At 26.8% G+C, this 56,399-nt stretch overlaps 1 protein-coding gene across 1 annotated transcript; it reads left to right on the top strand.

Annotated features, from left to right (window-relative positions):
* The first annotated feature begins 39,821 nt into the window (after window positions 1–39,821).
* Window positions 39,822–54,393, top strand: LOC129966825 (nuclear inhibitor of protein phosphatase 1-like). The gene is made up of 8 exons (XM_056081406.1): window positions 39,822–39,977; window positions 40,079–40,154; window positions 41,221–41,281; window positions 45,908–46,061; window positions 49,216–49,433; window positions 51,077–51,215; window positions 51,328–51,392; window positions 52,811–54,393. The coding sequence occupies exons 2-8, from the start codon at window positions 40,126–40,128 to the stop codon at window positions 53,159–53,161; spliced, it is 1,017 nt and encodes a 338-aa protein (XP_055937381.1). The 5' UTR covers window positions 39,822–39,977; window positions 40,079–40,125; the 3' UTR covers window positions 53,162–54,393.
* Window positions 54,394–56,399: the final 2,006 nt, after the last annotated feature.

Genomic DNA, 56,399 nt, shown 5'->3' with positions numbered 1-56,399 from the left:
TCTCAGCAATGAAGTTCTGTCAGCTCCCCAAGATGTATTAGAAAGAACTTTCAAGATATTTAAAGCCCTCTCACATTTTTTTTTTTTTTTTTTTTTTTTTTTGTAAAAAAGTTAGGTGGGATTGACACGTCAGCTTTTTGACAAAAGTAATTCCTAAGAAACGAATTTCATTTAGAAAAGGAATTTTTTTGACAATATAGAATAATTTCAGGGTCTGGATGAAGATTTATCTTCCGACAAAAATGTACTCCCGCTGTTTCTGCTGTTGAGAAAGTGAAACCATTTAAATCTGACCATTGTTTAATTTTGTTCACAGCCGTTTGCAGTTGTCTCTATAAAGCACACATGATTTCTCATGATTTGAAATGTATAGGTCATCTACATAAAGGTATCCTTTGACATATGGTGGAAGCTGGTTTAAAATGTTATTGATTTTTATAATGAAAAGTGTGACACTTAAAACACTGCCCTGTGGGACACGTTCTTGGGTAAAAATATCAGAAAATTCATGTCCTAGTTTAACTTTAAACTGCCTCAATCGAAAAAAATTTTGAATAAAAATTTGTAAGTTTTCTCGTAGATTAAAGTCGTAGAGATCTTTCAGGATGCCATGTCTCCATGTGCGATTGTAGGCTTTTTCGATATCGAAAAAGATGGCCGCCAAGTGTTTCCTCTGTAAAAAAGCAGAACGAATATCGTTTTCTAAACTTAAAATATTGTCTAAAGTTGATCTTCCCTTTCTAAAGCCACTTTGGAATTGACTAAGAATTTTGTTTCCAAAAAGTATATAAGTCGTCGGTTAATCATTTTTTCTAAGAGTTTGCACAGACAGTTCGTTAAAGCTATTGGGCGATAGTTCAAAGGATTAGTGGGATCTTTATTGGGCTTTATGAGAGGAAATACATGAAGAGAATGAAATTTACTTTTCAAGAACCAGAAAACCTTATCTTTGAATATTCAGAAATGCACCAGGTATAGGAAACATTATTACAAGGTTTCAGGGATTAATACTGGGTAATAAATTTTTTCTCAATATTTTCTAATTCCAATTCTTTTCCTCTTCTGTTGAGCAGCGAGAATTGTTTGATTGATACATATTTTATATCATTTGTCAAATCCATTCTCTTTGCTAATGTTTCAAAACTTTTTTCTCACTTCTTCGATTAAATTTTGAAAATATCTTTTCTTATTTTGAGCCTTCCCCTTTTAATATCTTCTAGGTAAGTCAAATATTTTTGTCTTACCCCAACATTTATTTTTTTGTTTCACGCCATAGTTCCTTTGTGATTTCAAGGCAAATGGATTTTTTTTTTTTGAAAAATCAATTATATTTCATTGAGTTATAAAAGTTTGCTCTTTTAAATTTTCAATCTTAATTTCTATTTTTTTACAAGGAAAATCCCTTTATATATCAACTTACCTGTGAGAAGTTATTACAAGTTCCTGTATTATATCCACAATTTGAATAACGTTTTATCTTTTCCTACCCCCCCCCCCAAAAAAAGAGTCTATACTGTTTCTGATGGATCATTTTCAGAAATTTTGAAGAATTTGGTATTACCACTTTATTTAGAAAAGTACTAAACTCATTTAATATATAATCGCATTCATTTTCTTTCATATGTTGAATTTTCAATAAATGAAACAATACGTCTTTCAGTCTGTGACAATATTTCTTGGATCAATACAAAATAAACCTCTAACTATTTTGAAACCAATGGGCGATCTTTCCAAAATATTTTTGGAATCTACAAAATAAGCATTTGGCACTGTAAATTTAAATATTTTTTTTTCAGTGATATTAAGTATTTTAAAGATCCTGTCTCCAGTGAATCCAAGGGTTATATATCTTAAGAGGCAAGAACTAATTTGCCTCCACAAAAAAATTTAATAATTATAAACACTATTCATGATTTCCAACGAATCATTTTTCAGAACATTAAATGTACTAGTTACATTTAAAAATATTTCTTCTTCTTTTTTTTTTAAAGAACTTTAGCAAAGAATAGTGTAAAAAGTTTATTAAACTGATGAAAAGTTAAAAAATGGTGCCATTTGTGGTATTTTAGTACATGTTGCATTTCCTTTAGTGGCCTGTAATACTATGGCATATGATTTACAACCAAATTTTGGAAATTTTACCTCTTCAGCATTCTGGACTTTCAGGTCATCTATAGAAACAAAATTTGCATTTTTTTTTTAGAAGAAATTTTAATATGTGCTGGAAAATCTTGAAACAATAAATATTGTCGAAATTTCACTCAGTTGCAGTATTTTTTACTTAAATGTATTTAAAATATGCAAACCACAACTGCCCATCAGTATGAAATTCATCAGATTTGTTCTTGGAACAAGTACCTGCTGGTCCATCCACCGAAATTTATATCGCCTTCCTCATATTTAGTTTTTTTGTGTTATCATTCAATGCTTTTTCAGCATCCTCTACTATTGAATGATACACGAAAAATGAGGTTAAACACCTTGTTTCAATTTCTTAGGATTTGATTTCCAGAATCTCTATTTGCTTGCATTGTAGGGACTTACTTAATGATTCATCAACTAAAGTAAACATTGAATAACAAATTATATAATTGTTAGGTAAAATATGGCACAATTCCAAAGCAAATGAAATAAACTTTGTTGATCTGCAAGCAAAATGTTTTGAAATTTCACTGTCAGAAAGCATTCTCTTTTCTAACCTTACTAGAATGATTAATTATTTCCTCTGTATTCCACAATCCTTATTAAGGTCCTTTATTATTAAAAAAACTTTATGAATGTCACGATTCACACCAGAAGTTTCAATTTTGCAGTATAGATAAATCATTTTTCACTCTTGTAAATTTTGGTACTGACAGCTAAAGTAAAGGGAACATTAAGACCCAAGAATTGAAAAAGAGCCTTTTTAGGGCTTTTAAACAAAAATTATGGCTTGTATAGGTTACCTAAAAGGATTTTTGACATTAAAGGATTTTATAAGGCCGATGAGAACTCCTTTTCAAGTGGTTGAGTAGCTTTAATAACTATTTTGATTATTTTAACATTATTTACTTCTACCAAAAAAAGAAAAGATTAGTTTAGTGACATAATATTTGGTTGATAATTTTTTTTCTCTAGACCTATATAGATTTTTAATACCAGACAAAAGTATTGAAAAATATATATGGGATACATTATGGTGTTATATTAAATTTATTTAAATACTTATTTTTAGTCACACACATACACATGGGGATGATTATAAAAAAAAACTATCCCAAAATATGAGATCGTAACTATCATACCATTCATAGGAATGGAATAAAATTTTGTTTTAAGGCATTTTGAGGTATGCTTTCAAGAATCATATGAAAAACAGCAACTAAACTCTAACGATTATGGTTACAGAGACAAAATTTTTAAACGAAAGCACCAAATCTTTTTTATAAAAATGTGATTTCCCATAGAAAAAAAAGAAAAGAAACCTTAATACATAGCACTGGAACAGCACCTGTCGCATGAAAAATCCCCAGCATAGAAAGACTAAGAAGAAAAGTGCGAAGACCAACAACAACACAGAAAAAAAAGCATTTTATATTTCACAAATTTTCTATTTGACCTGCTAAGCCACGATGACACTTTGCATATGGTAGATGGAGCCTAGAGCCAAAGCACATACCTTGCTGAGAGGAATCCGTCGAATTTTACATCTGGTAGACGCATCACAGTTTTGTATTTTCTTCTTAGCCTGTCTAGTGCTCTTGATTTTCATTCTTAAGGCATCAATCCAATGCTGTTTTTCCCCCCTTTTTTCTATAGAAATCACATTCCAGTAAAAAAGTTGGTATTGCCATTTGAATAATTGAGATTTTGTAACTTTAACCATAACTGTTGTTTTTCATACAATTCTTTTTGAGTACATACCTCAAAATACCATGAATCAAAATTTTAATCTGCTGTTGCGAATGTTATGACAGTTACTGTCTTTTATATCTGGATAGATTTTTTTATAACATCCTGTGCGTATATTATATATGCATGCAGAGCAAATGGATATTTACATTTATAAGAGTATTTTATTTTTTTTCTCAATGGCAACAGATTGATAAATTAAAGTCTGCAACTAGAAATCAATTGTTAATAAAAACAGAAATACAAAAATTAAAAGGCATTTAAGAAAACAACTCAGATATTATTTAATGAAGCATTTTTATATCTTCAAACTGAGATAATGAATATAAATTCTTGTTTACATGCAATCCAATTCTTAGTGAAAATTTAAAATTTTTTTTATCGGTATTTAAATTTTATGACCAAGTTATTGGTCACAGTGTTCCGATATGTCAAATATTAGCAGGTATAAAAAGTTACTGAATGATCCATTTTATTTATAACTTCTTCCTTGCCATATATGATTTATGCCACATAGAATTCATTTGAGCTTTTATCTACGATTTTTCAGTGAATTCAAAAAATAGATGCGAATGAGAGGAAAAGCAATAAGAACTGAAACCGTACCTTGTTGTATATATGTAATATTTAGTGAACTGAGAACTAGATAGCTATTTACATACTTTTTTTCCCAAAAATTCTTTCAATACTTACAGAAAACTGTTTACAATTTGCTGAGGCTTATAGTAACATTGTCTTGGTTGCAACAAAAAGAGTATTACAATTTTTTAAAAAAATAAAAATGCATAAATCACATTTACTAGATTTTCCAACTATGCAGGTTTTTGTCATATTTCCCATATAATTAACAAATTTTTGCTATCAAAATTATATCAACAAATAAAATTTTTAAACTTTGCTGATTCCTCAATCATTTTTACCAATCAGTAGAATTAATTTTTCATCTCTCTGATAGATATTTTGCCTATTTAATCTAGATGTGTGGACTAATTTTATCTTTAATAAAAACTGGAATTGGTAATTTACTGAAGAAATAATTTCAATTTAAGAAGTTTCATTCAAAACTTTAGAAACAATTGTTATTTTATAAACTTATGTACCTCAGATACATAAAAAGACAAAGGATAATCACTTTGATACATTCGAAGATGCTTCAGCTCTATAACACATGTAAAACAAATTGAAAGTGTTTCTCTAATACTTCATTACATACTCTGTAATAAAGATAACATCACTTCTCCCACAGATATAAAAATTAGGGACTTTCGGCAAGTTTGTACACATGACAAGTATACAGTTTTTATTTTCGGAATACCATAATATATTATATATATATGTATAAAACGAGTATGCTTTGAAACTTTTTGGTCAACTTATTGAATTTATAATTAAAGACAAAGTTACAATTTTAGAAACAAGGTAATTTGCCCAATTTCATTTGTCAACAATTTTGAGTTTTTTTCTTCTTCTTGTTATAATGTTTACATGTGAATTTACAAAATAACAGATGGTCAACTCATTGGTGGATTTTGTTTAAAATTTTAATTTGGATCTATACTTTAGATAGTAAAAATTTGAGCCAAATATTATTGATGTAGCACTTTGCAATTAGAAGTTATCCTTTGCACTTGTACTTCAGTGTTTGTTTGTACAAGTTTTAATGTAAAAAAAACCCTTCAAGCAAACGAATTTCGTTCAAAATTAGGTAGAAATAAAAAAATTTAGTATTTAGAAACACAGCACAGAGCACTTTTCAGTTATTGTATTTACAGACACACGATTCCAAAACTGTGTGTCCATAAATATGATAACTGTAGAGGTTTAAATCATAGATTGGGCAAGATCTCAAATTCAAATTTTTTGGCGGTCATAGTTCTTTCTCTTTGAATAGATTGTACCCAAAAAAGTAAAAAGGGATTTTTATTGGCAAAAATAAAAAATAACTACAAGTACTTTTGGAGCATCAAACATTTTGCTTTCCCTTTGTTTTTGGAAGCCTTGACTCATTCGGCATATTCGCATATTGAAGTCCACAATGAATGAAATATGCAATCGCCAGCATATTGATAAAAAATTATAAACATTTACACAAAAATTAACTGAAGTAAAAATACTTAAAAGGCATAATAATGGGGAATAAATGTTAAAGTATAACTAACAAATGCTCCGTAAACAAGTAATCCCATATAGAAAAGCAACGATAGCTGAAGTTAACAACCAAAAGTAATGATTTTACATAAATGCATAAAATTAACAAAAAGAATTTTTCTTCTATATAAACAAGCAAAAGATAAAAAAAAAGAATCAAGTAAATGAAACTGATACATTTTCCCATTTCTACTAATATTTCTAACAGATAAAATCTTTCCTACTAACCTACGGATTAAACATAGAAAGATATGACAATGCAAAGAAAATACAACCTGATGGATAGATGAAATGGTTATTTTATCATCAGAAGGAAAATATAAGTTCCTGGATAAAAAAAATAAGCACTTTTAAGGTTCTTATATAAGGATAATAAAAAATAAGCTGTTTTTAATTATTTTTGATAACACTATGCAACCTGTTAATGAATTTTTAAAGAATTGCCTACATCAATACTGTTGTCTCTTGGATATTAAACAGAATTATGCAAGTATCAACATACCACTTCCATTTTGTGACAGAACCTTTCTGTTTCTTCATGTTTTTCATATCTTCTATTGCAGCATTCGGCAAACTTCAGCATATATTGAGGAAGAGCATTATAATATACTTTGATTCCTTTGAACTCCCGAAAACTGCAAAGAAGACAGGAGGTAAATGTAGATTCTAAAAAAAAAAAAAAACACTGTCTTTAAATAAAACATAGCATTAAATAATGCCTAGAAGATAAATTTTTTAATTCGGACAGAAAAATAGTAAAAATTTCACAATTCACAGTATTTTAAACAAGAAACTCATTGGAATTTCTCTAAAAAGAATAGCAATAGTGCAAAGCAATTATTTGTTGGAAAAACATCACAAAATGATCCATTTTCTCAAACATAAAAAGAAATAAACTGTTCACGAGTTTGTGAAAACACTACGAAATAATTTTATTTTGCTTATTTACATCAGCTGCCAGATGATAAGATGTGTATTTTGGAATTTCTTGGAATCAAGTGCTTGCAAACTGGCAGAATGCATTCATTTTTTTATTGGTTTATATTGCAGCTGTATATGATTATGATATAGTAATAGAACTGAAGAAATAATGAAGAATTTGTTGATTTTACTATAAGTTATACTTGTAAAAGTAATATTTATTTATTTATTATTATTATTATGTATAATATGATCTGTATGAGAGGCAAGTTAAAAATATATGGTGCCACCAAAAAAGTTAAAAAAAAAAAACTCTTGGTAATTAGGTTGGGAATAGAATGTTTATCCGTCTTCAGATGGTAAATTTCTAAACTTTAATAAGCTTTTACAAAACTATTTGCAAAAAAACATATGTGGTGATATGAAAGAAATTATAAAAGTAACATTCATCCAAATTTATAAAAACTGTTTCAAACTTTTAAGTACCTAGAGTGAACATATATAATAATTACATTTTACGCAAATAAACAAATTATATTCTTTCTTAGAATAAATGTCCAAGAGAAAGTACATAAAATCTCACAAGTGCTATGAAGAGCTTTTCTCAAAATGCAAAAAGTTGCAAAACAATTAATTATTTCTGTTGAGAAAAACATTACAAAATGATTTATTTTCTCAAACATAAAAATAAATAAGCAGTTCTTTACGAGTTTGAGAAAACAGTACGAAATAATTCTACTTTGTTTATTTACATCAAGTGCCAGATAATAAGTTCAAAATGCATCATCAGAATAAAATACTAACAATATTGGGTATCAAAAAAAGATTTTTGAAGCATTATAACTTTAAATAAACCACAGTTCAAAACTAAATTATATAAAATATAAAACCATGTAAAACAAAACAAGGTTTTTAAAGCACATCCAGAATTCAATATAGTTCAAAATCAACTGCAGCTAAAAACTAAATTATTTTCTAATAATCTAATGCAGTAATACATTTCTAAAAGTTCTTAATGATCTGGTCAAATCACGATATTCTATATATCATTATTTTAAAATCTTGCAGGCACAACACAGAACCTAAGATCACATAAAAACAAGTTTTAGTTTACTAATTACTACCCAAAATAATATAATAACAATAAATATTACAATTTAATGATGTAAGTCATAAAACATACATTGTCTTCTATGGTACAAATGACATGTCTGCAGAATAAAATTATCTCAATATACATTAAGACACATCTAACACAATCTATTACATTCAAGAAATAAAGATTAAAGAAGGAAAACCTTAAGAGTCATGTTAAAGATTACTGTTTTTAGTTATTTATATACTTTTTTTGCAGATCAAATACAATTGTACTAAATTACAGAATCAGTATTAGATCATTTTAAGATTGCATCTAGAATTTTAATTTAAAAAAGTGCCTCTTGGTTTGGCCTGCAAGTGTTGATACACACTGTTAAGGCACATAAGCCTCTCCACCACGACAAGGTGGGCACAAAGGAGAGGAAAAGCAGTAAGTAAGACCTTACTTTGTCAAGTGCATATAAATACAAAATACATAATATTTACAAAAAGTTCTACCATTTGTCAAAAAGCATTATAAGATAATAAATTCATTTCAAAAAAAAAAAAAAAAAGAAAAAATTGCATTCTAAAAAAAAAAATATCACACTTACTAGATTTGCAGATTTACGTGTTTATACATACTGTGAAAGCACCCAAGCTTCTCCATCACGACAAGGCAGGCACTAAGGAGAGAAAAAGCAGTAAATGAGATCTTACTTCGTCAAGTACATGTAAATACTGTTCGTCAAAAAGTATTATAATAATATAATAAATTCTTGGTTTCAGAAAAAAAAAATCACATTTTCATGAAATTATTTTACCAAAATTAAACATACGTACGGTTTGTCTTCGGCAATATTGCAACTATCTTTACATCTTCTCCCTGAACGTTAAACAATATCCTGTGAGTACGTGCCACATGGCGTCTCCAATCGGCAATAGAACAATTTTTCAGTTTCTTAGCTTTCCGGAATGGATTAATTTCCATATCCTCCATTGCAACATCTACCAAATGTTGCACATGTTCAGGGAGATCAGCATACTGCTCTTCGGCCTGTGGAGAAAGAAAAACATTGTACACCATGATTACTTAGCTTTTTCATAAAACTATTTCAGAAAACAAAAAATGCATACCTTAAAAGAGAGACGACAACCTCTACTTCGCTAAGTGCAACTCCAACTGATCGAATCTGAATATACCGCTGTTCGAAAAATGAAGACTCCAGATTTCACTGTTTCCCTATTGGCTAAGCGTGCAAGATTTTCATGACGTAATATAAATGTTTGCCTCCCATTGGATCATATTTAGAGGTTCATTTTCAGCATTTCGATTCAGAATGAACGATTGTATAAGATTCGATTACAGAGCGAACGGAATCATTCAAAGAGAAATATATCGATTAAATTTATGGAAAACTCTTAAAAGCAGTAAATGTTTTTCAAGCTTCTCCTTGTCGCAACAATTTTTATTAGGATTCGGAAAAAATGGAGATAAAGAGGCTGAATGGCAAACATAAATCACAAATAAGAACTGAATTAAACTAGAAACAACTACATTTATTTTTTCAAAATTAATCAACAAATTTATGCATTTTCTTATATAAGCAGCGAACAGAATTATATTGAAGTTCAAAAACTTAGGAAACACTGCTCATTTTTATACCGTTTTCATGAATTCAGTATGAAGAACAATTGAAAATATTTGGTTTCGTTTTAAATACAGTTTCTCTTTTCTTTTTCTTTTAACATAAAATGGTTAATCTTTAATATTGCACTTTATAGGGTTTTTTCCCCCACATATGTAGGTGTGTGTGTGCATGTGAAACACAACATTATGAACTCTAAGATAATTACAGAAATTGAACAAATTCTTTCTATGAAGCAGTCTTTAAAAGTTACATACTTGAATGTTTTTATTTTTCATAAGAAGTAATAACAACTTAATTGAACTTCTGATTTTTCTAAAATTATTATTAATTTATAAATTAATGGGATTATAAATTTTTCAAAAGATTATTTTCAATAAAATCTAAAAACTTAAATACTTCAATTCATATATAGTAGAGATTTCATGATACTTTTTCCAGATATGAATGTTATATTATACAATAAAAAATTATTATTTCAAAGCAGCTATAAAAAGCATATGATTAATCACATAATTAGCTTAAATGCAACAAGAATTATTATGAATATAACCAATTTTGGAAGTTTGTTGCAGATTCATTCATTTAAGATAGAAGCAGATTTTTTACTAGGTCCACAGGAAGGCAGATTAGAATTGTAATTAGCCTAGCTTAGTTACTGAATAAATGAATTAATAAAAAATACAGATTATAGGAAGTATAAGATACTAGAATAATATTACTGTTTTGGTTAGAGATAGTGATCAAATTTCCATTTGTCAAATTACATTCATTTTGCTATTACAATAATTTTTCACACTGAGCATTTACTTCAATAATTATGTGTGCAAATGTGCCATATAACCATACCATACATAAAAAAAAGCCACACAGTAATTTCAAGATACAACAACTTAAACAAATGAAATTCCGTTTGCAAAATTGAAGTTCCTTATCAAATTTTGGACCAATGCAGTATAAAGAAACATTTTAAAAGCTCATACTAAGTTTTCCCCACTGGTTTACGAAGTTCATATTATCTCATTTTGTTGTATTAGTATACTATGAAATTTGAGAGCATGTTTTTAGACTGGTTCAACTTATTTACGAATTAGAATTTAAGAAAATTCCAGTGTACTACAGGGGAATTCTAAATCCATAGGAAAATTTTTTAAGTAACATATTTTTTATCTTCATCAACAAAGTGGGAAATTTTTCTTCTTTTTCTTAATTGTTAAATACCTACACAATAAAACGTCAATGTTAATATTTTTTTACTTGGCTTGCTGGAAATACAGATATAAATGATCTGCAAACTGCAACTTGCTGCAATTGTGCGACATTACAGCAAACAGACATAAAACAAAATCCATGCATATTCACAAAATCAATAAAATAAAAAAAAATTAGCTTAAATAAATTTTTAACCTGAATTTAAATTAAAAATGTGTTAAAATATGAATTAGATTTAGTAAGTTTGTTGAAAAAGTTTCCTGATATTTTGCACTGCCAAGAGCCACAAAAAATGAACTATATTGTTCAATTCTTTTCTGTATGTTGCTTAACATTCTTATTTACAAATTCTAAAAACACTTAGATTTTTTCTAAAAAAAAAAAAAAAAAAAAAATGTGTAATTTAATAAAAATATTTTTTTACATCTTTCTTGTCTATATTTTAATGAATAAAAATAATTATCTTTTTTATTTTTAGATGTAACGAAGCTAAAATAAAAAAAATAAAAATAAATAAAACTTCAAATATTATTTATTGAAATAAAATAATCTCAGAAATTATGATAGCTTTCTTTGTATTTTGTTTTTATGATAACTATTTCAGCTTATGAGGATTAAAAAACATGATGTAGGATTGATATTTTAATATAATACACTATTTTGAATTGTTTGTAATCCATTTAGCTTTCACATTAAATTCATTATAAAAATTTATTAATCTCACAATGAAATATTTGAATTATCAAAAGCATACTTTTTAAAAAGAGAACGAAGGAAAAAAAAACCCATCAGGTAATAGAGAATTATGTTTTGATTAAAATTTTTTTAATTCATGTAATCTCTATTGCAATTACAATCAATTCTGCATGTTTTAATATTATAGGTAACGTTTCAATTTGTATTTGAAATTTAAGATTAGTCCTGAATTTTCAAATCATCCATTAAAAAAGATTAAAAAAAAAAAAAAAAAAAAAAAAAAAAAAACGAAATGTACAATCGCATATTTCGATTTTTTATCTAATATTAATTTTTAAGTCATTATCTGTCTTATTAATTTAAATCATTAACCAGTTTAAACCGGTTTGAAACAAGCATGAGACTTCTCTATCGGTCACTATCCCACTCTCTCTATATATGTATAATAATAATTTTTTTAAACTCATTTTCAATTTTTTTAGCTGGCAAACAAAGTTTTTGGAGCTCACCCGATTTTGAGACGAAAAAAACTCATTGTTTTTCTAAATATCGGCGTATGTATATTGTTTCAAACTGGTTAATGACTTATTCAATAAAGAAAATTCTCTAATAATTCAGAGAATGAATAATTTGGAAATCAAGTAGTAATTTTAGTTGGCGATAAATTGCCAAATGTGACATTTTTCAGCATTATTTTCTAATAACTCTAAAAGCGAAAAATTGATGCCTCAAAAGTGATAAATCGCCAATTTGTTGCCGAGGCATTTTAAGTCTTAAAAAAAAAAAAAAAAAAAAAAAAAAGAAACCTAATATGTTTATGTGAACTTGGTTAAAATTCACATATCTGAAATTAACTTTCATTCTAAAAATTTTGATTCAACTTTTAATAAACATTCCACATGCTTTTATTCTACTTTTACACTTCCTCATACTATTGTTTTTATTTTGAAATGTAAAATGACAGCTTCCATACATAGTTTGTTTCTTTCTACTATCTTTAAACAGTAACACAGAACATCACACAAACAGTAACACAGAGTAAATATTTTATAAATTTAGTCCATTCTTTTTCTTTGCTTATTACTAGTTTTGCATGCAGATATTTTGATTTTTGGAATAGGTATGCTGTATATGCATATAAATAAGTTCACTCTCATTCAAATGTAACGGAATATATATTAGTTTTTTTTAAAAATCATTTGTTGATTTGATTTTACAAAATTCTTGAATTTATCTGTTGATTATATATATATATATATATATACTTAAAAAAAATTTTTTTTTAACCAAAACTTTAATATTATGTGTGATTATTATTATATGCGATCCTGTGTAGGAAAATTTACATAATTTTATTTATGAAAAAAAAAATTATTTCATTTTTATTATTCATTTACACTTAGAGGGTTTATACAAATAAATAATATTCAATTATTAAGAAACACACAAATAGTTAAACACCATAATAAAATATTGTTTAACACTGAAACAATCCCATTAGCACAAATTGCTTTAACAAATTATGAAACATTCAGTAGAATACCAAGATAGAGACAGCATATAATAGCTTTTGCTAAAAGAAGCAGTTTGATGTTGGATTAGGATTTGTTTTTAAACTATTTGACAATCTTTTAATCTTTTAGCACACCAGCGACACACTCATTTTTTGAACAGTAGTACAAATGCAGAACAATTTCCATCATTTTGACCTGAAATGGTCAAGTACTTACACCTTATTGTATTGAATATTTGTATAAAAAAAATAACACATGATCAGAATATTTGAAGATTTTTTCATGCAAATACACTTTATTTAAGACATAAAAGCAATTTTTAACAAGAAAAACTAAAACTGAACTTAATCCCTTTTTTCTATACCTATTCTGAATTCATTTTTTTTTCTTTCTATTTCTATTCATGTAAAATTTATTATTTTTTAAGAAAGCAATTTTGATACATAAAAATATTTAAAGAATGAGAAAATCTATATTTTACATTGAGTTACATTTGCAATGTTTTGGGAAAAGAAGCATATACATATAACTTTGAAAATTCATAAATTTTCTTCAATTCTTAGATACATACCCTAAAACAGTTTTTCATTTCTAATTTAGAATAAAATGACTTTTTAACATGAATTTCAAAACAATTTATTTCTATTATAAGGGAAAGAACTTAATACAAAGATTTGCTTCTTTTTTTCACAAATAGGTAAAATATTTCCGTCAGAGTTTCTAGAGGATTCAGAGTGCATCTTTTTATGTTTCCGTATCATATTCATCTTCCAAAATTTCATCAATATCTGATGAATATGAGCTATAGTTATTTTTACTATCAATAGGAGAACTTCCGAGAATACTTCTGTATTTCTGCTATTTTACTTTCGTGCGCTCTTGTAGCAATACCAATAAAAGTATCTAAAATGCTAGCACACGTCGATTTGACCCCAACCCTCCAACAAAAAATGAGGTACATTATTTTATTGATTTCGGCTGTTCTAATGTTCTTCTAGCTCTTACATGAAGGTATAGGAAATAGCAAGAGTACACTTTTATAAATTAGTGTCAAAAAGACTACATGTGTGTGCTGGTGGATTAGAGATGAATGCAGTCGCTGATGCACCAGAAAAATATACTCATACTTTGAATAACTATTGCATAAATAACAAACATTTTCATGTTTAAATTAATTTCCACACATTTACAGTTTTTTAGTGATTTATTAAGTTAAGATTTTAGGAAATGCTGATGATATAATTGATTTAGGATTTTACTATGTACTTTGGGTGCATGAAATTTCAATAGAAGTTCTCAACTCATTGATTGTAATTGTTCTGCTTATCCTTTTGATCATGGATTTCTACAAAAATAATTAGTTGTATTGAAACAGAATAAAGTGCAATGCCATAATTTCTTCTTGCCCATGTGTTCAGCATAATTCCATCAAGATAAGTCTTCAAGCCACAATATTAATACATAAATTCTCTGTATTTCTGAAAATGCTATTCAAACATCTTCTAAATATATGGCATAATGCATAACATAAATATTAGATAATTACCATTGTAATCTCAACGAACAAAAACCCAACCAATCCTTAAGCAAGTAAACTATTTTTTGCAATTAACATCTTAATTGTTTCCATACTATTTCATTATGAAATGAGGTTAACAGATTTTGATTACTGCAATTACAATGACTTTTAAATAGAATAAAATGTTATAATAAATAAAAGTGTGTGCTTATTAATAAATGTTGTAAAAATTAATGAACATCCTGAATCTTCCATTAGCTGCCATATTTTTATTTTGTTTGAGTTTTTGAGTTAATTAAATGCTTATGCAATAATTAAAAAAATACATATATTTTTTAAAAAATATTCAACAAAACATTATGCATATCTGACAGTCTGGGAAAGCTCGGTTATTAGGGTTGCAACATCTCCAGATATTAAATTAAAAGTTTGTTTTTCGTTTTCATTGTTCTTACAAATAGATAAAAGATGGGTTTTAAGAATATATAAGCATTGCTGAGGTTTCAGAGGTACAGTTTTTAATTTTGTAAAAGGGGTTCGCAGTTGGTGGCTAAAAGACCCCAGGTCGAGAAAGAAACTCGTAAATATTTGAATTGATCTGATACAGATAATGATTTAATGGGGGATCCCAACCCTGAAAATCTTATTCAGGGTGCATAGAGAGAAATGGATGCAAAAATTAAGCACCTTAGCCAGAAAAATTAAGCACCTTTGTACATGTATGCATATACAGACCCACACATTTTTTAAGCACACTTTCTGTCTCTCCCTATATATATTCAGTTTTGTTTTTGTACAACATGATGTATTATACAATAAAGGGAGAAATTTTTGTTTATCAAAAAATAATAAAGCAAAGCCATTCATAAAAAATGAAATAAATTTCTATAAGATTAGCTACGAAAATCTGTGGACTATTTTGACCTTTCTTAAAATCAAGCAAATTACTATTAATTTGAATGGATACACCATTCACAAAAATGAAACTGACACAGACAAATAGCATGACCGAAAAATTTCAGCATGGAGCAGAAATTTCTTTCATCATACTTTATCAAAACTAAATTAAAAATTAAGAAATGCACTTTAAAAAAATCAATTAATATTTTATGCTGTATGACAAATTTTTCAAGGAATCATCAATATAATTCATATTTTTTATTTAATTATTTTTTTTAAATTTCACTAAATATAAAGTAAGATAAAAAATAGATTCAAATCAACCGATTGTGGAATCAATCTTTGACAAAAAACAACTTTTCGTATTTTAATTGAAATATTCTAATATGAATGGCGAATTCTTAAAATAGTTATTATTTGGTTTAGAGGTTGAATCGAGCCTCAACTCTTACTGAAAATGTCAACATCTTTAAGTAATAATTGAAAAATTCTGAAAATTTGAGTCATAAATAAATTGATTAGAGTCAATAAATGTTACAATCATTTATGATTTATACGGTAATCATAAATTATTAATTTATGATTTATTTTATATGCTAATTGTGGCAGAGAAGGAGGGGACTTGTACTATTACCTAACAAAAACATCTATACTAATTATATGAAAGTACCATAATCAGTTAGTTAACAATATCGCATTGGTTCAGAAAATTTATTTCATCAATCAGATAATGCTCACAGATTATTATTGCTACATTTTTAAAAATTTACACTTAAAAAGTAATTGGCAATTTTTTTTTCCTTCTAATTTTTAAATCCGCAGCTCAAATTTTAAATAAGATGACAAAAAATGTGTCAGCAGTATCTGGTATTAATAAATTAAATCGAATGAACTAACGCATACAGCTTTTATTTTGTCTCAAATTTTAAAAACAAGATAGATTATATAAACATTTAGAAGGACAGAAATAATAAGCATAAAGACAAGAAAGAGGTAGAAAAATGAAACAATTATGGCAACTGATATTAATTTTACAATTTAAATTTCTTATTGACAATTTCAGATTCTACATATTATAAAAGTTTATTTTTCTCAATTATGTTTTTTTAATGTTATTGCACTTTGCAAAGAGTGAAAAATCTTCACTAGCTTTTTGCTACAATTCTTTCGTTTCTATTTCCATATCAGATATTTCTACTTCTAAAAGCTCCCCCTTTTTTTTTCTTGAATTCCAAAGACGATGCCTCCTGAAACTGTACTTTTCTTTTTTGATTGTTCTTTCCACCCTGTCCTTTGCACTGTTCTTCAAGATATAATTTATATTTTGAATGTGAATCTCAAGCAGCAGTCCGTAGTTCTTTTGTTATAGCAAATTCTTCAACTAGATCCAGATTCTTTAAAACGTTGCATATTGTTCTGTGAGATATATATGAGTTTAAGTTTTCCACCTCTATATTTTTATTGATACTAAAGCCCCTCTCAACTGAGGCTTGTCCAAGAGAAACAATAAATATCCACTTAAATATTTCCTATAATTTTGAGTAATCAGTAAAATATGGATATAAAAAAGTATCTAATCGCATTTTAGAGTCATCAAAGCTCTTAAATTGATGGTTATTTTGTGTTATAAATAGCCGACTTTCATGCTTAAATTCAAAAATGTACGACAAAACTATCATATCCATGAAATCAGTCAACTGGAACAAAATACTATCGCATTCATTTTCAGTTATTTGCCCTTTTTTGTGTTAAATAAATGAGTAAACTTTTCATTTTTTTAAATGTATATTCGTAATTTGACTCATATATTTTGGAACTGCAAACTGCGTTTCGCACGCCTGAATAATTTATAGGGCATTTTGCCATTAAATTATGCAACATTTGTGTTATAAATAGCCGACTTTCATGCTTTAAATTCAACTCGTTATTACTAATTTCGTTTTTGGAATAAAGTTCGTTCAATAATTTACCATTAAGAAATCCTAAACTTATTTTATTGACTGGTGAATGAAAAGTGCTGTCACTAAAATCAAATTCACATAAAAATATCTTTTGTGATTGTATTTTCGAAATAAATTCATCCTTAAGCACTTTAATAATCTTGTAAGCATTGGATAATGAGCTTATGAATGGCTGATGTGAAAAAGGGTATAAGAAGCTCATCACTTTGGTATTTTTTTAGGAAAGATTTCAGAAATGCATATAAAAAAACAATAGCTTTACTTCAATTAATTTGTCTTTTGTGGCTTCTTCAACTATTAAATATAATTTGCATGCAACTTAAGGCAATTTTCCATTCGTAATAAATTTTACGTAAGTTTCAATATCTTTCCAGATTTGAACTGCACATAGACTATAATGATTTACAAACCTCAGGGGCATTTTCTCTGATTTAGACCATTTCTGAAAGTCCTCTCTGCGTGCAGGAGAATCTTTAAATAAATAGTATAATGCAAGAAAAATTAAAGAATGTCCCATTCGGTGCTAGAAGCTCCTTTTCGAAAAGCATTATGAAATGTGAATTCCACAGCTAATAATATTGATATGCCATATTCTTTTTTCAGATAAAGTTCATAAAAACATCAATTGACAGAAGGCCCGTCCTTGCTTATTTCTATCATTTTTCCCCCGTCTAACTTAGCTAATTTAATAACTAAGCTATTTTAAATGCATCCAAAATATTCTTAGCTGTTGCAGCTGTTGTCCCATAAATATAGATGTGGGATAACGCGTTATTACTTTTATTATCTTTACTCCAACATGTAAATCCAGTTGCTTTTGTTCAGAGTTTTGTCAAACAAAATGGTAAAAAGGGACAATTGTTGCAATTCTTTATACACTTGGCTTTGAAAGTACGTTCCAATCCCAAAATGGCAAAGATACGCTGCTTTTTTTTCGCTAAAAGAAAATTGCTTTGCAATAATGCTATCATGGAACATCTTTGAAACTAATTTTCCAATACCATTACACGATTTATAGGAAAAGGGAGATTGCACCAAAGACCACAAAATATCTGCATCAAGAACATCTCGCGTAGCAACAGCTTGATCTTTTATAGTATTTTGGACCGTTGACGTAGACGATAGAGATAAATTAAATTTCGTGAAAACCCAGCTAATACTCTTTGCAGTTGCATTTTTTTTTTTTTCCCTTCTTAAAAGATGAATGCTTCACACTTAATAACATAAAATAAATCTAATTGTCATTTTAACTATTTTACACATTAGTATCAGATTTCATATGTCTAAATAAAATTATCATAATAGAAATTTTTTTTTTAAAAAGTTGTATTTTAGAATTTCTGAAGAAACATGAAAGCTGATATTAGTATATCAAAATATATAATATTCTAAAAGAAACTGTTATCATCAAGTTTAAATGTTTAATAAAATAAAACTTTGATTACTTGATAATAATTGTTATGGAAAATAAATATCCTATCCCACAAAAACGTTTTGAAAAACAATTCGATTCGAGATACAAATTAATATGGTGATTAAAAATAAATTATATTTACTTTTTTCGTATGCAAACAGTATGTAATTTTTAAAAACTTCTTTAAAAATACATATAAAGTATGCAAAATAAAAATGTCCGATCTCAAAATTTTGATGAAGCCTTACGTTTGAAAAAAGCATTTTTGGAATTATATTTATCGGTGCGTCTGTGAACAAGATAACTAAAAAAATGCAACAAGTTAGAGAGATGAAATTTTGTCTGCGGTTTTGTACAAAATGTGCATATTTCTCCAAACTGCAAAAGAAATTTTGTATAAAATTCAAATTTTTTTATTTTTTCCCTGTGTGAATAAAAGAAACGGCTTGACCATTTAATAACATTTAAATCACAATGTAAATTTATTAGAGATACACATTGGGGTATTATTGTTAGTTTTTCTTGTTTTAATGGAGATTTTTTTTTTTATTAAAAATCGTTTTGTTTTTTCCCTGAAAATATTTTTAAAGCTTAAAATTAAATTAATCTAATACTTTTTAAAGCTTCTGATGATTTTTTTTTATTGTAGTGACAGGTAATACATGTATTTTATAAGTTAACATAAAATTGTTTACTTCCCAAATTATTTATGAACTTTCAAATAAAATATTAATGTATTTAATATAAAATTTAAATTTTACACCAACTAATTCTGTTGATAAAAAAGAATTACTTTCACAGCTTGTTGTTTCACATTAAGAATTGTTTACATTTAATATATTAGTAATTCATACAATTTAATAAACTAGCTTTTATTATATCTGATTTTACATTTCAATGCATTTATAATTAATTTCAATTCAATCTGTAGAAACCGTAAAATAAAAAAAATCACACACTATTTGAAACATAACATTTTATTTACAGAGACACTAACCAAATAAATTTTGTTTTCCAACTTTATTATAAATTTCACACAGACAAATGAAAACAAAAATTATAATATTAAATAAAGTTAAAATACAAACTTACAAATTACTTCTAATTTGGAAGAAATGAATAAAAAATTACTTACCTTAGGAGCCTGAGAAGTACCTCGACAAATAAAAATTATTTGGTTTGCTTTTTGAACTATACTCCATGTATTTGATTTAAAGTTTTTAAATTAAATCAGAAAAAGTATTGATTTTTTCTATCTCCTCTCTTTTTGCTATGTCCTAGAGACTGCCATTTAAAGCTGTTTTTGTTTTCCCATTTTTTTACATGTTGCCCTGTCCATTGGAGTTTCTCTTCTTGCTTTGATTCTGAGGAAATGAGGGTAAATTAGGGAAAATTGAAGGTACAGCATCAGGTACAAGCCTAGAAAAAAAGAAAGAAAAGTGGAATTCTTTAGATAAAAAAAATTAGTAGTTTATTAAAACTTAAAATCAAAAACAGAATAGATATTTTCTTAATACATAAACTAAAAGTTAACGTATGTTGGACAGTATTAAATAAAATCATTGATTATTAAATAATAAAATTTAAAATCAACAGAAACATTCATTCATCCAAAATAAACACCTAGTTTAATATTATGTTGGGATATCTATAGTTATTATTTATACTACTATTCAAGTAATACAATATTCTATTTGAATTAATCAATTGATTTTACACGGTATGAAAAATTAATTTAAAAACAGTAACTTTTCATTACTTTTTAAAAAAAAAGTTTCAGATATTTTGTAAAAGTTGCATTCATTTATAATTAAAGATTGTGTATAACTAATGATATTTAAAAATAATAATAAATATTAATTGTTTTATATATAAATCTGATGATTTATAGATAAACAAATAAAAACTACATTTTCTAAACCTATGAGCATGCAATTCATATTATTTTTACAACTATATCTAACTCTTTAACATAATATTTTAGAATAAAATATAAGTTTAATCTCCTACAATCTATAGTCATGATATATATAATTAAAAATTAAGTTTTATTATTCATCAGATGATTTTAAACTTTTTTTATAAGAGCATAATAACAATAAATCACTTAAGTACTTTGTAAGATTTTGGTGATAATTATTAAAAATTTCTAAAAAAAATTGCCTTTTACACTCTAGTGGTACTTAAATAAATTCTCCTGTACTGGTATTAAACGCTTCTCTATTAAAAACTGATTTTCTTGAAAATGTTTAGCACAGACCTAAATGTTAGCAACAAATATTAGCCCTAAATCAGATTTTAAAAAATATGTATGAAGTATAATTAAAAAGATACAGAAATAAAACATTTTAAATATTAGGAACAAATAAATAAAAGACTATGAGAAGTAACAATAAAACAAAGAAGTTTTTTATTTAGCTCAAGCAAACAATACCAAAGTAATTGGAAGCATAAGCAACTAAATGTAGAACAAACGAAAATGACAGAAGATAAATCGAAGTTATACATAATTTTAACTGTTTCGCATTTCAAAAGAATTAACTAAAAATTGTACAAAATCAAACTTACCTTACTATATTTAGTTGGTATTAAAATTGAATGAAATTGTCCCACTTTATTGCAGAGATCTATGCTCTGCTAGTGTTTTCATCGCTTGGAAAAGAAAATACAGAAATATTGAAGCTAATTTTTGTGTAATTACTTTTACAATTGGGAACACAGCATGCACTAGGATATCTTCATTACGATAAATTAAAATTAATTAGCAAAAAGAACAGAAAACTTTCAAACAAAGCCAATAACACATTTCCTGTTCTTCACTACGATAACGACTAACGTGACTACCGTTTTCTACAAAATTCATCCAACCTCATGACGTCACGGGCTGAAAGCGTCAATTATGAATTAGTTAAAATAATGGAAAATATATTTATTATTGCATTCCATTCAGAATCAAGAAGGAAAAAATACAAAATCATATTCCAGTTTTAATTAATGAGCAGGGACCAGGGGCTAGAGATATTTAAACAAGAGATATAGTTAAACATTAAAAAATAGTATTGTATTATAATGAAATGAGAGTACATTATAAACTAATTTTTGTACTTTAAAAACATTTGAGTAATAAAATATTAACTATAAGCCATCATTTAAAATATTTTAAAGCTACATGTACATAAAACCTAACAAATTCTTATATAATTTTTCCCGATAGAGAAAAATTTATGATTTATTGGAGCAATGAAGTCAATAATAACTTTATAAAAATATCTATGGGTAACACTATTTTTTAATATATAATATTCTTTTATGTTACCCTATTTTATGAAGCTAGTCTTTTGAAAGTATCATATAATTTAATGATTAAAAAATCTTAATGATTAATTTAAATTTTAAAATAAGGAAGTATGACCCCCTCCCCCTTGAAACATTATTTTTTTGAAATAATAAGATGAACTTATACAACTTTATCAGATAAAATCTTTAAAAATATATAGTATTTTGATTTTAGGACACTACCTTTTAGCTAGCAGTAATCTTCAAGAACATGCGACACAATGCAACAGAAACCATCACTGAGACACAGTCAACATAACCAAAAATAGTTTGCATGTTAAATTCCATCAAATCAAACCATCCTTGGGAAAGCTGAAATTGACTTCTGGGCCATTTCTGTATTTTCTGCTATAGTTTGGAATACAGTAATTCATATTAGTTGTTCTAGGATTTTTATGTAATTATTGTATGCAATATCAAATAAAGTAATACCTAAACATCAAAATTTATACATTAAAAAAGTTTAAAATATTGCAGTTCTTCACTGTTTTTCCATCAGTCACGCCAAGAATCAGAGCCTAAATAATTAAATCCTTACATGTGTTGCAAGATATCTACAATGCAATCAATTCTGATTTGAAATATTAAATGAAATTCTAATATATAAAATGAAGAAGTCGGCACAGGGAAGCTATAATGAATAAAGTTTAGTTTACTGAGATTAATGATCCATTTTGAAATCACTCTAGGACTTAATAAAATACTTGAAATTTCAAACTATGATAGATTTAAAAAAACGCTTAACATTTCTCCTTTACATTTATTATTTACCTGGGGCCTCACTCTCCTCCTGCATAAAAATTTAAGGCCTTGTTGCCTATTCTAACCATTTTTAAAACAATTTGGAATATAATAATTTCATGCACTAATAACAATTCAATAAATTTGTTTCAAAACCATATTTGAACACAAAATTTCCATCTAAACATTAACATCTCAAGTTTACTTTCATATATAATTAAAAATTAAACTATAAGAAATATACTTTCAGTATTCATTTTGAATACTTTATTGATTATGAATGTTTTTTTTTAAGAATGAACATTATTCATGTTTTTATTACAATTGTATCTTCATGGCAACATGAAGAGAATAAAATTTACTTTTTAAGAACCAGAAAACCTTATGTTTGAAAATTCAGAAATGCACCAGGTACAGAAAACATTACTACAAGGTGGCATGGATTAATACTGTTTAATAAATTTTTCCTCAATGCTTTTCCTCTTCTGTTGAGCAGCGAGAATTGTTCGATTGATACATATTTTATATCATTTGTCAAATCCACTCTCTTTGCTAATGTTTCAAAACTTTTTTCTCAAATTTCTCAAAACTTTTTTCTTTGATTAAATTTTGAAAATATCTTTTTATTTTGAGCCTTCCCCTTTTAATATCTTCTAGGTTAGTCAAATATTTTTGTCTTACCCCTGCATTTATTTTTTGTCTCACCCCATAGTTCCTTTGTGATTTCAAGGCAATTTGAATATTTTTGAAAAAGCAATTATATTTCATTGAGTTATAAAAGTTTGCTCTTAAATTTTCAATCTTAATTTCTATTTTTTTACAAGGAAAATCCCTTTATATATCAACTTACCTGTGTGAAGTTATCACAAGTGCCTGTATTATATCCACAATTTGATGTTTTGAAATTTCACTGCCCAAAAACATTCTCTTTTCTAACCTTACTAGAATGATTAATTATTTCCTCTGTATTCCACAATCCTTATTAAGGTCCTTTATTATTAAAAAAATTTATGAATGTCATGATTCACACCAGAAGTTTCAATTTTGCAGTATAGATAAATCATTTTTCACTCTTGTAAATTTTGGTACTGACAGCTAAAGTAAAGGGAACATTAAGACCCAAGAATTGAAAAAGAGCCTTTTTAGGGCTTTTAAACAAAAATTATGGCTTTTATAGGTTACCTAAAAGGATTTTTAACATTAAAAGTTTTTATAAGTTCCATGAGAACCCCTTTTCAAGTGGTTGAGTAGCTTTAATAACTATTTTGATTATTTTTACATTATTTACTTCTACCAAAAAAAAAAGATTAGTTCAGTGACATAATATTTGGTTGATATTTTTTTTCTCTAGACCTATATAGATTTTTAATACCAGACAAAAGTATTGAAAAATATATATGGGATACACTATGGTGTTATATTAAATTTATTTAAATACTTATTTTTAGTCACACACATACACATGGGGATGATTATAAAAAAAAACTATCCCAAAATATGAGATCATAACTATCATACCATTCATAGGAATGGAATAAAATTTTGGTTCAAGGCATTTTGAGATATGCTTTCAAGAATCGTATTAAAACAGCAATTAAACTCTAACAATTATGGTTACAGAGACAAAATTTTTAAACGAAAGCACTAAATTTTTTTTTATTAAATTGTGATTTCCATAGCAAAAAAAAAAAAAAAAACTTAATACATAGCATTGGAACAGTACTTGTCCTATGAAAAATCCCCAGCGGTAGAAAGACTGAGAAAAAAAGAGTGAAGACCAACAACAGCACAGAAGCTACATAAAAAAAAGCATTTTATCTTTCACAAATTTTCTATTTGACCTGCTACAGCCACGATGACACTTTGCATATGGTAGATGCAGCCTAGAGCCAAAGCACATACCTTGCTGAGAGGAATCCGTCGAATTTTACATCTGGTAGACACATCACAGTTTTCTCTTTTCTTCTTAGCCTGTCTAGTGCTGTTGATTTTCATTCTTAAGGCATCAATCCAATGCTATTTTTTCCCCCTTTTTTCTATAGAAATCACATTCCAGTAAAAAAAGTTGGTATTGCTATTTGAAAAATTGAGATTTTGTAACTTTAACCATAACTGTTGTTTTTCATATGATTCTTTTTGAGTATATACCTCAAAATACCATGAACCAAAATTTTATTCCGCTCTTGCGAATGTTATGACAGTTACTGTCTCGTATATCAGGACAGATTTTTTTATAATCATCCTGTGTGTATATTATATATGCATGCGGAGCAAATGGATATTTACATTTATAAGAGTCCTTTATTTTTTTTCCTCAATGGCAACAAACTGAAAAATTAAAGTCTGCAACTAGAAATCAATTGTTAATAAAAACAGAAATACAAAAATTAAAAGGCATTTAAGAAAATAGCTCAGATATTATTTAATGGGACATTTTTATATCTTCAAACTGAGATAATGAATATAAATTCTTGTTCACATGCAATCTAATTCTTTGCGAAAATTTTTAATTTTTTACGTGCTTTTAAATTTCACGACCAAGTTATTGGTCACAGTGTTCCGATATGTCAAATATTAGGAAGTATAAAAAAATACTGAATGACCCATTTTATTTACAACTTCTTCCTTGCCATATGATATTTATGCCACATAGAATTCATTTAAGCTTTTATCTATGATTTTTCAGTGAATTCAAAAAATAAGATGCGAATGAGAGAAAAAGCAATAAGAACTGAAACCGTACCTTGTTGTATATATATAATATTTAGTGAACTGAGAACTAGATAGCTATTTACATACTTTTTTTTCCAAAAATTCTTTCAATACTTACAGAAAACGGTTTATAATTTGCTGAGGCTTATAGTAATATTGTCTTGGTTGCAACAAAAAGAGTATTACATTCTAAAAAAAAAAAAAAAAAAAAAAAAAAAAAAAATGCATAAATCACATTACTAGATTTTCTAACTATGCAGGTTTATTGTCATATTTCCCATATAATTAACAAATTTTTGCTATCAAAATTATATCAACTAAAAAACTTTTTAAACTTTGCTGATTCCTCAATCATTTTTACCAATCAGTAGAATTAATTTTTCAGCTCTCTGATATAGATATTTTGCCTATTTAATCTAGATGTGTGGACTAATTTTATCTTTTAAGAAAAAACTGGAATTGGTAATTTACTGAAGAAATAATTTCAACTTAAGAAGTTTCATTCAAAACTTTAGAAACAATTGTTGTTTTATAAACTAATGTACCTCAGATACATAAAAGGACAAAGGATAATCACTTTGATACATTTGAAGAACTGGTGCTTCAGCTCTATAACACATGTGAAACAAATTGAAAGTGTTTCTCCAATACTTCATTATATACTCTGTAATAAAGGTACCCTCACTTCTCCCTTAGATATAAAAATTAGGGACTTTCAGCAAGTTTGTACACATGACAAGTACACAGTTTTTATTTTCAGAGTACCATAATATATATAACGAGTATGCTTTGAAACTTTTTGGTCACCTTATTGAATTTATAATTAAAGACAAAGTTACAATTTTAGAAACAAGGTAACTTGCCCAATTTCATTTGTCAACAATTTTGAGTTTTTTTTTTTTTTTTTTTCTTCTTGTTTTAATGTTTACATACATGTGAATTTAGAAAATGACATATGGTCAACTCATTGATGGATTTTGTTTTAAATTTTAATTTGGATCTATACTTTAGATACTAAAAATTTGAGCCAAATATTATTGATGTAGCACTTTGCAATTAGAAGTTATCCTTTTCACTTGTACTTCAGTGTTTGTTTGTACAAGTTTTAATGTAAAAAAAAACCTTCAAGCAAACGAATTTTGTTCAAAATTAGGTAGAAATAAAAAAATTTAGTATTTAGAAACACAGCACAGAGCACTTTTCAGTTATTATATTTACAGACACACGATTCCAAAACTGTGTGTCCATAAATATGATAACTGTAGAGGTTTAAATCATAGATTGGGCAAGATCTCAAATTCAAATTTTTTGGCGGTCATAGTTCTTTCTCTTTGAATAGATTGTACCCAAAAAAGTAAAAAGGGATTTTTATTGGCAAAAATAAAAAATAACTACAAGTACTTTTGGAGCATCAAACATTTTGCTTTCCCTTTGTTTTTGGAAGCCTTGATTCATTCGGCATATTCGCATATTGAAGTCCACAATGAATGAAATATGCATTCTCCAGCATATTGATAAAAAATTATAAACATTTACACAAAAATTAACTGAAGCAAAAATACTTAAAAGGCATAATAATGGGGAATAAATGTTGTTAAAGTATAACTAACAAATGCTCCGTAAACAAGTACTCCCATATAGAAAAGCAACGATAGCTGAAGTTAACAACCAAAAGTCATGATTTTACATAAATGCATAAAATTAACAAAAAGAATTTTTCTTCTATATAAACAAGCAAAAGATAAAAAAAAAGAATCAAGTAAATGAAACTGATACATTTTCCCATTTCTACTAATATTTCTTTAAACTGAGATAAAATCTTTCCTACTAACCTACGGATTAAACATAGAAAGATATGACAATGCAAAGAAAATACAACCTGATGGACAGATGAAATGGTTATTTTATCATCAGAAGGAAAATATAAGTCCCTGGATAAAAAGATAAGCACTTTTAAGGTTCTTATATAAGGATAATAAAAAATAAGCTGTTTTTAATTATTTTTGATAACACTATGCAACCTGTTAATGAATTTTTAAAGAATTGCCTACATCAATACTGTTGTCTCTTGAATATTAAACAGAATTATGCAAGTATCAACATACCACTTCCATTTTGCGACAGAACCTTTCTGTTTCTTCATGTTTTTCATATCTTCTATTGCAGCATTCGGCAAACTTCAGCATATATTGAGGAAGAGCATTATAATATACTTTGATTCCTTTGAACTTCCGAAAACTGCGAAAGAAGACAGGAGGTGAATGTAGATTCTTTCAAAACCAAAAACTGTCTTTAAATAAAACCAGGGGTGTTTGTGGGACCCCAAAAAATCCCCTGAAACTTTTACGGACTTATTACCGGCATTTTGGAGTTTCGAGAGGGGGGGGGGGAGAGAAATGAAAAATTACAATTATGAAGTATTGAATGACCTAATTATAAAAGTTCAATGAATTACTTTTTTTGCAAAATTAATAACCATAAATTTTCAAACATATAAACTACTACATTTTATGCAAATATTTTAAATTACCTGAATTAATTCTTTTAAAAAAAATTATCTAATTTCTGCTGCTTTTTTTTATTTTCTGATGTTTGTGGGCTTGTCTTTCTTTTGTGGTGAACTTCATAATTGCAGGAAGGTTGACTTTTATTTTCCTCATTTACAGTTGAAGAAATTTCCTCGAGAACTGCACATGCAGAGGTAGAAGCAGTTTGCTTTTCTGCTAATGTAGAAGGTTTTTCAGAGACTTTTATAGGTGACTCATCTGAAATACATGTTTTTAAGTCCTCTTGATATGTTTTCCAACTTCTGTTCATATTCAGTAAGAGATCTTTGTGAATTGGATCAGTCATTGGATTTTTTGAGCCATATTTTTCACATGAGGTTTCTTTAGAAGCCATTAAATCATATTTAATAGTCTGCACTGCATCTAGGGAATCAATCTTAAGAGAGGTTCTATAGTCAGTGACAAGTGTATCCATTAAGTTGAATGCACTTTCCACTAATGGGCCATGGAAGCAGCTAAGGCAGGCTTTGACCAATTTAGCCAATGTAGGATACTTATAATCATTTGTGAAATCATCTTTTAAATTAAAAACTTCAGACCAATATTTATCAATTGTACACTTGACTTGATTTCCACTTTCATCAGATGTGTAGAGCATTTCTTTGGTGATATCAATATCACTCTGGTATAACCTTATTTCAGCTTCTACTTTTGACTTTTCATTATCACTAAAAATATGGGACATAAAAGATGATAATTTTTCAAAAGCTAATATTGTACTGGTTTTACCTCTTAGCTCTGGATCTAATGCTGTAAAACTAATAAGATATGAATTTTTAAGGGGTAATTTCTGTTTCATATGCTGAAATTTCTAAATGAAATTCTCTTGCGTACATAAATAAAAAAATATTTCAATAAGCGAAACGAAAAATTTACACGTGCATCAATAAATAAAACTAAAATTTAACACAGCGGAGAAAAAAAAGTTGCGAAGTGATCAATGACAAGTAGCTAATACGGCGAAAAATCCCCCTTCTCTACTTATTGGCGCCACGCCAGGAGAGATAAGACCTTTGAACCCAGAGTCACGTTATCGCACATCTGGTCGAACGAAGTCTCCCCCTTTTTTTTCTGCCGCGCCTACTTGCCGAAAAGAATCCAGAAGAGAATGTCCGAGAACCGGGGGAATGAGTCATAACTCGCAATAAGGAAAGAACAAAACAGAAGTTTTTTCCCCTTTTTCACGCATTATCACTGCCTTTGGAGAAAGAAAGGAAAAGTTTTCACCACACACACTGACCTTGCGTTTTCTGCTTTCAAAGCAAACAAAATTACCTAGATCAAAATAAATAATTCATTATTATTCCTACTTCCTTTTGAACGACGATCCCCGGAAATTCCGGGGATCGAAGTTCAAAATCCCCGGAATTCCGGGGTTTCCCCGGAGCACAAACACCCCTGTAAAACATAACATTAAATAATGCCTAGAAGATTACATCGTTTAATTCGGACAGAAAAATAGTAGAAATTTCACAATTCACAGTATTTTAAACAAGAAACGCATTGAAATTTCTCTAAAAAGAATAGCAAAAAAATTTATAAATCAAATCTATTTTAAAAATCATAAAAGATATGTCCAAAATATTTTCGATAAAATATATTAAATACAATTTCAAATGCTTGCTTTACTAAAAATAATAATTTTGTGGTACAAATGAAATAATTATAAATTTCTCTAAATGCAAAAAGTGCAAAGCAATTATTTCTGTTGGAAAAACATCACAAAATGATCCATTTTCTCAAACATAAAAAGAAATAAACAGTTCTTCACGAGTTTGAGAAAACACTACAAAATAATTCTATTTTGCTTATTTACATCAGCTGCCAGATGATAAGATGTGTATTTTGGAATTTCTTGGAATCAAGTGCTTGCAAACTGGCAGAATGCATTCATTTTTTTATTGGTTTATATTGCAGCTGTATATGATTATGATATAGTAATAGAACTGAAGAAATAATGAAGAATTTGTTGATTTTACTATAAGTTATACTTGTAAAAGTAATATTTATTTATTTATTATTATTATTATGTATAATATGATCTGTATGAGAGGCAAGTTAAAAATATATGGTGCCACCAAAAAAGTTAAAAAAAAACTCTTGGTAATTAGGTTGGGAATAGAATGTTTATCCGTCTTCAGATGGTAAATTTCTAAACTTTAATAAGCTTTTACAAAACTATTTGCAAAAAAACATATGTGGTGATATGAAAGAAATTATAAAAGTAACATTCATCCAAATTTATAAAAACTGTTTCAAACTTTTAAGTACCTAGAGTGAACATATATAATAATTACATTTTATGCAAATAAACAAATTATATTCTTTCTTAGAATAAATGTCCAAGAGAAAGTACATAAAATCTCACAAGTGCTATCAAGAGCTTCTCTCAAAATGCAAAAGGTTGCAAAACAATTAATTATTTCTGTTGAGAAAAACATTACAAAATGATTTATTTTCTCAAACATAAAAAGAAATAAGCAGTTCTTTACGAGTTTGAGAAAACAGTACGAAATAATTCTACTTTGTTTATTTACATCAAGTGCCAGATAATAAGTTCAAAATGCATCATCAGAATAAAATACTAACAATATTGGGTATCAAAAAAAAGATTTTTGAAGCATTATAACTTTAAATAAACCACAGTTCAAAACTAAATTATATAAAATATAAAACCATGTAAAACAAAACAAGGTTTTTAAAGCACATCCAGAATTCAATATAGTTCAAAATCAACTGCAGCTAAAAACTAAATTATTTTCTAATAATCTAATGCAGTAATACATTTCTAAAAGTTCTTAATGATCTGGTCAAATCACGATATTCTATATATCATTATTTTAAAATCTTGCAGGCACAACACAGAACCTAAGATCACATAAAAACAAGTTTTAGTTTACTAATTACTACCCAAAATAATATAATAACAATAAATATTACAATTTAATGATGTAAGTCATAAAACATACATTGTCTTCTATGGTAAAAATGACATGCATGCAGAATAAAATTATCTCAATATACATTAAGCCACATCGAACACAATCTATTACATTCAAGAAATAAAGATTAAAGAAGCAAAACCTTAAGAGTCATGTTAAAGATATGTGAAAGATTACTGTTTTTAGTTATTTATATACTTTTTTTGCAGATCAAATACAATTGTACTAAATCACAGAATCAGTATTAGATCATTTTAAGATTGCATCTAGAATTTTAATTTAAAAAAGTGCCTCTTGGTTTGGCCTGCAAGTGTTGATACACACTGTTAAGGCACATAAGCCTCTCCACCACGACAAGGTGGGCACAAAGGAGAGGAAAAGCAGTAAGTAAGACCTTACTTTGTCAAGTGCATATAAATACAAAATACATAATATTTACAAAAAGTTCTACCATTTGTCAAAAAGCATTATAAGATAATAAATTCATTTCAAAAAAAAAAAAAAATTGCATTCTAAAAAAAAAAAAATATCACACTTACTAGATTTGCAGATTTACGTGTTTATACATACTGTGAAAGCACCCAAGCTTCTCCATCACGACAAGGCAGGCACTAAGGAGAGAAAAAGCAGTAAATGAGATCTTACTTCGTCAAGTACATGTAAATACTGTTCGTCAAAAAGTATTATAATAATATAATAAATTCTTGGTTTCAGAAAAAAAAAATCACATTTTCATGAAATTATTTTACCAAAATTAAACATACGTACGGTTTGTCTTCGGCAATATTGCAACTATCTTTACATCTTCTCCCTGAACGTTAAACAATATCCTGTGAGTACGTGCCACATGGCGTCTCCAATCGGCAATAGAACAATTCTTCAGTTTCTTAGCTTTCCGGAATGGATTAATTTCCATATCCTCCATTGCGACATCTACCAAATGTTGCACATGTTCAGGGAGATCAGCATACTGCTCTTCGGCCTGTGGAGAAAGAAAAACATTGTACACCATGATTACTTAGCTTTTTCATAAAACTATTTCATAAAACAAAAAATGCATACCTTAAAAGAGAGACGACAACCTCTACTTCGCTAAGTGCAACTCCAACTGATCGAATCTGAATATACCGCTGTTCGAAAAATGAAGACTCTAGATTTCACTGTTTCCCTATTGGCTAAGCGTGCAAGATTTTCATGACGTAATATAAATGTTTGCCTCCCATTGGATCATATTTAGAGGTTCATTTTCAGCATTTCGATTCAGAATGAACGATTGTATAAGATTCGATTACAGAGCGAACGGAATCATTCAAAGAGAAATATATGGATTAAATTTATGGAAAACTTAAAAGCAGTAAATGTTTTTCAAGCTTCTCCTTGTCGCAACAATTTTTATTAGGATTCGGAAAAAATGGAGATAAAGAGGCTGAATGGCAAACATAAATCACAAATAAGAACTGAATTAAACTAGAAACAACTACATTTATTTTTTCAAAATTAATCAACAAATTTATGCATTTTCTTATATAAGCAGCGAACAGAATTATATTGAAGTTCAAAAACTTAGGAAACACTGCTCATTTTTATACCGTTTTCATGAATTCAGTATGAAGAACAATTGAAAATATTTGGTTTCGTTTTAAATACAGTTTCTCTTTTCTTTTTCTTTTAACATAAAATGGTTAATCTTTAATATTGCACTTTATAGGGTTTTTCCCCCCACATATGTAGGTGTGTGTGTGCATGTGAAACACAACATTATGAACTCTAAGATAATTACAGAAATTGAACAAATTCTTTCTATGAAGCAGTCTTTAAAAGTTACATACTTGAATGTTTTTATTTTTCATAAGAAGTAATAACAACTTAATTGAACTTCTGATTTTTCTAAAATTATTATTAATTTATAAATTAATGGGATTATAAATTTTTCAAAAGATTATTTTCAATAAAATCTAAAAACTTAAATACTTCAATTCATATATAGTAGAGATTTCATGATACTTTTTCCAGATATGAATGTTATATTATACAATAAAAAATTATTATTTCAAAGCAACTATAAAAAGCATATGATTAATCACATAATTAGCTTAAATGCAACAAGAATTATTATGAATATAACCAATTTTGGAAGTTTGTTGCAGATTCATTCATTTAAGATAGAAGCAGATTTTTTACTAGGTCCACAGGAAGGCAGATTAGAATTGTAATTAGCCTAGCTTAGTTACTGAATAAATGAATTAATAAAAAATACAGATTATAGGAAGTATAAGATACTAGAATAATATTACTGTTTTGGTTAGAGATAGTGATCAAATTTCCATTTGTCAAATTACATTCATTTTGCTATTACAATAATTTTTCACACTGAGCATTTACTTCAACAATTATGTGTGCAAATGTGCCATATAACCATACCATAAATAAAAAAAAAAGCCACACAGTAATTTCAAGATACAACAACTTAAACAAATGAAATTCCGTTTGCAAAATTGAAGTTCCTTATCAAATTTTGGACCAATGCAGTATAAAGAAACATTTTAAAAGCTCATACTAAGTTTTCCCCACTGGTTTACGATGTTCATATTATCTCATTTTGTTGTATTAGTATACTATGAAATTTGAGAGCATGTTTTTAGACTGGTTCAACTTATTTACGAATTAGAATTTAAGAAAATTCCAGTGTACTACAGGGGAATTCTAAATCCATAAGAAAATTTTTTAAGTAACATATTTTTTATCTTCATCAACAAAGTGGGAAATTTTTCTTAATTGTTAAATACCTACACAATAAAACGTCAATGTTAATATTTTTTTACTTGGCTTGCTGGAAATACAGATATAAATGATCTGCAAACTGCAACTTGCTGCAAATGTGCGACATTACAGCAAACAGACATAAAACAAAATCCATGCATATTCACAAAATCAATAAAATAAAAAAAAAATTAGCTTAAATAAATTTTTAACCTGAATTTAAATTAAAAATGTGTTAAAATATGAATTAGATTTAGTAAGTTTGTTGAAAAAGTTTCCTGATATTTTGCACTGCCAAGAGCCACAAAAAATGAACTATATTGTTTAATTCTTTTCTGTATGTTCTGCATGTTGCTTAACATTCTTATTTACAAATTCTAAAAACACTTAGATTTTTTCTAAAAAAAAAAAAAAAAAAAATGTGTAATTTAATAAAAAATATTTTATTACATCTTTCTTGTCTATATTTTAATGAATAAAAATAATTATCTTTTTTATTTTTAGATGTAACGAAGCTAAAATAAAATAAAAAAATAATAAAACTTCCAATATTATTTATTGAAATAAAATAATCTCAGAAATTATGATAGCTTTCTTTGTATTTTGTTTTTATGATAACTATTTCAGCTTATGAGGATTAAAAAACATGATGTAGGATTGATATTTTAATATAATACACTATTTTGAATTGTTTGTAATCCATTTAGCTTTCACATTAAATTCATTATAAAAATTTATTAATCTCACAATGAAATATTTGAATTATCAAAAGCATACTTTTTAAAAAGAGAACAAAGGAAAAAAAAAACCCATCAGGTAATAGAGAATTATGTTTTGATTAAAATTTTTTTAATTCCTGTAATCTCTATTGCAATTACAATCAATTCTACATGTTTTAATATTATAGGTAACGTTTCAATTTGTATTTGAAATTTAAGATTAGTCCTGAATTTTCAAATCATCCGTTAAAAAAGATTAAAATAAAAAAAAAACGAAATGTACAATCGCATATTTCGATTTTTTATCTAATATTAATTTTTAAGTCATTATCTGTCTTATTAATTTAAATCATTAACCAGTTTAAACCGGTTTGAAACAAGCATGAGACTTCTCTATCGGTCTCTATCCCACTCTCTCTATATATGTATAATGATAATTTTTTAAAACTCATTTTCAATTTTTTTAGCTGGCAAACAATTTTTTTGGAGCTCACCCGATTTTGAGACGAAAAAAACTCATTGTTTTTCTAAATATCGGCGTATGTATATTGTTTCAAACTGGTTAATGACTTATTCAATAAAGAAAATTCTCTAATAATTCAGAGAATGAATAATTTGGAAATCAAGTAGTAATTTTAGTTGGCGATAAATTGCCAAATGTGACATTTTTCAGCATTATTTTCTAATAACTCTAAAAGCGAAAAATTGATGCCTCAAAAGTGATAAATCGCCAATTTGTTGCCGAGGCATTTTAAGTCTTCAAATAAAAAAAAAAAAAAAAAAAAAAAAACTTTAATATTTTTATGTGAACTTGGTTAAAATTCACAAATCTGAAATCAACTTTCATTCTAAAAATTTTGATTCAACTTTTAATCAACATTCCATATGCTTTTACTCTATTTTTACACTTCATCATATTATTGTTTTTATTTTGAAATGTAAAATGACAGCTTCCATACATAGTTTGTTTCTTTCTACCATCTTTAAACAGTAACACAGAACATCACACAAACAGTAACACAGAATAAATATTTTTTAAATTTAGTCCATTCTTTTTCTTTGCTTATTACTAGTTTTGCATGCAGATATTTTGATTTTTGGAATAGGTATGCTGTATATGCATATAAATAAGTTCACTCTCATTCAAATAGTTTTCATTTAGATTGTAAGGGAATAAAAATTAGTTTTTTTTTTAAAATCATTTGTTGATTTGATTTTACAAAATTCTTGAATTTATCTGTTGATATTTATATATATATATACTTAAAAAATTTTTTTTAAACCAAAACTTTAATATTATGTGTGATTATTATTATATGTGATCCTCTGTAGGAAAATTTACATAATTTTATTTATGAAAAAAAAATTATTTCATTTTTATTATTCATTTACACTTAGAGGGTTTATACAAATAAATAATATTCAATTATTAAGAAACACACAAATAGTTAAACACCATAATAAAATTTTGTTTAACACTGAAACAATTCCATTAGCACAAGATGCTTTAACAAATTATGAAATATTCAGTAGAATACCAAGATTGAGACAGCATATAATAGCTTTTGCTAAATGAAGTAGTTTGATGTTGGATTAGAATTTGTTTTGAAACTATTTGACAATCTTTTAATCTTTCAGCACACCAGCAACACACTCATTTTTTGAACAATAGTACAAATGCTGAACAATTTCCATCATTTTGACCTCAAATGATCAAGTACTTACACCTTATTGTATTGGATATTTGTATAAAAAATAACACATGATCAGAATATTTGAAGACTTTTTCATGCAAATACACTTTATTTAAGGCATAAAAGCAATTTTTAACAAAAAAACTAAAACTGAACTTAATCCCTTTTTTCTATACCTATTCTGAATTCATTTTTTTTTCTATTTCTATTCATGTAAAATTTATTATTTTTTAAGTAAGCAATTTTTATACATAAAAATATTTAAAGAATGAGAAAATCTATATTTTACATTGAGTTACATTTGAAATGTTTTGGGAAAAGAAGCATATACATATAACTTTGAAAATTCATAAATTTTCTTCAATTCTTAGATACATACCCTGAAAACAGTTTTTCATTTCTAATTTAGAATAAAATGACTTTTTAACATGAATTTCAAAACAATTTATTCCTATTATAAGGGAAAGAACTTAATAGAAAGATTTGCTTCTTTTTTTCACAAATAGTTAAAATATTTCCGTCAGATTTTTGAGAGGATTCAGAGTGCATTTTTTATGTTTCCGTATCATATTCATCTTCCAAAATTTCATCAACATCTGATGAATATGAGCTATAGTTATTTTTACTATCAATAGGAGAACTTCCGAGAATATTTCTGTATTTCTGCTGTTTTACTTTCGTGCGCTCTTGTAGCAATACCAATAAAAGTATCTAAAATGCTAGCACACGTCGATTTGACCCCAACCCTCCAACAAATATGAGATACATTATTTCATTGATTTCAGCTGTTCTAATGTTCTTCTAGCTCTTACATGTAGGTATAGGAAATAGCAAGAGTACACTTTTATAAATTAGTGTCAAAAGGACTACATGTGTGTGCTGATGGATTAGAGATGAATGCTGTCACTGATGCACCAGAAAAATATACTCATACTTTGAATAACTATTGCATAAATAACAAACATTTTCATATTTAAATTAATTTCCACACATTTACAGTTTTTTAGTGATTTATTAAGTTAAGATTTTAGGAAATGTTGATGATATAATTGATTTAGGATTTTACTATGCACTTTGGGTGCATGAAATTTCAATAGAAGTCCTCAACTCATTGATTGTAATTGTTCTGCTTATCCTTTTGATCATGAATTTCTACAAAAATAATTAGTTGTATTGAAACAGAATAAAGTGCAATGCCATAATTTTCTCTTGCCCATGTGTTCAGCATAATTCCATCAAGATAAGTCTTCAAGCCACAATATTAATACATAAATTCTCTGTATTTCTTAAAATGCTATTCAAACATCTTCTAAATATATAGCATAATGCATAACATAAATATTAGATAATTACCATTGTAATCTCAACGAACAAAAACCCAACCAATCCTTAAGCAAGTAAACTATTTTTTGCAATTAACATCTTAATTGTTCCCATACTATTTCATTATGAAATGAGGTTAACAGATTTTGATTACTGCAATTACAATGACTTTTAAATAGAATAAAATGTTATAATAAATAAAAGTGTGTGCTTATTAATGAATGTTGTAAAAATTAATGAACATCCTGAATCTTCCATTAGCTGCCATATTTTTATTTTGTTTGAGTTTTTTAATCTTGTTTTGAGTTTTTAAATATTGATGTATACCATTAAATGCTTATGCAATAATTCAAAAAATACATACATTTTTTTTAAATATTCAACAAAACATTATGCATATCTGACAGTCTGTGGAAGCTCGTTTATTAGGGTTGCAACATCTCCAGATATTAAATTAAAAGTTTGTTTTTCGTTTTTATTGTTCTTACAAATAGGAAGTTCGATTGACAACATCGATTCAAATGAAATGTGAAATAAAAAGAAATGATAGAAAATTGCACTCTTTGAATTATTTAGTACTTATATTCACAAAAATATAAATAAAAATTTCTCATTTTGTAAGGTAATTCAATAAAATTTGTTATTGCTTACAAGCGAATGCATCTATAAAATTATTTATTAAGTTAATTTATCATTCAATGATGATAACCTATTCATCGAATGAAATTTTGATAACAATTATGGAATAAGTAATTACTGAACAATATTTTAAAAATAAGTACTTAAACTTATTATTAAAATTTTTGATTAGAACTGACTAGTTTCACAAATCTAGCTTGATGGTTGGGTTGACGGGGCGCCTAGCTCCGGCAGGGGCTTATCCCCGGTAAGGAGAGACTTCACAGTGCTTTGCTGTCTATAATTTGCCGTGACCGTCTTCGACGAGATTTGGAGATGGCGAGTGTCAGGACTCATTGTGATTGTCTGATATTAGGGTGAGGGTGCAAGGGTACGCTGCCGTTGGGCTTAGTAAATTTTTACTGCTTGTGAGCTAGAATTGGCTATTGAGATACTGTTTAATTTGAGTTTGAAATAATAAAAGTTTGGAAGAAAAACTAGAGGGCTGAGATAAATTAAAGTAGTATATTACGGGGTCTTCTAGAGTTTGTAGATGGTTTATATTTAGGGATTTTAGCTATTGCTTTATTTTCATTCTTATCCATGTTTTAAAGAAGTTAGTGGCTAGTTTTTTAATGAAATTTTTTAAGAGGGGGATAGTCTAGGCATAGGTACATATTTGTATTGGGCATGTAGTATTTCCTATTGTAGACATTTCTAATTAAGTTATTTTGCTGGTGTTCTATAAGTCTAAGATTAGTCTTGGCAGCATATCCCCACACAGGGCAGGCATAAGTTAATACTGGACGCAAGTAGGCAGAGTAAATAAGCATTTTAGTTTGTCTACTCATTTTGGAGTTTCGAGAAATTAAGGGATAAAATTTATGAGTTAGGTCTCGAAACTTTTTAGCTGTGTAAATAAAGTGGTGTTTTCAAGTTAATTTACTGTCTAGAATAACGCCTAAATATTTGCATTCCTTTGACCACGGGACAATTTGATTTTTAATTTTAACTGGGGGGAAATTCTTTTTACAGTTATTTTTATTAAAAACTATAGCTTCAGTTTTACTAGCATTTATTTCAATTTTCCATTCGACGAACCAGTCCTCAAGAGATTTAATATGTCGGTTTAAAATTCACAATTAAAATTCATGTCGGTCACAAATCTAGGAAGGATTCGGATACTTAATACTTTTTTTGGGGGGGGGGGGTCTACGCACAGATAGATATTTGTTGTGAGTCTACGCATGCTCTGCCGGCTTGCCTTGAGGTACTGATGCATGATTAGAATTTCGATGCCTTTTTTTATGAATTACGTTTTTTCCTTACTGATTAAGTACAAAATTAATAAATCAATAAAATGATTAGTTGATCGTAAACTCATATGTTTTAACTGAAAATTTTCTTTCATCAATTGAATTATATTATAGATTGCTAACAATTTTTATTTTTATTATCTTTGAGTAGCAACCTCATATTTTACTTTTCAGTGAACGGCATCGGTTGATAAATTATAAATATAAAAGTTTATTGAATAAGTTGAATTGTTTATATTATGATTTTTATTTCTGCTTCTAATGCATTTATGAATCCTCTAAATAGATGGATCTCGAATAACTCATTTGCCTTATTTATCCGTTTTTGTTGAACTATTCAATTTTAGGTATATTGCATTCATACTTAATTTTTTTTTCTGTTTTTAGTTAGCTTTTACTGTCAGAAAGTGGTAGATAGTAAAATTAATCTTATTAAATTCTATTTCAGATTTCATTCAAATGGATGCATCGTTGTATTTTTTGTCTTAAAGCGGAATGGCGAATCATTATGACATACCTTCTTGGTAAGTGTTTATTCTTTCTGCATTTTTTCTAAGTAATTGCTTTTTTTTTCAGAATCACGATATTATTATATACTTTGTTTTAAAATTACGTTAACGTTTTTATTAAATTTTTGATAGTTTCTAAAATCCTTTAGTTTTGAATTCTTTTCACTTTCCTATATATGAAAAATTCAAAGAAAAAGTGTTGTGATCGTTAGATAATTCGTCTTTCAAATTTAAATCGATTTTACTTTCAAACTCCCTAAGTCTAAAAAAAAATGTTTTTAAAAAAAACTTATTCCGATTTAATACACATTTCAGACCTTTCCAAGTTTGAAAAACATATATTTGAAATTATGAATGCATTTATTCAAAAATTGAATAAGCTATAAGCATGAAATTTGACATCTCTTCATTTCTACAAATTTTGTGATATCTATCAATTTGTAGACAAAATTTATGTGATCTGTTATATGCATTTGCTGATGTAAACACGTTAATTCGAAAAGGCAAATAAATTTATATTTGAAATTAGATTTGTCAATATTATTATACATCTGTATTAAATTTTGACTAATCTTTAGTGAAGAATGGGCCATTTGTCAATCTGTATATTTGCATGTATGCGGATGGTGTTGTAATTTTAAGACACAACAACTTAGATAAATGAAATTAATTGTACAAAATTGAAGTTCCTTATCAAATTTTGGACCAAAGCAGTGTAAAAAAAACATTATAAAAGCCCATACCAAGTTTTCACCACTGGTCTATGAAGTTCATAATATATCATTTTGTTGTATTAGTATATTATGAAATTTGAGAGCATTTTCTTTAGATTGGCACATAAATTTGACATCAAATGAATAATTTTCTATTAAAATGGAATCTATAAATAATAATAATTATTAAAAAAATGTTTGCAAATTTTCCGTTGGTGAGACTTCAAGTAAAAATCAAATCTTTCCAATGAATTCTTGAAATAACATTATAGTACCGATATCAAACTTGACAATAATTGGAGTCCTATTAATGAAATAATACAAAATATTCCTAACAAATTTGTAATACTTAAATAATTATATTTTAGGGCTGGCAAGCCACCAGTGGGCCTTCATCTTGATGTTTTGAAAGTTGATAAATTAATACAGGTAATTTTTTTGTAAACTTATTAGCAATTTATTATTATTAGATTTTGAGAAAATTCTGATGTACTTTTTATTTTTATCTACAGGGGTATTCTAAATCCATGGGAAATTTTTTATAGAACATGTTTTGCATAGGAATGAATAAACAGACAAGTGACATATTGATTGAAAAATATATATAAAAAAAATCTATGCAAATTAAACCTAAATTGTTATTTGCAATTTCCAATTTTTGTTTACTCTCCTATAACTTGAATAATATTTACTATTATATCTCCATTTGCCCATTTTCGGATAAACAAAAAAAAGTTTATACCTTTTGTTAACTTAAAAATAAAAGTTTTTTAAATTTTTAGAAAATTTGTAAATTTATTTTTGATTTTATATTTTATTTCAATTTTTATTAATGATATTGATTTAAGTCCGAAATAAGTAAAAGTGCTATTGAATCAATTTTGCATTAATTTGCGATGTAGCATAATAATTAATCATCATAATAATCATTTATCTGTGTCTGCTTTTAAGAGAGCTATGCATATATATATATATATATATATATATATATATATATATATATAAAAATAGAAAACTTAGAGTATATATAATTCTTCTTGATAATCATTTATGGAAAATAGAACAGTTAAAATAGTACTATCTAATAAAGGTTTTAAAGGAAGGAACTTTTTATTTTTTTGGAGAAACTTAGATTTTATTTATAAATTTGTTTGTTTTTTAAATTAATCTTTTCTATTTTATTTTAATACCTTATATGTTTTTTTCCTAATCAATTATTTATGTCATTTTTGTATACCTCTTATTGGTCTGCTATGCATTCCCAAGAATATGTATTATACGTAATTTGAAGTTCTACTTTACAGCATTGTATGTTTCTTCTTAGATATATTTACAGTAATTACTGGAGATTTCATCCACCAATAATAATGGAGGGTTGGAAATACTAATGAAGTAATATATGCATAGTTTCAATGATACATACCTGGTATTATTTTATAAACATATAGCACAACAAATATTTGTAACTAGTCATCGTTGGTGATTGGCTGTTTTACCGAGGTTATTGATTATATTTAGATTTAACTTATTTAGATATAAGTTCATATCCATGATTTTACCAAATTGCCAGGCAATAAGGACCTGTTACTTTAATTTACTGATATATGTTCTGTTCGTTGTGTATATAAACCTTATTAATAATAAAGACCAGTCCCATAACATCTTAATTCTATTAAAACTTAAATCTGTGGTTCATTCATCTTAGAAATTCATTGTAACTTTTTTTATTCAGCATGTAAACTACACAAATATTAAATAGAATTCTTCTTTAGTTTTTAGCAAATGGAAGAAAATCATATGTTAAATAATTGATAAAACAATGAAAATTGTTTAAGTTTCAGAGCAGCAGTTGTTGTTAGAATTGAGACTCAAAATATTTTAAAAAATTGGTAAAATTCAAGAAATACTTGCATGACTATTAAATTAATGTTATTAAGAAGATAATTTTTTGGAATTTTTAGACAATGTAAAAATAATTTTTATGCTGTAACATTTTTGTAAATTATTGTAGATGAATGCTAACATTCCGTTTAATTTTTAATTAATAATTTTTTTTTTTTTTTTTTTTTAAATACCACTTTTAGAGGCACTTTCTTACTCTCCAAGATATATGTGTTCCAAATTTTTTTAGATATAGGTCTAATGATCTGACTTATAGAGCACCAGCACACTTATGCACATATCTTTATTATTAGCATATATTAGTTTATAAATTTATACACTTCTAGATTTATATTACTGTTCATTTAACAGAATTTTCTATAATAATTGTAAACACTGTTATGAAGAAACTCTTGTAAATGATGCTGTAAAGTAACAATTTAGGTTCCATTGTATGGTGATCGCTTGTGTTTGAATGTTGTCTTTTCTGCTAATATATTCCTATAAAAAAGACAGAGCTGTTTAACCATTCAAAATTATATTTTAGTTAGATTTAGAGCAATTTTAATAGATTGAACTCATAGCTAATAATTTTTTAATCATTATTTTAAAAGTAAAATTATAAGATAAATGTTTTTTCAAGAATTTTTTATTCTTCATTATTTTATAGGAGCAATTTAAAATAGTTAAAAAGAATACTTCATGTCCGTTGATAAAATTATTATTCAGAATCAAATTCTGGGGGGGGGGGATTTGTTCGTACTTTTGCTAGTCAAGAATTTAAGTTCTGAACACTTTAAGTATGTTTTTTTTTTTTTTTAAATATGTTTATGGTTTTTCATCATAAAAAATATTTAATGGTAAATACTTGTTATTAATTTTGATAAATATTTGTATTTATTGTTGTAATATTACAAATGATTTGGCCATTTGATTCAGAAAGATAGGTGAAATCATGCAAGTTGTGTAATGGCTACTTTAACCATAACTTTACAAATGATATGTTTCTTATAATCATTTAAATTATTAATGCTTTTATATTCAATTGGAGGCCTGTGATTAGGGATTGCAATACCGGGATACCGAATACCGGTATTTTGAGCCATTTGTACAATTTTATAATACCGGTATTCACAAGTTTAAATACCGGTTTTTCGGTATTTACTAGAAATTTTTAAAATTGTCACCACTATATTTTCAGGTATCGCGAACATAGCAATGTAGTATACGTTTTTGTTTTTATGTCTCCCTAACGGGCGAAATTAATTAGCTAATTAATGGCTTAATGAATTGCTTAAATCTAAATTAGCGAAACATGGATTATCCCTGAAAGAAAATATTGTATCCATAACGACTGATGGAGCAACAATTATGAAAAAAGTTGGAAAGTTGATTGGTGCAAATCAGCAGTTGTGCTATGCACATGGAATTCAATTAGGAGTAATAGATGTATTATACCAAAAAAAACAGAAGAATCCAAATACTGTGGATATAGAAACTTCGGATTCCAACTATATTACAATGAAAAATCGCACAGAAGAAAGGCATACCAAAATAGAAAATGTCTTATGGTATTTACATAATTCTAATGATTTTAAAAATGAAAATGAAAAGAAGAAAAGAAAATAACCAATTCAAATCTGATTAAGTTAGAGAAAAGTTTCTAAAATTTTTTTTCCCACAAACCTATCCACATACAGAATTCGGTTCAATTATCGAAGTTTATGATGTCACTACTGTCGATAGTGAAAAGGATTTGTCTCTTGAACAAAAATTAGAATAATCACTAAAAAAAAATTTTCAACGAACCAAAATACAATACAGAAATCAGCTATATCCAAAACCATCCGACGAGAAATCGATTTATTTGAAGATGAGGGATTTAGAGGTAAATACTTGAAAAAAGTATATCGTGCATTGCTAACATTACCACCAACTAGCGTAGATGCCGAAAGAGTGTTTTCGACAGCTGGTAATTTTTACACAAAATTACTTTTCAGGCTTAATGACAGTACCATTGATGCATTACGTTTTTTTAGATCACATTTCAAAAATTTGTAATAGTACCACAAACTGAATAGTGATATTTACACTTTTTTTGTGATTTAAATAAATAAGATGTTTCTTTACTTTTTTGTGATTATATACTGTTATAATTTATAAGTTACAAATTATTTTTTGTGATATTTACACTCTCTAACAAAACTGGCAAATAAAACAAAGAAACACCTGTGTTTTCTTTCTTTTTCCAAAATTTCTAATACCGGTATTAAAACCGGTATCCCTGTATTAAGATTTAAAAAAATACCGATTACCGGTATTGAAATTTTGGTCCGGTATTGCAATCCCTACCTGTGATACTCTTCATATAAATAATTTTCATCTTCATCTAGGATTTCTAAATTGATTTGCTGGAAGAATTATACATTACTTCTCACTAACTGACAATAATTTAAGTGCCCCATCATAGTCTGTTTAATCGAAAGAATTTTATGCGATGCCTTTTTTAATCCATTATTTGTCATTTTGTGGTTTTATATATTTTTATCTACATAAAATGTTCATGTATCCAGATGAATAGACCATTATGTATTGATTCTTCTGATTATGGACTCTAGGCTACTCAAAATTTTAAATTAAAAATTAAATTTAAAATTGTTGACTTTTAAAAAATTAGTTTGTTTATTATGGTGATTTCAAATGAAAACATTTGACAAACAACAATTTACAACAAATTCTTTCAATCAGCTTGCAGTTTTATTTATAGGTTAATCATCTGTAGATAAACTTAGACTTTTATAAGAAATTATAATCATCTGTAGATGATTATAATTTCTTATAAAAGTCTAAGTTTATAAATCTTCAGATTTATAAAAATCTAAGCTTACTGCAGTATTATATTTTCTATTCAGATGATTAATCATGATGATAATTTTTAGTATGAGCTTTATACTCTATTAAGGTCTAAAAATTGTTTAAGGGCATAGAATTCAACATTCTGCAAATTATAATATCTTTTACTCCATATTTTTGAAAAGAACTTGCTCAAGGCAAATGAAATTTCTGTCATATGGTAAAATCTTTTGACTTGTTCTTCATAAATATATTGGAAAAAAAAAGAACAAATTTATATATATTGCAAACAAATTATAAAATAATATTTTTATGCTATAGAAACTGATGATTGATGAAAAGAAATGTTACTTATTTGGTCGAAATCCAGAGTTGAATGACTTTTGCATAGATCACGCTTCCTGTTCACGAGTCCATGCTGCCTTAGTTTATCATAAGCATCTGAACAGAACATTTTTGGTTGATCTTGGAAGTAGTAAGTGTGATTATTTAGTAAGTGTTTCTTCTACTATTGAAGCCAAAACTTTTATTTATTTGGTTTCTATTTTTAAAGACTTTGAGTGCTTTCAAAATATTTAGTATGAATTATTGCACAAATAATGAATTGTATTTTTTTAAAATGTTTTTTGCACTTATGTTTCACTAAAAAATTTTGTGAAGAAAATATTAGAAGCTGAAGGTTATTCATTTTCTTTATAGAATAAAATTTATTTCATTGATGGTTTTTTTTTTTCTCTTTTTGATTGAAAAAAATCAATATAATGGTTATTACAATGAGAGGATTAAAATAAATTTAGTATTAATTTAAATTGACATTAATACAGCATTTACTTTTTCTTTTCTTTTCTTTCTTTTTTTTTTTTTTGCCTACATTTTTTAGTAAAAGCAATAACATGGTTAATCATTTAAATAATGATTTGCATACATTTATTTAAATGAAAATTAATTTGCTTCTTGAAATAGGGAAATTATATAATTAATCAGAGTTATTTGTTTTTGATAGCATCTGTAATTTTAGAATGCTAGTAAAATTAAACAACTTAACTAATGCAATAATTTTTATCGGTTCCTTATTTCCCTGTCTTTTTCTTTCTGAAGTCTAGTGATTTATGGTCATTGTTTAATATTATTATCCAGTTATTAGAAAATATTAAAAATTCTGCATGAAATATTGATTGCATTCTTAGAACTTAATATTATGTAGCACTCTGAATTTACAAATGAATAATTACTAAATAATTGACATGGTTTCTAGTTCATTAATTAATATATAAATATATTAAAACATATTCAACCTTTTTACTTTCTATACTTATTACAAAAAAAAAAAAAAAAAAAAAGCTTTTTGTTATTAGTCTGTTATCAGCCAGTTTTTACTTTCCTGACTTTGTAAGTTTAAAACTCGTTTTAAACTTACTTTTCAAATTTTGTAATTTCATGGCAAATTTAAGATATAACTTTGCTGCTCATGCCACTCTCGTATGCATTTTATGGTTGCTATACTGAGCGAAAAGTAGCATCTCATACAAAATTTTTTCTTGCCACAAATGTTGTCAGTCACAGAAAATATCCTTAGTTTTACTAATGATGAATTGTAATACAATATAATTGCATTTTAACTAAAATTACTTAATTTCATTATATTTTATATGATTTCTTTTGTAAAATATATTATAATTCATAAATTATTGCTTTCAATTTATATAGTTTGAATACTTATTAAAAAGTTACTATTAATACTCTGCATACAAGTGTTAATTCTATGGTATATTTAAATTTTTCTAGTTCAGTTTTTATATACTATATTTCCTTGAAAGTAATTCATAATTGAAAAATAAATTCTACTATAATTTTCAAATTGCTTACAATATAAATCCTGTTCTTCAAAATAAGTCGTTATAAAGATTGAAAACTAAATGGATTATAGATATATTGATGAATAATTTGCGAAGTGCACCAAATATAACAATGTGCCTATCTATTAAACAATGAATGTGTTTAGTTGCAGATTTTCAACTAGTTTGGTGTTTAGTATCACATTGCTAAGATAGAAAGAAGGGAGGGAAGGGGTCACTATACACAGGTAGATTAAAAAATGTTATTAATTTTAATTGCCAAATAAATAAATTTATAAAAAATACAATAAATTATAAAATGTAAGGATTACAATGTGTGTTAGTATTTAATTATTGAAATTATTATTAAGTAAGATACCAATTAATTATTTATGTATAACATATTGGTATATTAATTATTCGTTTAATTGGTTATGTTATATTTTATTTGACAAGTTAAATTAATAATTTTTTTAGTACCATGATTATTTTAAGGTATCATTTTCCTGTTAATATATTGCCATAATTTAATGCACTTATTTGTAAATAAAAAAAAAAATGAATAATTTTTGTTAATCCCTCCAGAATTTCAATGTTTTAATCATTTTTTCATGATATACATATTTTTTTATGTTAAATTAATACAAAAATATATTTTCAAATTCGCCAAGATAAATGAAAAAAAAAATTATTAGTCATATATTAGAAATGTGTTCAAAAGTGGTATTTAATTAATAGATTATTAAAAGAGTACTGTGTGTATTGTTTAGGCTGCAAAATGTCTAAATTCATTTCTGGCTACATCTAATTAGAACTTTAATGCAAGACGTGTTGCAGTAAATAATATTTTGAATGTAAGGAATAATATTTTGATTTTTCGATTAGATAAGTATAGTTAATAATAAAAGGATAGATATTCTGTTGAGTACAAGAAAGGAATTTTGAAAAGAATCTGAATGTTTTGAATGTTAAGAATCTGAATGTTTTGTGTGAAGAGAAGTTATATCTTTGAATAACATTCCCAAACATGAGATAAAAGTACAATAATCTCAATCAGCATATGTAGAGGGGGCGGGCGGTAAGTGGCAAAAGTAAGGATCAGAACAGCTACTATTATTTCCTGAGTTAAGAATAGTCTATCTGCATCACCTATGTGCAAGATTATTGATGGAAGAACAAATTGTTTAGTTTTTGCTCTTACATAGCATTACATTTAGATGTATTATAAAAAGAATTTGAAGCATTACAGCACTGCAGGTTTCTCCAAGATCAGGAGGATGTTTAATTTGAAAGATACTGAAATGAATAAATGTGCATTTGCATTCTAGTTGTTTATTGATGATATAAACTTTCCTAAGTACAAACTCTCATTGATTGTTGTGGAGAAATTGCTGTGGTCATAGATCAAATGTCTCAATTATTAATTGATTAGATGTGTAATTAGTCTGAATGAGAAGAGTCTTTCCTGTGATTGTTACTGCAGGCAAAAATGTTAATACTGAATATGTTTCAGGCATTTATATTCTTGAAATCGCAGATGCTTGATGTGCTTATGAATAAATGCAAAATGTGCAAGAAAAATATAAGTATCCCCTAAAATTAAGTTCTAATATACCTTTTGCAATGAAAATTGCCAAGATTTTTTATTATTTTTAGAAGATTAAAGTATTAAAAATTAATTTTTGTTGTGACCTGTTTAGTTTTTATCAAATGATTTTTAAAATTTATTCTGTATAATATATTTTGATGAATTATATATGCAAATGTTACAAAAATTCTTATGATTTCTTTCAGCTCATGGAACTTATATTGGTAGCATTCGCCTGGAACCCCATAAGCCTACTCAGCTTCCTGTTGACAGCAAATTTCATTTTGGAGCATCTACTCGTATTTACATCTTACGTGAAAGACCTCAGAAAGCTGGAAGAACTACATCGGATGACCTGGAAAAAAAGTCTGAGGAATTAGAGGGTGGACTTTTGGGACTTCCTGAATCAGAAACTGAGTTAGATGTATGTATTTTCTTCTTATTTTCTTCTATGTAGTTTTGATTATTATATGGAAGATAGATTCTTAAACTTTTTTTCAATTTTGTACTACATATATATATATAATATAATATATGAGTCAAAAATATATGTACCATTCATCAGATGCTAAAAATGACTCATTTAGCATTTATTTTTAAATCATTTGTATAAAAATAGTACCATTATAAACAATTAATAATAAGTGGTCTATGTGCCGTAATTTGATAAACTCACTATTTTGTAGTGTGCTTAATTGTATAATTAAAACTTGTACATGTAAGCTAATATTATTCTATTTATTTTTATGATCATTATTTCATTACCTTGTCAAATTACTTAATAAATTGTAGTGAGTAAACTTTTTGATGCATATAATATAATATATGATGTTTAAAACTAAAGTCTGCATTGGTTGAGAAATAATAGCAGATGATTATCCGTGAAAGGAAGAAACCAGCGACATCTTTAACACAATCAGAAATATTCCTATCCTTTTTGGGTATGCAAACCTGAACTTCTGTTTTGGTGTCAAGCAATTCAAAAAAGTTTTTTTCATATTGAAATTTATTGATTTATTGGTGTGTGAAAAAGTTAAACACGAATAAAAATTAGTTATGAGATCAGAAACTTCACATTTTACTTACATATTTTTTTGTGTTGAATTGTAGCAATGATCAATGAGCTGAAGTCTATAATTTGTATGATTCTATATTTATGCTAATTTGGTACATTTTCACTTCATGGGTCAATTGAAAGTTAGGTATTAATATTTTCTTCCAACATTAAAAAAAAATTTTTTTAGCACTGTAATAAATCATGTTGAACTATTAAATAGCCATTCAACTAATTGAAGGAATAAAGCAAAATTTATAATTAATCTAAAATATTAAACATTTATATGGTAATTATTAGCCATGCTTTTAAGAAACCAAAAATATATAAAATCCTGTTTGTTTAGTTTTATGAACTATTTTGATAATTTTTAGTATGAAATTTTAAGCAAATTTTTGAAATTTGATAATTTAAATGCTGTCAAATTGTACTTTGCTTAGAACTAGACTGTCAAACTAAAATCCCAGTAAAGGCTAAATAAACATTTTCTTATTTTATCTTGGTTGCAAAATAATTATTACTGTATAAAAATAACAACAATAATAAAATTAATAATTAAAGTTAAGTTTTCTTAGAGGTATTTTAATCTCTTCTATTCTATGTTTGCTAGGGGGTATCTTGTCTGTAGTGATTATTTTCGAAATTAATCCAAATTTAATGTTAGTAATTTTGGATCTGACAAGAGAATTATTTTCTTTCCCCCAAAGCAAAAATTTCTTTAAAAAACTTTTATGCTGCAGAATTTCGATTAAAAATTTTATTACATATTGTGATCTTGCTGAATCGCAAAGACAATCCTTATGGACTGTGAGTTCTGATACCCTTAGTCTGTAGTGTCATAGTCTACTAAAATCTCCTGTGAGAGCATTATGAATTTCATTACATTTAAATATTAAATATTATTATGTTGTATTATGCTCATAGAATATAATTCAATATTAGATGAAGAATTTCATTATAATGTAAAATATACTGTCTGAACTTTATTTAAAATTATTCTCATTTTTATTTAGAATCTCACTGAATTCAATACAGCCCATAATAGAAGAATCACAATGCTTGGTATTACAGATGAAGAAATCAAACCTACAGCACGGAAAAGAAAGTCTGTATCTGTTAGATTTAGTACTGAAGAAGAAATCATCAATCCAGGTGAAGAATTTTATTCTCTGAAATGTAAAAATTAGTAACTGAATGTAATTTTGTATATTATTAAAAATATACTCCTGTTTTACATTTTAATTTTCATGATTTTTTTTTTCAGAGGACATTGACCCAACAGTTGGAAGGTTCAGGAATTTAGTTCAATCAGCTATCATTCCAAATAAGGTAAGTGTTTTTTCTTCTTCTTGTGATGCATGTTTGCTGTTTTGTAGAAGAATTATGAACACCAAGAAATCTTGAAAGTTACTGATTTAAATGCTAACTAACAGTTTAAAAAAAGTTTTTTATACAATTCATAATATAAAAATGACTTCTGCTATGAAATTTTAATTTCATTATTGTACTGTTTAAAGAATAGAATATGATAGTTGTGAATACATTAATACTTTTGAATGGAGGCTGTAGAAAATTTTATTTCTGTGTAATAATCATTTAAATTTTGAAGCCTTTGAAGGAAGGAGATAATTTGTAAAAATGGCTATAAGATCAAAAAAATGCTAATTAAGGAATTATATACAAGGTCTCTTTAATTGTGATCCGACTGCTTTCTAAATCATTTATAGATAAGTACATATTCCCAGTTAAAAAAATTGTTCTAAATGGCATGAAAATTACTATTAGAATCAATGAATGTGCTCTTGAAAAAATACACCTGAATTCAATCCTATCATAGAAATATTCTTTTTAGTTGTTTAAACAAAGAAGTTCTACTTCTTTTATGGCTAAAACTACTGCCATTCAAAATGTCATAACCCGAGATGACGCTTTGATTTATCCCTATTGTATGTCATTTCAATAATCGCATTGAGAAATCTGCAATCAAAATATGGCATTTCCACATGGAGTTAAAAATAATGAAATTTAAAGCTTCATAATTTGGTTAGTTTTAGTTTCAGAAGTGTGATTTTTTTTTTTCCTTGTTTTGTTGAAAATGTTTGAGCGCCAAGAATATTTTTTGAATATGGCTAATAAAGTTGAGGTATTGTGTAAGAATTTAAGCTTTTTAATGTTTTCTGTTGTACAATTACTAATTTAAACTAGTATACTAAACTAAAATTTAATTCTTTGTTATTTAAAGTACTTTCAAAATAGAAGTTTATGTTTATCATTGTTGCTTTGGGAATGAGCTATTTGACTATGATTATAATGGACACCTTCTATTTTTATTAGACTTGCTGCAAAAATGAGACATTTATAATATACCAAACATACCTTTTACTCAAATTCAATTAAAAAATATTATTTTTAAATATTAATGATGAATTGGATAGTTTTTATTTCTTCATTTTTTCTTTGGGGTATATTACAATTGGATTATTACTAAAAATCTGTAATGATGTTTAATGACAGAATTAATACCTTAAAAAGATGTGCTGCATTTAGAACTTTTTAAAAAGTATATCAAAGAGCTTTATTTTAGAATCACTGCACATTATGTTTGAATACATTAATTTGAGTTCGCAAAGTTGCATAATAACTAATTTTCTCAAATTCTTACTAATTTCAGCTAAATTATGTTTATTGAGCTATTTAAACAAAGATAAGTCCATATATTCTAATTTTCCCCCTACATTATATTACAGAGGCAGAGAGAAGAAACATCTAACCTATTTGGCAGTGGACTATCATCAAACTCTAATAAAAGAATGGCACAATCATTTCATACTGTTAATGACATTCATCGCTCCGATTCTGGTCATGGAACCATAAGTACTTTATTCACTCCTTCACTTTCAGTCAAACTTGGTTTACATCTGCCTAATCCTGCACCAGACATTGATCTAGAGCAAACAGAAGTTGTTCCGGATTATACAGTGACTATTCCCAACCCAACTGTGCCCAATGAAACGAACATATCACAAGAACCTAAGAAGAAGAAATATGCAAAGGAAGCTTGGCCAGGAAAGAAACCAACACCCTCATTGTTAATTTGAGAAAGTGGTGCTATAACAAAGGGTTTTTAACAGTGTTTCTTCTAGAATGCTAGTTTTTTGTGCAAGTCCTTTCGACATGTATTATGTAAAGCGTCATGGATATCCTAAATAATTTTTAAAAAAAATTTCCTTGCTATTTTGGTGATCTAATTACTGAAGCATTTATTGCTGATAAGTTTAAAAAAATTGTTCTGGATTAAAAGTAGAAAAATTAAAAACAACAACAGCAACAAAAAAATGCATTGTAAAATGTATTAATGAAAAAGGGACATTTAAGCTCATTAGTTATAAAATAAAATATTCATCAATTGTAAGTAAGTTACTTTGTTTTATTCCTTAAGCTTTTCATCAAGTAGGGGAAGGGAGAATGAAAATTATGCAAAATTAGTTAGCTTTGGATCTTGAACATCTTTAAAGTTCTAGAAGTTATTTGCTTTCAGCATTTTAATATTTATATAAATCTATTTTTATAATTTTCAACAATCAATGCTAATGTATAAATCACAATTCACTGGGTAGCAAGTTTCAACTGCATTCAAAATCTATTGCCCATATTATGATTATTATATATTCTCTGAATATAAATCTCAATTAGCAGACTAAATTATTCAATTTTTAATATAAATTTGAGTTAGAATTTTTCGTATCCTTGCAGAAACCTTCAAAATTATGAGCATTTAATCATTATGAAAAACAATGTTTTATTGTATTTGTTTCAATAATTAGCTCACCAAAAGTCTCTAATTTTAAATTCTGAAACTTTAACTAATTTTTAGTTGTATTAAATGACAGTTATTTGTTTTAGTCGACTTATTACTTATCTATTTTACTTTAGCTGTTACTTGATTTTGCTTCCAACACCTCCAAAATAATATGTGATTTTACAAAGATACCATTATTATCTTTATTTATGGATTAAACATATTGATATTCTTTTGACAGTTAAAAATAAAAGCAATAAAATAAGTTTCTTTAAAAATGTGCTTATTTTATTATGAAAAAGTAAGTCATATATATTTAAAATTATTTGTGACTATATTCCAATGCAGATATAGATATTTTTTAATATATTGTGATTTTTTCAAATTCAGTATATTTTTACGATTTTCATGATAAAATATAAAATGGGGAAATATGAGTAAGAAGAAATAATTTGAAATGAAACTGCCAAAGACCATCACACTGTATTATAAATATGTAAAGTGTGGTTCAATAAAATTGCTTTTGACTTATTTTTTTGCACTTTTATATATTAAATTACTGTCTAATGTCAAAATTTCTAATGAAAATAAATAGACTAAATTCTTTCAAGACATTTTGTTTATCTACATACAGTTAAGAAATGTTTGTTACCTTCACATAAATGAAGAAAGAAGAAACCAATTCAAGATTGATACAGGGATATTTAATATATGTATGCAGCATATTTAAGAATGCTCATGTTTTATTTCATTTTTTTATACTTTTTATGCAGATAATGATGAAAATTTTTGGTTAGTCAGCTATTCAAGAACCATTGGATCAGTAAAAAAAAAAGTTATGCATTTTGTTTTTAAATAAACACAAACTTGTAAAAAAATATAAATCATGTAAATTATAAAATTATCCGATTATAATATATATTTATATTAAATTATTTAGAACATCGTTAAATGAAAATTATATTTGATTTTTTAATTATAATATATTTGGAAAATTAACTATGCATTTAAGTTTATATTCTATTTGATAAATCCTGTAAAATAATTTTAATGTTATTTTTATTTGAAGTTTATTATTTCTTTATAATCTGTTATCATAATTAAATGCTTTTATAAGTAAAAAAAAAGCCATTAATTAATATTTATGACTATTCTTTCAAAAATTATTTTTTTCCATATTATACACATAAAAATAAAAATGTACATATTTTTTACAAAACTATTAATACAAAAATTAAAACAAATCATTAATTTATTGATTTGGTTGAAAATGAATGGATATGTCAATTATTAGTTGAATAATTGCCTGTGTTAAAAATTCAGTTAACCACATGATCTTTCTGGGCGGAGCTAGCTGCCAATCATGTATATGTGCTCTCCCTGTTGTTATTTAGTATATTTTTTCCTTTACTATGGGGAGTGATCTCGGGCTTTCTCTCTCCCGAGACATTTTTATGTGTAGTTCTCTAGGCCTACTACACTAAGGCGTATTCATGTGCCTTTTGTTGTTGATGTTACCAATAAATCCTATAAAAGACAACATGTGTCTTCAAGTCATTTCACCCAGACCACAATCTTCACTATCGAGTAAATTATTGTGTAATCAAGAAATACAAAGATAAATAATTTACAGACTGGATTCATAAAACACCTCAATCAGCTATTATAAGCAGGTATGTATTCAACTTATCTATAGTTAAAGGAATGTATATTGTAGGGTGCTGTTAAAGAATTTTTTAATATAATCTTTATTTACTTCTAGATTACAAATAAGCAATACACTTTTAGCCAGGAATCTGCTACCCCCCCCCCTCATTAAGTCATCAGAAGATAAAGATCTATAGCCTCTTCAGATTTACCAAGGTATTTAAAGCTCTTGTTTTTTACGATTATTTATAAACCTACCCATCATATGATTAAACAATTGACTAATTGTTGGACAAACAAATTATGACAATTGATTAAAGGTCTTATATTTCTTTATATGCAGTAGATACTTTTATTAACAGGTTCTTTATTTTTGAATACATATACTATACTATTTGCTTTGATCTTTAATCAACTTTCTATTTCCATCTCAAATCAGAGTAATTTCTCTATGAAAACTCCTTAAAGAGACAATCAACAGACAGACTTGCATGTGAAAAAAAAAGAAAAGAAAAAAGTTTAGTTTAGAGATTTAAATCTTCAATAATGGTTTACACTTGGTTCATCTATTTCTATTTTTAAAATTTACTTTTAACTTTGTAGTAGTGATAATGTGCACAAAATGCATTCAATGCCATATAACTAAAATAGTGGAATCTCTAGTTTCATAATTGTTTTCAATTATCTCTCAGTAATCAATATTATGCTTTTAAGAGTTTAAGATTAGTATGGCAAATTGTCAAAATATTGGATTTGGAAGAGAAAACTTAAAAGTGAGTTATGAAATATATATATATATAGAGAGAGAGAGAGAGATTATCCATCTTTTAATACTTTTGTATATTCTATTTATAAACTGATGTCTAAATATATTTATTTCACTTTTATTT

Source organism: Argiope bruennichi, chromosome 4, assembly GCF_947563725.1.
Source record: "Argiope bruennichi chromosome 4, qqArgBrue1.1, whole genome shotgun sequence".
NCBI classification, from domain to species: Eukaryota; Metazoa; Arthropoda; class Arachnida; order Araneae; family Araneidae; genus Argiope; species Argiope bruennichi.
This window is presented reverse-complemented; position numbering and strand designations above follow the sequence as displayed.

Coding starts and splice junctions, on each gene's coding strand:
- LOC129966825 (XM_056081406.1), top strand. CDS start 40,126: ATGGCGAATCATTATGACATACCTTCTTG. Junction 49,434..51,076: donor AATCAGAAACTGAGTTAGAT/GTATGTATTTTC, acceptor ATTTTTATTTAG/AATCTCACTGAATTCAATAC. Junction 51,216..51,327: donor AGAAGAAATCATCAATCCAG/GTGAAGAATTTT, acceptor TTTTTTTTTCAG/AGGACATTGACCCAACAGTT.